Below are 72089 nucleotides of genomic sequence, written 5' to 3' on the forward strand. Positions count from 1 at the left end.
GTCTTGAATGGTGTCAAGCTTCTTGAGTGCTGTTGAAGCTGACCAACCCAGGCAAGTGGGGGCTATTCATTCATATTCCTGGCTTGTGCCTTGTCGATGGTGGACAGGCTTTGGGGAGTCAGGCAGTGAATTACTCGCTGCAGTATTCCTAGCCTCTGACCTACTCTTGTCTCCACTATGTTTATGTTGCTAGTCCAGTTGAGTCTCTAGTCAATGCTTTTCTAGTCAAAAGTGTTTTTCTATCCACTTTATCAATGTTCATCATAATCTTATACACCACTGCAAGGTTTTCTCTTAACCTTCGCTACTGCATGAAAAGCAAATCTAGCCTATCCAATCTCCTTTTATTGCACAGTCTCTCCAACCACGGCAGCATCCTTTTAAATTTCTTCTGTACCCTCTCTGGTAAAATCACATTCTTCCTATAATTTGCTGGCCAGAACTGCACACAGTACTCCACCTGGGTCCTAACCACGATCTGCTCCATCACCTCCCTCTGCTCACCATTTGAGGGCTGAAACAGTCTTTCCAGGTGAAGTAGCGTTTCACCAACACCTCCTCCAATCTTATGTATTGTATTTTCTGCACCCAATGTGATCTAGTCTACATTGGGGAAACCAAACACAGACTGGGTGATCACTTTCCAGAACACCTCTGGTCCATATGCAAGCATAACTTTGACCTTCCCTAGCTGCACATGTTAACACAGCATCCTGCTCGCATGCCCACTTGTCTGACCACTGCAATGCTCCAGTGAATCAGAGCGCAAACTGGAGGAGAAACATCTGATCTTCAAACTAGGCAAACTTTCTGATCTCAATATTGAGGTCAACACCTTTAAATTATGAACCCATTCCTTCCCTTTCTTTTAGCTTTGCTTGTTACATTCTCTGTCACCCTCTCTCTCCTTCCACCAGCGCAATGGGACTGTGTGTTCTTTCCAGTCTGACAGTTAAACACACCATTGTTCTGCCATTCTCATATTCCGGTTACTTAATCTGACAATTATTTAATCAATATCATTTCTCTGCCAGCGCTCCAACACCTGCTCCCAAGCACTTTTGCATTAATGCTGCTCCCTCTACACCTCGCCCAAACTCTGATGAAGAGTCATCTGGACTTGAAATGTTAGCTCGCTTTCTCGGCATAGATGACCCGTTGTGATCTCCAGCATTTTTTGTTTTCAGTCCAGCATATCCTTCCTGCTCCTGTATTCTATGGCCTAACTAATAAAGGCAAGAACTCCATAAGCCGTTTTTAAAACACCTTACCTTCCTGTCCTCCTACCTTTAGAGTTCTGCAGACCTGGATACCAAGGTCCCTCTGATCTTCAGTACTTTCAGAGTCCAACCATTCATAATGTAAACTCTTGCTTTGTTAGCCCTTCCCAAGTGCATTGTCTCACACTTTACTGAGTTGAATTCTATTTACCACTGCTCTGCCCATCTGACCAGATTATAATTGCACAATTGTGACACTTTGCATCCTCTGTGCAGATACTTTCTTATAATATTTTAATATTTTCCCATCACTTTTAAGGAGCTCACATTGGGTTCACAATTGGATTCACAGAAGAAATGGCACTTGCCACGAAATTTGTAACCTTGAGCATCCTTCATGACACAGGAACAAACCACTCAGTTTGGTGGGAATCGGTAACATTAGCTGAATTGCTGAATATATCTAACACACCAGCATACCAAGGAAATTAGCAAAAGTGGGTCAACAGCTTCAAACATGTTGAAAAATCAAGTATGACTCTGAAGCTTGGAAACAAGTATATACATTGACTCTGCAGCTTAAGTTGTCACAAAAATAACATCCAACTGCTTGCATTGTAGAGACAAAGAAACACAAGTACATTAAAGCACAAAAGGAAAAATCTAAATATTGAAGGTACAAAATTGATGGGAAATTATTGGCAACACGCAGCCTCCAAGAATTTCAATGTTTACACAATAATTATCGATTCTGATCATTTTTAAAGCATTTTTACATTTCTGAGCAATAACTTCTAATCTTAAAAAAGAAAGGTCATTTTGATTTTCAAAACCACACCCTCTATTACGACAGGAGACAAATAGAGGGTGTGGTCTGAGCAGGTCAGACGCGGGATACTGTGGCGTGTGACTCACCTCCTGACTTACCAAAGCCTATCCATCTTCGACAAGGTACAAGTCAGGAATGTGATGGAATACTCCCCAAATGCCTGGATGAATCCAACATCCAACATCACTCAAGAAGCTTGACTCCATCGAAGCCAAAGTCAAAGCTGTAGTAGCAACAGCTAAATAGAAAATGTGCTGCTGAAGTTCACCGAAGATCCTTAGACAACGCCTTTCAAACCTATGAGCACTTCCATCTGGAAGGACAAAGGCAGCAGATATATGGGAATACCACTGGCAGCAAATCCTCCTGCAAGCCACTCGCCATCCTGACTTGGAAAAATATTGCCTTCAGTATCATTGGGTCAAAATCCTGGAATTCCTTCCTTAATGACATTGTGAGGCTACCTACACCAAATAGACTGCAACAGTTCAAGAAGGCAGTTCACCACCACCTTCTCAAAAACAACAAGGCCCAGCCTGCGATGCGCATGAACCATAACATTTCTGGCCCCAGTCACAGAGTCAATGCATGATACATAACCTCCCAAACTATCAGAGAGCTATGTTCTTTCCCAGATGTCTCAATTGAAATTGATATTATCCTCCCCATTAATTCAATCTTATATTCAACAATCTTGGTGCTCCTCTTCTAGAGGTTCTCTCAGTTCAAACTGGCATGATTCCCTTCCACTCTCCTCCAATTAATGATGACACTCTCCCTCCCTACACCTTTGAAGTTAATGCTGGCAGTCAACCCAAGCTTCCAGCTTCCCTCTAGTACTCTGATATCTCTCCCCCAGTTTTTATTACTATCTACTTCACAGTTTCCTTCTCCTTTCATCCAGTGCCCCTTTTGATTGCTATCCATTCTGTCTTATCTCAGTCTCACACATGCCAGTTACAACAGGAACTAACCAGATAGATTCACAATTTTTGAGCAATGTTCCCATCAAAAGAAGCAACCTGTCTTGTCTTTCTCTGATGCTAATGGATCTGTGCATTTTCCACTTTTTTTTTGTCTTTATGCATGATTTCTCACTTTGACAATTTTCCCTCTTGTCTCTTTAAATACGTTGTATTTCTCTTGTCTCGACAGAAGTATCTCGGTACCAGAGGTGAATGTGGTTACACATATGCAGTTGATGTTTGAAGCTCAGCATGAAATGATAATCTGAGTTCCTCAGGTCCATCAAAATGGATACTTTTTATGAACGGTATCTTATAACTTAACTGCTTGTTACTTTCTAATTTAACTTTTCGATCTTAACGCATTTGATGATTATTCCTCTGCTCTACACACAGGTGGTTTAAAAGTTCTGAAGTCAATCAATGGATTTAATGTGCTTTGCATTCAGCTTTAACATTGTGGTTGCTGGGTTTGCTTAAACTGCTGCCTGAGCTGTTATTTAGTCATCAACTCATTCAAAACAAACTCTTGTTGAAAAACACATGCAGGAGTCTGTGCAAACAAATTAAGTGCTGCACTAAAAGTAGCACACTGAAGAAATTAAACTGGCATGTGGATATGATTTAAACTTAAATATAAAATAAAATCAAGATCAATGACATGATATAAACATCGAAATCTGCTTATTTATATTTGGGTCAGGGAGGCCTGTTTTTCTTTGATGTAGTTTTATTATTGAATTGTTAAGAAGGCCTTGGCTAGAGTTCATGTCCCTGTTCCAAAGATGTATTTTACATGTTTGGTTGCTTGAAAATATCTAACATTAATTGAAGGGATGAAATTCCTTAAGAACAGCAGCAGCGACAAACTTCCAAACGGATGGGCCGAATGGCGCCAGCACCTCCTTCACATTGAAGCTACTCCTAGGTTTACCAGGGCTTCACATGGTCCTGTGCTGTCCGCCAGAAACAAGCACTGGAATCATTTGAATATCCAAGACAAGGGATCTGATTTCAGGACAACTTTGTAAATCCCATAGAACAGCAGTTAGATTTTGTGCTGTTTCCAGTTTCTCTGGATCAACAATCATCGTTAACGGGATGGTCAGGAGTCCTGGGCACAAGCTGTTAGGTTTTTATACACTTAGTCTCTGTGGTACAGTGGATCAGTGGTTAGCACTGCTATCTTACAATTCTAGCCTCAGGTGACTGTGTGGAGTTAACACGTTGTCCCGTGTCTGCACAGGTATCCCCCCACAATCCAAAGATATGCTGGTTAGGTGAATTGGCTGTGCTGAATTGCCCGTAGTGTTCAGAAATGTATAGGTTAGGTGCATGAGTCAGGAGTAAATATAGAGGAATGGGTCTGGGTGGGATACCGTTTGGAGGGTCGGTGTGGACTTGTTGGGTCGAAAGGCCTGTTTCCAAATCTTTTTTAGCCTGTACTTGTCCTCCAATTTGCTCCCTCCCCATTCGCTCTCAACCAACCCCCACCCCACCCCTCCCCACCCCCCCACCCCCCCTCCAGCCAAAACTGAAGCTGAGCAAAGCTGCCTCTGGGAACACAATAGATGTGGGCAGTTCAGTCACTACAGCGAGACCTGAGGTTTAACTTTCCTCAAGTCTCTGGCTTCCGGTTTGGTCATGAGCTTGAAAGTATAGTTTTGTGTCCAAATTAATTTTCATATCCAGTATGCCTCTTTAGAACAGAACACACTACAAAAATAAATAGAGCGCAATCCTGTTAAAAGGACAATGTTGAACGTGAAGGGTACACTGGGATCAATTCCAAATTCATTGAGCCAAAAGGCCACTACTACGTTACCATGGTGAACGCAAAACATAGGAATGTAGATTAAATGGTCTTGGCTGTCTCTTCTGCAAACATCCGGGGGAACTGCTGAACAAAGCATTCACAAACTGCTGACTATGTCTTTGTTGATATTACTGTCAGTACAACTTTAGACACACACAAAAAAAACTAAGATTGTTTATTGCTTCAGTAGTAAGAAGATTTATTTATTTTTAAACAAGAATGTGCAATAATGTTCAACTGTCAAATATCTGCCACTTTTTCTCATCTATTTTCTGCCTAGGTTAGACTTTTTTTTAAAAGAACAATGCTGCTGTTTTTTTGACAACATAGTTGAAGGGATCTTGTACGGATCAAATATGATTTGACTTACTGCCAGATAAGATTTGATAGAGAGAAAACAAAATGTTTGTGGTCCACTTTATTTAATGTTTGAACAAACTATTATAAGTCAGCAGTATGAAGTTACAGTAAGTGGCACACAATATTGAAGTCAAACAGAGATAATTCTGATGTTATGGGAATTATAGTTGCAGAAGTTAAATATTTAATTTTCCCAAAGAAATCAATAATCAGACAAAGGGTGGAATCTAATACTGCTGCTGAAGGTGGAGAGGGGATTTAATTGAGCAGTTGGTAAATTATCATTCTCCTCACATTAGAATTTATTTCTTGGATCTGACTCCAAACTGTCCTCTCTGTCCTCACTTAGCAAATTGAAATATCTCCAGGAGATAGTGGGATCCAGATCTATCTTCCTGAAAAACAATGTTCGCCGTCTGGGTAGAATTTCAGCCCGAGAGGCAGGCTGGGTGGGGTGCTGTAATTGGATGGGAAGGTGCCTGGTGGAGACACCATTGTTTTCATGACACCCTTCAATTAAGTCTGAGGTGGAAAAGTTCAAGAATAGACATTCAATTGATACCATTTGAGATCCTTGAGTAGCCACTTAAAAACCTCAACCCATCCTTTACTGCTATTTAAACAATGTTGATGGGGGAGCTCAGGATGTGTGCAAATGACCAGGGTCTTGGAGGGAGTGTACCTCCTACAGGGATAATTCGTGCCCCATGAGGAGACCAACTATTTAGTTTAAAATCCTCCCTACATCCCTAGTTATCTGGATCATTAGAATGCCATTCCTCGTATTATTCAGGTGTAGCCATTCCAAAGGTATAATTCCCACTTCCCCTAATATTGGTGGTAATGCCTCACAAACCAAAACTCACGTCTATCACACCAGCCATTGAGCCATGCATTCATTTCCCTAATTTTATTTGACATATGCCAATTTGCAGGTGGCTCAGGTAATAATGTAGACATTATTACATTTATGACTGCATCTTAATTTGATGTCTAGCACCTCACATGGCCATTGAAGAACCTATTTCTTTGTCAGACCTATGTTGTTGGTGGATGTGGACCAGAATAACTAAATCCTTCCTCTCCCATTGTAAGTTCCTCTCCAGCCCGGAGGAGATGTTTCAAGCCTAAACAGGGATCAAAACAGGGATTGCAAATTACAGTGTCAACTGCACTCTCTACAGGGTTTCTTACTCCACTACATTCAGAGATGCTGGTGTTGGACTGGGATGGGCAAAGTTAAAAATCACACAACACCAGGTTATAGTCCAACAGGTTTATTTGGAAGCACTAGCTTTTGGAGCCCTGCTCCTTCGTTCCTAAATTCTGTGTCTTATGATCTTAGATTCCACAACCACCTGATAAAGGAGCAGTACTCCAAAATCTAGCACTTCTGAATAAACCTGTTGAACTATTACCTAGGGTTGTGTGATTTTTAACTTTGTCCACTACATTCATTTATGTTGCCTTACTTGATTAGCTATTTTACCACAATGCCCTGGGCATTGAGCTTAACCACCCTGCAGCTCTCACTCAAACATCACAAATGAACTTTAAACCTGTAAGAGGTAATTTCGGTTTAAACTTTAAGATGTGCCTGGACCACAGACTGATCTATAATAAAAGACAAAACCTTTGTTTCTTTTCTAACAACCATTTTATATACTCAAAAGTAGAGTAGTTTAAATTGTGCAGAATGCTGACAATTTGTGAGCTATAGTGAAAGCGAGCAGGCTCTTGATTAATGAAGCCATTCACACAGCAGAGAAGGATGAGTCCTTCTCTGATAAGACTCCAGGATGGGAGTGCGACTTGAGACATCTGTTTCAAGATTAAAGCTTTTGACTGATAAGACTACAGGGTGAGAAAAACAACAAACTTTGGAGACTCTGGAGCCTTTTGTTGCAGACTTTGTGATAAAAATAATGATGTTTTTAAGAATGTGAACCTCATGGCTTGTTGGAGCCAAGGAGAGGAGGGACTTGTCCTATAAATAATGGAGACTTTGTAAGCCTCAGCGCGCCTTTTCTTTAAGGGTGCCCGACTCTGCAGACTTGACTTGTTAATAAAACTTTGTTTTCCTGAATTTGTCTAGAGCGATTATTGAGAAGCGATTTTCGTTTCTAACAACTTGGGGGCTCGTCATCCGGGATCAACACTCCGGCCGCAAGGGGAGTTGAGGAAGGATATCGGAGAAGGTGCACCCTGCTGAGTTCAGCAGTCCCTGATTCCTTGCTTGTCGCCCCACGCGGCTTGAGCGAGTGATATCCGGGAGGCTCAGGAAAACAAAGGAGGGGTGTACCCGAGGCAGTGGGGACGGTTAACGATCGAGTAATTTCGGTGCACCGAACCCAGGTAAGACAAAACTTGCGGGGACCGTGTTTCCGGAGGACTGGGTACCTACGGGGTGCCTGTGGATTTTCTTTTCCTACAGAGACGTGGGACTCAGGAATCTGGAGACCGGGGCTTGCCTGTGAGGGATTTTGCAGAGACCGTGTTTGAGGAGGAACGTGTACCTACGGGGTGCCTGTGATTTGTGTCACAGAGACGTAGGACACAGGAATCCAAAGACCGGGGGTGCCTGCAAAGGAACCTGGGCGATCACGGGACTGAAGGTCCGGGAATTGGCTACATTGTGATAGATTATCACGGGAAAAATATGAAGTCCTCGGAAATGGGAAATAAGGGATCTAAGGTGATTAAGGGAAAGGTAGGCTTAAACAGGGACAATGACACATACCCCGGGGTACCTGACGATAGTCCGTTAGGGAGAATGCTAAATAATTGGGATCAGGCTGGAAGAAAGGGAAAATCTAAAAGGAAGATGGTAAAATACTGTCAAAAGTGGTCCCAGAAATCTATTCAGGGCGACTCAGTGTGGTGGCCTAGATTCGGTACTGATGAAGACTGGGTCCGGCAAGCCCTCATTTATATGTCAATTCAAAACCTGATGTTAATCTGGAAGAAAGTGATTATGCCCTTTGTTGGCTGCCGGTTACGATATCTTGTCAAATGCAGGTAACTAATAAAGACTCGAAAGGGCAGAAAGAATGGGACCCTTTAGATCACTTACCGCCGCCCTACGTGACCCCGTCTGCCCCACAGAATGTTCCTTCGGGTGACGACGATTGAGGGGAAGGGGAAGAAGATGGGGAGGAATCACAAACTACCTCAGGGGTACAGACCAGATCTCAAGCTGAAAAGGGTCACAGACAAAACCCTGTCTCGATTGCAAGAATGAATCCACTCCGGGAAGTGCCCATGGGGGGCGAGGAAGGAAGGACGGGATATGTGAACGTTCCCTTGACGAGTACTGAAGTACGGAATTTCAGGAGGGAGATGAAGGGTCTACTAGAGGACCCCATGGGACTTGCTGAACAATTGGATCAGTTCCTGGGTCCGAATACTTACACGTGGGAAGAGATGTGTTCCATCATGAAAACATTGTTCTCTAGCCAGGAGCGTCAGATGATACGACAAGCTGCGCTCTTGGTCTGGGAGAGGGAGGGGGGAGAAGGAGGGGAGCAGAAGTTTCCCCTCACCGACCCCGAGTGGGATAAGAACACGGAGGGAGGACGGCGCAACATGAGAGATATGCGGGAATATTGGATAAAAGGAATAAGACACGCAGCCCCAAAGGGGCACAATTTTACCAAGGCCTTTGGTAATCATCAAAACCCGGAGGAAACCCCTACGGACTTCCTAGACAGGATTAGGAAGAATGTGCAGCAGTTTGCTGGGGTGGACCCTGAGACGGACGTGGGGCAACAACTCATACGGGTAGAGTTTGTATCAAAGGCCTGGCCGGACATACGAAAGAAGTTAGAGAAAATGGATGATTGGGATAGTAAATCTTTAAGTGAATTACTACGAGAGGCGCAAAAGGTGTTTGTGAGAAGGGACGATGAGAAGCAAAGGAAGGCGACAAAGATAATGATGCAAACGGTGCAACAAATGACAGCTGGAAGAAAGGAAAAGGGAGAGCCGTGGCAGAAACAGGAAAGGGGAGAGTCGTGGCAAGAGCAGAGGAAAAGAGAACCATGGCCGGAACAAAGGAAGAGTGGAGGAACGCGAGACCGCGACAGGGAAACGAAGAGGACACTCAGATGTTACTATTGTAATGAAGAGGGACATTTTAAACGAGAGTGCTCCCGCTACAAGCGGGAGGTGAGGTCGTACGCCCTGATGGAGGAAGATTAGGGAGGTCGGGGGTTCCTACCCTTGGGGCAAAAGGACTATCGACAGGAACCCCTGGTAAACTTGAAAGTAGGGCCCCAAGGATTGGAGATCACATTTATGGTGGACTCGGGAGCCGAAAGATCAAGTATAATCCAAATACCCCCCGGCACCCGAGCAGGAGGAAAAGTTATGGGGGTATCTGGAATTGGAGGACAGAAATTACAAGTCCCAGTGGTAGAGGACGTGGAAATTGGATATGAAAACAGAACTACTAAACGAGACCTCCTTCTACTGCCATCGGCGGGATTTAATTTGTTAGGAAGAGACTTGCAGGTCAAACTAGGGATCGGAACGGTACCAAGTAACGGGGAAATGGTGGTAAGGTTGTTCGCCCTCACCGAAGATGATGATCAACAAATAGACCCGGAAGTTTGGTACCGAGAGGGGAACAGAGGGGGTCTAAACATCAAACCTCTCCAAATCACCATCTTAACAGGAAGACGGCCGGTAAGAAGGAAACAATACCCGATTGCTATGGAAGGACGGGAGGGGTTACAACCTGTGATAGAAAGATTAATCACAGATGGACTACTGGAGGAATGCATGTCCCCTTTCAATACTCCAATACTCCCTGTGAGGAAGCCGGACGGGACATATAGGCTGGTGCAAGACCTGCGGGGGTTGAATGAAGTAGTCCAGGCTAGATACCCGGTGGTACCTAATCCCTACACGTTAATGAGTAAAATTCCCCCCGAACATGAATGGTTCAGCGTAATAGATCTGAAGGATGCTTTTTGGAGTTGCCCCCTTGACGAAGAAAGTCGGAACCTTTTTGCCTTTGAATGGGAGAATCCCTTCACAGGACGAAAGCGACAGTTAAGATGGACGGTCTTGCCGCAGGGATTCACGGAGTCACCCAATTTGTTTGGACAAATACTGGAGCAGATCTTAGAAGGATTTCAGTGTAACGCGGAGAATCAATTGCTCCAATATGTCGATGATCTCTTACTCTCAGGACCAAGAGACGAGGAGGTACGAGCAGACACCGTTGCCCTGTTGAACTTCCTGGGGAAACAGGGTCTACGCGTCTCCAGGACAAAACTCCAGTTTGTGGAGCGAGAAGTAAGATATCTGGGCCATCAAGTCAGTAAGGGGCACCTCCGTATCACGCCAGAACGAATATCAGGAATTACGGGTATGCCAATACCCAGGACGAAGAAGGAAGTCAGGCAATTCCTGGGACTAGTAGGGTATTGCCGGATATGGATTGAAAGTTACACCACTTTAGTAAAATTTTTGTACGACAAACTGGGACAAGAAGGACAAAAGGTGGACTGGTCAGATGAGGAGGAGCAGCGATTTAATATTATTAAAAATAAACTGATTCGAGCTCCGGTATTGGCTTTACCCACCCTGAAGGAACCGTTCCAGTTATATGTTAATAGCGCCGGCGGAATTGCCCAGGGTGTGCTCACTCAGCTGCGGGCAGGGAAACGTCAGCCGGTTGCATTTTTGTCAAAAATGTTAGACCCTGTGTCATGTGGATGGCCGACCTGTATACAGGCAGTGGCAGCTACGGCAATGTTAGTAGAAGAGGCCCGAAAACTTACCTTTGGAGGAAGGATCACAGTATACTCCCCACATTCGGTTAGTGCCATACTGGCTCAGAGGCTCACCGCTGGTTAACACACTCTCGCATCCTAAAGTATGAGACGATTTTGATGACCGGGAACGATCTCAATTTTGCAAAAGATCTCAGTTGCAACCCAGCCCAGTTTCTGTACGGACGTCCTGCAGACGGGGAACAGGAGCATGATTGTGTGGAATTTGTGGACTTGCAGACCAAAAGCCGAGAGGACCTGCAAGAAGCCCCGCTGGGTGAGGGACAGGAACTGTATATCGACGGGTCCTCCCGGTGCATCAGTGGAGTACGATACAGTGGCTATGCTGTTATAGATGGTGCAACGAAACGGACGATTGAGTCTGGACGACTGCCCGGGAAGTGGTCAGCCCAATCCTGTGAGTTGTATGCCCTCCAGAGGGCCCTGAAGCTGTTGGAAGGGAAAGTGGGGACCATATATACTGACTCAAAGTATGCATACGGAGTCGTTCATACTTTCGGGAAAATCTGGAAAGAGCGAGGATTGATAACTTCCCGGGGAAAGGAATTAGCTCACGAACAAATGATCAGCCTAACGTTGGAAGCCCTGGCGTTACCTACGGAACTTGCAGTAGTCCATGTACCCGGTCACCAGAAGGGGTCGACACCGGAAGCGGTGGGAAACCGGCTGGCAGACGAGGAAGCCAAGCGGGCAGCGGTCGAAAAATCCGTCCAATTGTTAACGTTAATACCGTTGAGGGAGGGCCTCGCTAAACAACCCGTCTTCACCCAGGGGGAGATTGATAAAATGGATCAATTGGGTGCCCGGCTAGATACTAACGGGAAGTGGACGGTTCCTGATGGGAGACAAGTACTGAACAAACAGATCACCCGGGGTATTCTGCACCGATTACACCATCAGACCCACTGGGGGGTGCAAGCCATGTGTGACACAATCCTGAGAGACTATGTATGCAGGGGGATATACACATTAGCCCAACAAGAGGTAGTCGGACGCCCCACTTGCCGGCGTATTAATCAGAAAACCATGCGTTCTATGCCAGCTGGTGGTCAGCCCCTAGCGATTAGGCCATTTCAGAGGATCCAAGTTGACTTTACAGAATTACCCCCAGTACAGAGATGGAAATATCTGCTAGTAATAGTAGACCATTTCACTCACTGGGTAGAGGCTTTCCCAACTGCCAAAGACGATGCACCAACTGTGGCCCGACTGTTGTTAGAGAACATAATCCCGAGATATGGCATAATGGAATCTATTGACTCCGATTGCGGGACGCATTTTATTTCTAAGCTACACCATTTGATCTGTAATGCCCTGGGCATCCAATGGAAATTCCACACACCCTGGCATCCTCAGAGTTCGGGTCGAGTTGAGAGAATGAATGGCACGCTCAAGACCCAATTGACTAAGCTGATGTTAGAAACTAAGTTACCCTGGCCAAAGTGCCTGCCCATTGCCCTAATGAGGATACGTACGGCACCTCGCCGAGATGTCGGGTTACCGTATTGGAGTAAGGTTGATGGATGTCCCACTCTACAAGGGGGGGATGTATTTATCCGAACCTACTTACTGGCCTTATCCCGTTCTTTTGCAGAACTCCGAAGGAAAGGTCTCCTGGCTCAGACTCCGCCGCTCGACTTCCTCCTGCATAAGGTGGAGCCCGGAGATTGGATACTTGTTAATACCTGGAAGGCCGAAAAGCTCCAGCCGCGGTGGGAAGGACCGTTCCTGGTTCTGTTAACAACTGAGGCAGCTGTTCGAACGAAAGAAAAAGGGTGGGTCCACGCATCAAGGATAAAGGGGCCCGTTCCGCCTGAAGAAGAAAGCACCTGGACATGCGAACAAGGGGACAAGCCGTTGTCGGTAAAACTGAAAAGACAGCAATAATGAACTCTACTTGGACTGTATTGGTGGGGATATTGATCAGTTTACTCCTGTATGTGGGGGAGGGTGAGGGGAGATGTGACAAATGTCGAACTACAGTAAGACTTGGGATTCGAATCTATTCGGGATCATTTGTGTCCCATTCCTATGTGGACGATAGGTGTTACGATGTGAGTGCACGCCATGAATGTTGGGAGGATGGGAGACCCTATTATCAGGTATATAATAAAGGATACGGTGGCAAAATCCATGGATGCCCTATAAATGACCGCTGGGTGTGTATTAGCAAAACTGAGAGGCGGGATCTATCCTCCGTGTTGCTCAGGGAGCAGGTTGACAGAGTCAAGGAGACCAAGATACAGATCCCTGATCGGGGGTTGGGGAAAGAGCAAGACCGACAGGGAACGGTCGTGCTCCCTAAAGTGCCATCTGTATACGAAGAGGTAGAAGGACAGATTAAACTCCCTGATGTTACACAAAACCTGTTTATTGATCTCACCTCTAGAATAGCCACTGTTTTAAATGTTAGCAATTGCTGGGTCTGTGGGGGGCCGCATATGTCGGAACAATGGCCGTGGACTGGTCAAAGCTTAGACATAGGGGAATTGCTGCAAACCACTTGGACTCGTGACAACGACAGAAAAAGCCAGGGGTGGAGACTGACAAACAGCCCTGAGGGCCAGTTCTGTATTGAAGGCAAGGGGACCGTGAAGGTAGGGATTAGCCCCTGTCAGAATATATTGGATGCAACCACGCGAGTATAGTGGCCTGAGAATATTGCTTGGTACATTGCAAACCGAGATCATCAAAATTGCATTCGGTTACGTTCTGATTCCTCCTCTTACAAGCTCAGTGCTGACCCTTCCGATGGCATGAAAAGAGTGTGGAGCGGTGGTTGTCAGGGGAATCAATGCTGGAATAATCCTGTCCAGACTCTGCCACGGGGTCAACAATCCGAATACTGGAATTGCAGTGGTCCTGGTCCTTATGAGGGCGTCCCTGGGGTAAAGGAGTTGTGGGATGACGTTGTGAGGCAGGGAGGGCCTGCTCCAGATGGCCTATTTTGGATATGCGGTAATCAGGCATACTCCAAACTGCCCATGGGATGGGCTGGGGTATGCTTCCTGGGTCTAATACGACCTGCGTTCTTCCTATTACCCCGGGAGGAAGGCGATGATTTGGGAGTTAAACTCTTTGACTCCCTGCGTAGGTCGCCAAGGGATATCCAAGTCGGTGATTGGGGGGATGAGTGGCCACCGGCCCGGATTATTGAATACTATGGGCCGGCTACTTAGGCACAGGACGGATCATGGGGATATCGTACTCCTATCTATATGCTAAATCGAATTATCAGGCTCCAAGCAGTCGTAGAGGTCATTACTATCCGGACTGCCCTGGCCCTAGAGCTGTTGGCTCAGCAGCAGGATCAGATGAGGGCTGCTATATATCAAAACCGACTTGCCTTGGATTATCTGTTGGCCTCGGAGGGGGGTGTGTGCGGGAAATTTAACCTGACAAACTGCTGTCTAGAAATTGACGATAATGGTAAAGCGGTTTTGAAAATTTCCGATGAAATTCGGAGATTGGCCCATGTGCCAGTACAATCTTGGCGTCCTCTTAGTGGCATCGGATGGTGGGATGGTCTCCTAGGTGGTAGCTGGTGGCGCACGGCGTTGCTGGTGGTTGGGGGCGGCATGATTCTTCTTCTCGTATTACCCTGCCTAACTCCCTGTATTCAGTTTTTAATTCAGAAAAATATTTCCCGACTCCAGGCAGTGGTGGTTCCACAACAAGGGACACGGGAACTTAAAGTGATGTTGCTGCGAAAGACCAAGGATTTCCCGGGCCCTTGAGGGAAGGGGGGGGGGGCTTATCTTGGTCAGGCACATCTTAAAGAAAGAAAAGGGTGGAATTGTAAGAGGTAATTTCGGTTTAAACTTTAAGATGTGCCTGGACCACAGACTGATCTATAATAAAAGACAAAACCTTTGTTTCTTTTCTAACAACCATTTTATACACTCAAAAGTAGAGTAGTTTAAATTGTGCAGAATGCTGACAATTTGTGAGCTATAATGAAAGCGAGCAGGCTCTTGATTAATGAAGCCATTCACACAGCAGAGAAGGATGAGTCCTTCTCTGATAAGACTCCAGGATGGGAGTGCGACTTGAGACATCTGTTTCAAGATTAAAGCTTTTGACTGATAAGACTACAGGGTGAGAAAAACAACAAACTTTGGAGACTCTGGAGCCTTTTGTTGCAGACTTTGTGATAAAAATAATGATGTTTTTAAGAATGTGAACCTCATGGCTTGTTGGAGCCAAGGAGAGGAGGGACTTGTCCTATAAATAATGGAGACTTTGTAAGCCTCAGCGCGCCTTTTCTTTAAGGGTGCCCGACTCTGCAGACTTGACTTGTTAATAAAACTTTGTTTTCCTGAATTTGTCTAGAGCGATTATTGAGAAGCGATTTTCGTTTCTAACAAAACCTGTTGGAAAATTGCAAAAATTCCTGTCTTCTGAGTCACTTACTTGCCTCTCTTGCAGTAACTTTCTCCTTTCCCTGACCTGTGATCAAATCAGAACACTCTATACTAAATGTCATCCTCCCTTTTGCATCGTATTGTCTGTAGTTCAGCCTTCAGTTCATTTGACCTAAAGCTGCTCGAGCTGCAATCACTTCCTGTAGATCTGGTGGCACGGTGGCTCAGTGGTTAGCACTGCTGCCTCACAGCACCCAGGATCCGGGTTTGGTTCCCACCTCGGGTGACTGTGTGGAGTTTGCACATTCTCTCCATGTCTGTGTGGGTTTCCTCCCACAATCCAAAGATGTGCATGTTAGATGAATTGTTATTGCTAATTTGCCCGTAGTGTAATGTGCATTAATCAGGGGTAAACCTAGGGTAGGGGAATAGGTCTGGGTGGGTTACTCTTTGGAGGGTTGGTGTGGACTTACTGGGCCAAATGGCCTGTTTCCATACTGTAAGGAATTTAATCATAAGATGGGAACCAGAGCTACATATCTGAGATGGGGGTAGTTGTAGATGGGGCAGTGACAGGATGTAGTGAATCTATCAGGAAGGTTTTTCACGTGGTGAAACAAAGGGATTGGTTAAAGTGTGTCTGCTTTAACGCTGGGAGTGTCAGAAATAAGAGTGATGAACTTAGAGCATGGATCAGTACTTGGGACTATGATGTTGTGGCCATAACAGAGACAGGGCCAGGAATGGATTCTAGATGCTCCAGGATTTAGAACATTTTAGAAGAACAGGGAAGGGGGAAAAAGAGGAGGGGGTATAGCATTACTAATCAGTTAGTGCATCACTGCTACAGAAACAAAGGTTGTTGAGGAAGGTTTATCTAATGAGTCAGTATGGGTAGAAGTTAGGGACAGCAAGGGAACAGCCACTTCATTGGGGGTTTTCTACAGACCCCCAAATTGTAGTAGGGAGATTAAAGAACACATAGGCTGGCAGATTTTGGAAAAATGTAGATGTAGCAGGGATGTTGTTATGGGTTACTTCAACTTTCCCAATATCAACTGGAGCTGAAAATATGTTGCTGGAAAAGCGCAGCAGGTCAGGCAGCATCCAAGGAACAGGAGAATCGACGTTTCGGGCATAAGCCCTTCCTGAAGAAGGGCTTATGTCCGAAACGTCGATTCTCCTGTTCCTTGGATGCTGCCTGACTTGCTGTGCTTTTCCAGCAACACATTTTCAGCTCTGATCTCCAGCATCTGCAGCCCTCACTTTCTCCTCCAATATCAACTGGAACCTCCTTAGTACAGTTGGTTTGGATGGAGCCGTTTTTGTCAGGTGTGTTCAGGAGGGTTTCCTTACTCAGTATGTAGACAGGCCGACCGGGGGAGAGGCCATTTTGGATTTGGTGCTCGGCAATGAACCAGGACAGGTGTCAGATCTCGTGGTGGGAGAGCACTTTGGTGACAGTGACCAGAAATGCCTCACATTTACCATAGACTAGGAGAGGGAAAGGATTGGTTACCAAGGGAAGATAATGAATTGGAGAAAAGGAAATTATGATGCCATCGGACAGGAGTTGGAAAATACAGACTGGGAGCAATTGTTCCACAGAAAGGGCACAGCAGACATGTGGACACTGTTTAAAGAGCAGTTATTGTGAGTGATGCACGAATTTGTCCCTCTGAGACAGGTAAGAAGGGGTAAGATTAAGGAACCTTGGATGACGAGAACAGAGGAGCTTCTCATCAAAAGGAAGAAGGCAGCTTACGTAAGGTGGAGGAAGCAAGGATCTAACACAGCTTTAGAGGATTACAGGCTAGCTAGAAAGGAGCTCAGAAATGGACTGAGAAGAGCCAGGAGGAGGCACGAGAAAGGCTAGGCAGGAAGGATTAGGGCGAACGCAAAGGCATTTTACTCATACGTGAGGAATAAGAGAATGACCGGGGAGAAGGTAGGGCCAATCAGGGATAGTGTAGGGAACTTGTGCGTAGAGCCTGAGCAAATAGGGGAAGCCGTAAATGAGTTTTTTGCTTCAGTTTTCACTAAGGAAAGGGACCTTGTTCTGAATGAGAACTTTGAGGAGCTGGGATACAGGCTTGAACAGATCAAGATTGATGAAGTTGATGTACTGGAAATTTTGGCAAACATTAAAATTGATGAATCCCCAGGGCCAGACCAGATTTATCACAGGCTGCTCGGGGAAGCGAGAAAGGAGGTTGCTAAGCCACTCGCAAAGATGTTTGCTTCCTCACTCTCCACAGGAGTCGTACCAGAGAATTGGTTCCTCTTTCCAAGAAAGGTAATACAGAATTCCCTGGCAATTACAGACCAGTCAGTCTTATGTCTGTGATCAGCAAGGTTTTGGAAAGAATTCCGAGGAAAGAATTTGGAAAAGCATAGCATGATTAAAGGGCAGGTCATGCCTAACTAATCTTTTTGAGTTCTTTCAGGAGGTGACAAGACAGGTCAACGAAGGTCAAGCAGTGGATGTGGTGTATATAGATCCCAACAAGGTATTTGATCAGGTTCCCAATGTAGGGTCATTCATAAAGTCAGGAGTTGTGGGGTACAGGGAGATTTGGCTATCTGGATTCAGAATTGGCTGGCTGACAGAAGGCAGAAAGTGGTTGTAGATGGTAAGTATTCTGCCTGGAGGTCAGTGTTGAGTGGGGTCCTGCAGGGCTCTGTACTTGGGCAGTTGCTCTTTGTAGTTTTTATAAATGACTCGGAAGAGGAGGTTGAGGGGTGGGTAAGTAAATTTGCAGATGACACAAAGGTTGGAGGTGCCGTTGATAGTATCGAGGGCTATTGCAGGCTGCAGTGTGACATAGACAGGACGCAGAGCTGGGCTGAAAAACAGCAGATGGAGTTCAACCTGGATAAATGCAAAGTGATGCATTTTGGAAGGTCAAACCTGAATGCTGAATATAGGATTAAAGACAGGATTCTTAGCAGTGTGGGGAACAGAGGGATCTTGGTATTCAAGTACATTGATCCCTCAAAGTTGCCACCTAAGTGGATAGGGTTGTTAAGAAAGCATATGGTGTTTTGGTTTTAATTAACAGGGGTATCATGTTTAAGAGCAGTGAGGTTTCTTTTACAACTCTACAAGTCCCTGGTGAGACCACACTTGGAATATTGTGTCCAATTCTGATCGGCCTACTACAGGAATGATACAGAGGCTTTGGAGAGGGTGCAAAGAAGGTTTACCAGGCGGGATGGAACCATTCGCCACAGCAGATTCGCTGCCAATGATTAGCGACTGCCCTTTGTCTGCCGAAGATACTTAGCCACCGCCCATTGGCCACTGACGACGATTCGCCACCCTAAATAAATCGTATATTTTGAATATTGGTGGTAGCGTTTATTTGTTTTAATAACCATTTATTTTTGTTAATAGATTTTTAAAAAATTCAACAACGTTTAAAATGTTAGACAACAAGCATATCTAAACTCTATAAAATTGTCATTATATAGGTTAAGATAGTGTTTGCGTTGCGTTGTTTTTGAATACGGTGAAAGAGATTGTTTGGAATATCTTAGAGGAATAGCGTGTAACTATCAAATGAACTGAAATTTCATTGTTTAATATTAATGTGAGATTTTACTGCCATTATAAAGATTTTTAAAATATATTTCCTTTTTCTGGTTTGTAACTAATTTTTATATATAAACCAATAAAATGATATTTATTTTACCCCTTTATTATCAATATGTAGTATGTAGTTGTATAAATAAAGGGGACTGAGAAATATGAAAGAACAGGTGGGAGGGAAAACAATCAGTACATACATATATTTCCGGTGGTGAATATCTCCAGAGGTGAAACGACCCCAGTGGAGAAATGCTGGTGGAGAACTGGCAGTGGCTAATCACCGGTGGTGAATATGCTGTGGCGAATTGACACTAACCCTTACCAGGATGCTGCTTGGACTGGAGGGCTTGTCTTATGAAGAGAGGTTGACTAAACTTGCACTTTTCTCTCTGGAGAGAAGGAGGAAGAAAGGTGACCTGATCAAGGTATACAAGGTAATGAGAAGCATGGATAGAGTCAATAACCAGAGACTTCTCCATAGAGCAGGACTGACTGGCACAAGAGGTCATAGTTTTAAGATATCAGGAGAAAGATATAGATGAGACATCAGAGGTAAGTTCTTTACACAGAGAGTTGTAAATGCATGGAATGCGTTGCCAGCGGTGGTGGTGGAAGCAGAGTCATTAGGGACATTTAAGTGACTGCTGGACATGGACATGGACATGGACATGGACAGCACCAAATTGAGGGGTGTGTAGGTTAGGTTATTTTACATTAGGATTAAAACTCGGCACAACATCGTGGGCTGAAGGGCCTGTTCTGAGCTGTACTTTTCTATGTTCTATGTTCTGAGATTGCCGAATCACATAGAAATCACTGACTTATCATCCTTAATGTGTTTTAGTTAGTTACTTAATTTTTAATTCAATTATTTATTTTCTTACATATTTGTCCTGTTTGCCTTGAGTTCTTATATTATATAAATTTGAAGAATAAACTAGATATTAATCACTTACTTACAGAGTGCAAATTTTGGACAAAGGAACAACTCCGCACATCTTTCCCCTAACCCTTTCACTTATCTAACTCCCAGCATTCAGTCATACTCAATTCGAAGCTGCACTAAGATGCCCCTAATTATATGCTCTGAAATGAAAGCATGATCTCAGCTGAATGTAAATTAAAAGTAGTTTCAACTGGTTTCCCTAGTTAACTATCTTCTGCTCTTAAGTAGACAGCTTATGTATCCCACAAAAGCCTGGATGAAATTTAGAATTTAAACAGTAAGTTACACTTAAATGTTGAATATGAAATGCACTGAAAATTAGATTTTTAGAAAGAGGTTAAGAACTCCGTTATTGACAATTTTGCGTGCATTCCTGTGGTTCCGAACACATAATGTAGTGAACAGTTGAAATGTTGGAAACCAGATAATAGTGGAAATGATAAAAGCAAATTACTGCGGATGCTGGAATCTGAAACCAAATGAGAAAATGCTGGAAAATCTCAGCAGGACTGGCAGCATCTGTAAGGATAGAAAAGAGCTGACGTTTCGAGTCTAACTGACCCTTTGTCAAAGCTACCAAAGCAAATAGTGGAATTGAATATGCTTCATTTTCAAAGTTTCTCCCATTCTAAGCCCACATTGTTTGTAGCCCAATGACACATTGCAATGCCCCACCTTGATGTGACATTAGGATCTCATCAACCTTCTGGAAGGCAAGCAATGTCAGACTAGAGTGTAACTTGCTAAAAATGTGTTGCTGGAAAAGCGCAGCAGGTCAGGCAGCATCCAAGGAGCAGGAGAATCGACGTTTCGGGCATGAGCCCTTCTTCAGGAATAAGGAAAGTGTGCAGGCTAAGATAAAAGGTAGGGAGGAGGGACTTGGGGGGAGGGACGTTGGAAATGCGATAGGTGGAAGGAGGTCAAGGTGAGGGTGATAGGCCGGAGTGGGGGTGGGGGTGGAGAGGTTTAGGAAGAAGATTGCAGGTTAGGAAGGTAGTGCTTAGTTCGAGGGTTGGGACTGAGACAAGGTGGGGGGAGGGGAAATGAGGAAACTGGAGAAATTTGAGTTCATCCCTTGTGGTTGGAGGGTTCCTCGGCGGAAGATGAGGCACTCTTCCTCCAGCCGTCATGTTGCTATGGTCTGGCGATGGAGGAGTCCAAAGACCTGCATGTCCTTGGTGGAGTGGGAGGGGGAGTTGAAGTGTTGAGCCACGGGGTGGTTGGGTTGGTTGGTCTGGGTGTCCCAGAGGTGTTCTCTGAAACGTTCTGCAAGTAGGTGGCCTGTCTCCCCAATGTAGAGGAGGCTACATTGGGTGCAGCGGATGCAGTAAATGATGTGTGTGGAGGTGCAGGTGAATTTGTGGTGGATATGGAAGGATCCCTTGGGGACTTGGAGGGAAGTAAGGGGGGAGGTGTGGACGCAAGTTTTGCATTTCTTGCGGTGGCAGGTGAAGGTGCCGGGAGTGGAGGTTGGGTGCCTTGGGGCCTTGGAGTAATTTGTCTGACGTTGTTTCATATGGATTCTATACAACCTCCAGCTGAGCATGAAGTGACATTGTAAATGTCCAGCTGTTTCCCTAAACTGCCTGGTCCTTTGTCCTCTTAAAGTATCGTACAGATTCTTCTCTTTATTGATAATAAACAGCAACCCAGCCAACAGAAATCGGTGACCAGACAGTCTTTCACAATGCTCCTTTGTAGCTCTCTGATAATTAGGTAGATCTTGATGTGGTATTTAGTGGGGCCTGTACAAGCAGGAAACATGGAAGGGAAGAGGACCCAAGTAGGCAGGAGCTGAAATCCTAGTGTTCTGATGTTGGGTTAAGTTCATGAAATAAAGTGAGTGGAGTGTCAGCAGTGGAGTGGTCAGGTGATTGGGACCAACTGCCATGTGTTTGCATGTGCTGAATGCTCATTAACTAGAAACCAGACAAAATTCAGTGCTAGCTTCAAGATTGCCATTGTATTTCCTGAATGTTTAATGATGGTGTGCACTAGGTGAGGTTGTTCTATTATTGGATCGGATGTATTTTTACTCTTTGTCCATCTCAACAGTCTAGGGAAGATGGACCATTGGCTAATAAATTTAGAGAGCATAGGAGATGGCAATTAAAAAATGAATAAGAAATGAGAAATGGGAGCCAATCTTTGGCATATAAGATGGGGAGAAAGTGAGGACTGTGAATGCTGGAGATCAGAGCTGAAAGATGTGTTGCTGGAAAAGCGCAGCAGGTCAGGCAGCATCCAAGGAGCTGGGGAATTAACGTTTTGGGCATAAGCCCTTCTTCAGGAATCATATAAGATGGGGTCTATCATTTCAATTAAATCTTCCAGTGTGATCAATGCAAGCATTTGCCCATTTCCCAGAAAGCTCTCATGATACATACTTTGGGAACACTCAGTTACCATAGGTCTTTGAGGTTCCAGTTCAAGTGCACTGTTGGATCCTGGGTGACTAGGTCCCTTAAGAACTAGAAGCAGGAGTAGGCCATCCAGCCCCTTGAGCCTGCTCCACCATTCAATAAGATCATGGCTGATCTTTTCATGGCCTCAGCTCCACTTACCTGCCCTCTCACTATAACCCTTAATTCCTATACTGTTCAAAAAATTATCTATCTTAGCTTTAAAAGCATTTACTGAGGAAGCCTCAACCACTTAGTGGGCAAGGAATTCCATGGACTCACACATCAATGCATCATCACCAAAGGAAGGCTGTTAAATAGCTGCACACTGCATCATGAGGCAAATAATCAGTGAGCACAACATAAGATTGCTCAAAATGCACTTCTTTGACATTGACCATTCTGGGCAAACTTTACAATGAGCACCATAGAGGATGTCCAAATTGTCATCATCTGTTGTGCCTTGCTCAATGTGATATTACAAAGGGGAGAAGAATTTCTAATGCAAGAAGAGATTCTAACCTCCTCAAATGACAATGACACATGAGAAGAAAACAGAGATCTCAGCTCAGTTCTCCCAGATGCTGGAGCCATGCAGAGGTGTGCCAAGGCTTTCAAGAGCATCATCATCTTCAATCATTCTGGTCACAACTGACACACCAAACTCAGTATTGCTTCAAAACCATTGCCCACTTCTATTGTGTAGCTGCCTTACCAGTTTCCATCCAAGTTACCATCTGCCATATTTCCTCTAATGCCTAGAAAACCAAGGGACACTAATCTCCCACAGGTTCAAAAGATGACTGCCTTCAGAATATAGATTTTACACAGATACTCAAGTCAATGAATCTACCATGAGCCATCACTTTTCTCTTTGCCCACATTGCCAAAGCCATAAATACTGAGGCAATGCACTTGTCAGGAATCAATAACTGCTAATGATGACCATTTAGCTGACAATGGGTTCGTTGTGGTAGCAGCCCATGTGAAGACAAGGCAAGGTGTGTGGAGTTTGGTGTTAGAATATGGGAGAAGGTGCTTAGGTCCTAAAATTATTGAACCTGATATCGATTAGATTAGATTACATTACACCGTGGAAACAGGCCCTCCGGCCAAACAAGTCCACACCGACCCGCCGAAGCGCAACCCACCCATGCCCCTACATTTACCCCTTACCTAACACTATGAGGCAATTTAGCATGGCCAATTCACCTGACCCGCACATCTTTGGACTGTGGGAGGAAACCGGAGCACCCGGAGGAAACCCACGCAGACACAGGGAGAATGTGCAAACTCCACACAGTCAGTCCCCTGAAGCGAGAATTGAACCCGGGTCTCAGGCGCTGTGAGGCAGCAGTGCTAACCACTGTGCCACCGTGCCACCCACTTTTGAGTCCTGAAGGCTGCAGGAACACTCAGCAGAAGATGAGATTCTGTTCTTCCAGTGCAATTCTCCCAGGCTGACCCATCCCTTTGTCTACGCAACTGTTGTTCTCTCTCTCTGGGCTCTGTCTCCACCTCTCATTTACTCTTCCCACTCCTCCCCACCCCATCTCCAGTGTATATACCAACCTCTTCCTAGCTACACTCAATCAACTCTGAAGCAGTGTCGCTGGACCCAAATGTTAACGTTATTTTCTCTCCACAGATGCTGCCAGACCTGCTGAATTTTATCAGCAAATATCTGTTTGCATTTCTGATTTCCAGCATCCACGGATTTTTGGATTTTGTTTGCAAAATATGTTGTGATATCTTCATATATGTGTCTTCTATAAATTTCTCAGCATGTATCACCATTGCGTCCTCAGTATTTATTAGTTTTTTTTTCGTACCACTGCATCTTGTTATGACCCTGATATTAACAGCTGATGGTGGGATGGGCTGCTGGGAGCAGTCCCCCACCATTCAGTTGCAGGTTTGACATATACATGTTAAACTTGCGCATGATTGCATGTGTGATAGTTGACATACATTAAACTGAAATGGAGCTCACTTCCAGCATAACTGTCAGTAACTGGGCTCTTCTTAATAAGCTCTGCCCTTCGAGTAGACTGGGTTTGCTGCTGCACATTTCGTTCATGACTCATTATCTGAGATTGATAGCTCCAGCAAAATTGCTACCCTTAATTTTAAAGTTGTGTTTGGTTTATTGAAAGTGGTAATCTGCTAAACTATTGAAAATGAATATCATATGAAATCAGTCTCTGTGTTCTATTTTCTCACTGTGTGCCACTTCTGTATCATGTAGTGATTACCACATTCACCTTATACACGAAAGGGTTGTGGTTTGAAATCAGGAAGAAATATTTGCTTGAATTGCGGGTGTGACAGTGGAGAGCTATTGATAGCAAAAGGGGCCCTCTTGTGGCACAGTGATAGTATCCCTACCTCTTCCCCCCCCCCCCCCCCCCCCTTTTTTGGCATGCTTACCTTTATTGGTCAGGGAATTGAGTATAAAAGCCAGGATTTCATGTTGTACTTTTGTAAGACTTGGTTAGGCCACACTTAAGAGTATTACATTCAATTCTGGTCACTACATTAAGAAAGGATGTGGAAGCTTTGGAGAGGGTGCAGAAGAGATTTACCAGGATGCTGCCTGGTTTAGAGGCTATGAATTATAAGGAGAGGCTAGAAAGATTCGGGTTGTTTTCTCTGGAGTAGCAGAGGCTGAGAGGAGACTGGATAGAAGTCTATAAAATTATGAGATGCATAGATAGAGTTGACGGTCAGAATCTTTCCCAGATTGAACTGTAGAATCCTTGGGGACATACATTTAAGGTGAGAAGGGGAATGGTCAAAGGAGATGTGAGGGGCATGTTTTTTACACGTGGTTGGTAGGAGTGTGGAACATGCTGCCAAGGGGGGGTTGGTGGAGGCAGATACAATAGGGGCATTTAAGGGGCTTTTAGATAAGCACATGAATAAGCAAGGAATGATGGGATATAGATCAAGGGCAGGCAAAAGGGATTAGTTTAATTTGCTGTCATGTTTGGCACAACATCGTGGGCTGAAGGGCTCGTTCCTGTGCTGTACATCTCTATGTTCTAGTGTTGATAATACAATGGAATATCAGGAATAAAAAGCACAAAGGACAAGTATATAAGAAAACAAGAGGATGTCAAGAGAGAACAAGGACTGATTGATTTTCTTCCAGGTTAGCGACCAAAGGAAATAAATCAATGTTCTGAAGAAGGATCACTGGACCCAAAATGTTAACTCTGATCTCTATCCACAGATGCTACCAGATCTGTTGAAATTTTCCAGCAATATTTGTTTTTGTTTCTGATTTCCAGCATTCACAGTTCTTCCGATAATTTCAAAGTAATTAACAGCTCTTTGAATTAAGCGAGGCATTGTGAAGTCCAGCTGTTTTATGGACCAGAGGAAAGTAAACAGTGGCATTTCTCAATGTTTAGTGCTAAGGTATCCTCTATTTATGATATAAGCTAATTACTTGTATTTAGAGATGCAGGACATCAATTCATAATTTGGCAGATGACAGAAATGTCTACATGTTGTGAACAGAGAGAAAGATAGCAATAGACATTAGGACATTAACTGGTGGAATGGGTAGTCATTGACATCTGAACTTTATCGATGCCCCTGAAAGCAGACAGCAAGGTAAGGATATACAAACTTCTGTGGCAATTGGGAATTTAAAGAGTTATATGCAATAAAAGCTTGTATCCTCTTTAAGGGACACTATCTCACATCCTACCTGCCAGCCAATTGGAGTGACAGTGGCTCTTCAGTCCCTGCAGTGCTAATAGGAGTAATGGCTGCTCCTAGGACTGTGCCCAGCTGAGAGCAACATCTTGGACACATCTCAGGAGGAAGTAATAGAGTCAGTGTCTCTGAGACTGGTCAGGTAGGCCTCTTCCAAGGTGGGCGGGTGATCTGGTGAGGGCAGGGGAGATTGTCTTGGGACTGTTGCCCACATGATGGTCCAGAGATTCAGATGAGGAGTGGTTGACAGAGCTCACAGGGACACTGTCAGCACTCATGAGGCTATCTCTTCATCCAGCAATGGTGGAATGCCCTAGCAGCAGAAATAGATCCTTAGTTGGCCACTAAAGAGCCTGGATAAGTGGATAGTTGGGAAAGCCATCTGCCTCTGTTAAGAAGATGGTGGCGAACTTACCTTGCCTCTGTGCTCCTGAATGTCCCATTAAACTTTACCACAATGGGTGAATATCATTGCAAAAACATGGGGATCAATGCATTTCTGTGAAACGAAGAAGGATCAAAAGCATTAAATTGCACAATTTTAAAGAGATGCAAGATTAGAGGGACTTTTTCTTGAATAATTTTTTGAAGGTGGCAGGACAAATGATCAAAACTGTCAATAAAGCAATTTGGAACCTATGGTCCAAAGATAGAGTTTTGAATACAAAATCCAGGAAGTTACCCGAAGCCTATGTGGAAGCCTTTTGGTTAGAGCTGACAGAAGTACAAGAATGACAACTCTCAAAGTGAACAAAGAGAGGCATTCACTTCTAAGTGGAAGCTGATGTTATGTCAAATAGATGTTCTTCTTATCCTATAAATGAATAGTGTGGTGAGTGAATTTCAGTACACCTCATCAACTGGCAGATTGTGTCACCCAGCGTATCACACTCGCTGTTTGCAACAGGCAGAGTATTCAGCAACAAAAACAGAAATTGCTGGAAAAACTCAACAGTCCGGCTGCATCTGTTGAGAGAAAGCAGAGTGAAGATTTCAGGTCCCAGAGTTCTGAAGAAGGGTCACTGGAACCAAAATGTTAACTCTGCTTTCTCATCACAGATTATGCCAGACTGTTGAGCTTTTTCTAGCAAGGCCTGGTTTCATTTCTGATTTCCAGCATCTACAGTTCTTTGAATTTTTTTTGTGTAAAATATTGAGCATACTCAATCAGACTGTGATTGCAAAATTCACAACACAGGCAGAATTTTTCCATTTTCAATTAAAGTGTTTTATTGAATGAGACTGCTTTACTCACTCACTCTTAGGCTCTTCACCTCATTAATTCTGCAAATGGACTCCATGATGTATTCCTCATGGAACCATTCAGCAGGCATGGTGGACGTGTTTGCCATTGCCAGTTTCTTCCAGCATCCATATCTCTGGTGTCAGCTGCAAACCACTTCAGATGCTGCAATTCAAGAAACCAGCACTCATGCTGGGCCACCATGGCAGAGAGGAACTGCTGTCAGGTCCCTGGAGGGGATGATGGATGGGGTGGTGAAGAAGAAATCCAGGCTTTTACTTCAGGCCACTACGGGGGAAGGGCATGCCCACCAGATATATCCAGCCTAGACTCAGATAACAGATCGGGACAATCCTGTGGCTCCAGTCAGAAGGGACATGCAGCAGGGCAGGTAAAAAGGTTGGTGATCTATAATCCCCAAGGGTAAGTTCTGCCATCCCCTCTCAGCCACTTCACATTCGCTGGATCACTCCTCACTCTAATGCTGCCACAGTACACACATCTCAGGGATTCAACTTAGTATTGCCAACATCTTGTCCATAAAATAGCTTTCACCCACCTCATCCTCCCATACTACTAACCCTTCCTGACCTCTGCATGTTCTACTCACTTGCTAGGGACACCTCCACCCCTATTCTGCTCCTGTCTTATCACCAACTGCTCTTCCATCTGCTTCCTCCATACTCAATCCCCTCCTTTGTCATTGAAACAAAAATTGGCTCAAAACTGGTCTGGGTTATGCATAGTTAAGGGAGGTTGGAAGGTGGGAGTGGGTGGTATTGTGAAGGCGTGGGGAGGACATCAGGCTCCTTTCTCCATATGAGGAGAATACTCTTGGACTTGCTGGAGAAGAGGTCAACAGATGGGGTACAGCTCAGTGACCAACTGACTCATTAGCTTTATTATGCTGTGCTGTGCTGCTCTCTCACTAACACCAATGCTTATTATTAAACCACACAAATATTTATTCCTTTTACACAATTAAATGCCTGTTTTCTCTTTGTAGGCCCTTGCAGCACTGAGCAAACGTCCATCCAAAAGAGGCCAGTACCAAAGACTCTCAGCTCCACCTCCACATCTAAGGAGGCAGCTGTGAACCTTCAGAGGAAACACCAACAAGACTTACATTGTGATCCTTCACCAGATCAGAGACTTTTACATCGGTGGGTAATCTATCTCGATTAGAGTCAGGAGCATAATCTGGTGAGCACATCACTGACATGTCTGAGAGAAGAATAAAATAGAAGGGAGGTTATGCTTAAGTTATACAGGGCTCTGTTGAGAGTACTTACAGAGGACTGTGTGTAGGATTGGTCAGCTTAGTTAATGAAGGATATGAATGCATTAGAAAATGTTCAGAAAAAGGCTTGTCAGACTGCCACCTGAAATGGATCATAGAATACCCAAAGTTTGGAAAACAGGCCATTCAGCCCAACAAGTCCACGCCAACCACCAAAGAGCAACCCACCCAAATCCATCTCCTATCCCTGTAAACCTGCATTTCCTGTGGCTAATGCACCTAACTTACACATCCCTGAACACTTTGGGTAATTTAGCATGGCCAATCCACTCAACTTGCACATCCTTGGGCTGTGGGAGGAAACAGGAGCACCCAGCAGAAATCCATACAGACATGGGGAGAATGTGCAAACTCAATGTCCACAAATCCCTTAAAGTTGCTACCCAAGTTGATAGAGTCAGAAACATTAGAGACATTTAAGCGAATCTTGGGTAATAGTAATATGTAGGTTAGCTTGATCTTCGAGTAGGATAAGAGGTTGGCACAGCATTGAGGACTGAATAGCCTACACTGTTCTATGTTCAAGACTGACAATTGCCTGAGGATGGAATCGAACCAGGCTCCAAAGGTGCTGCAAAGAGTCAACAGTTCTAACCACTGAGCCACCATGTCTTATACAAGAAAAACGTTGGACAGGTTAGGCTTGTATCTGCTGGAGTTTAAAACAATAAGAGGTGACTTCACTAAAACATATAAGATCCTGAGGAGTCTTGACAGGTAGATGTGAAGAAGGTGTTTCCTCATTGGGAGAATCTAGAACTAGGGTTCAGTGTTTAAAATGAGTGGGGTCACCCATTTAGGACATAACTCAGGTGAACTTTGTTTTCTCACAGGGTTATGAGGGTTTGAAGCTCTCTTCCTGAAAAAATGATGGAAGTGTAGATTTTAAAGTTTTTTTTTTAATCAGAGTAAGCAATTGAAGGAAAGGTTTTCAGGGGTAGGTGAGAATGTAGATTTGAGCTTACAGTCAGATCAGCCATGGCTTTTTAAATGGCGGAGTGGACACAAGTGGCCAAATGGTGTTCTCTTACTTTTTGTGTATTGTTTATCTCCATAAGGAGCTCTGAGGTGTGATACTATGCAATTGTATTTTCCACAATCAAAGTTTTAATGCTACACTGGGAGTCGAATACTACAAGTTAGCCACTATTAAACCCCTCCCTTCCACATCATAGACCATGCCCATGCATAATTACGCTTCAATGTGAGAATCAGGCAACTGCAAAGTAAAGTCTTCTGATGCTGCTATCAAATATTGTTTGTGAACTGGGAACTTTGGTTCCACTTTGAACTATGTTTGGTTCAGCCCAGTTGCTTCGAGGACAGATCAAGGGGAGAATTACTGAGCACAATGCGAGGCTCCTAATTCCTTGGGGCCTAGATTTGAAATGTGTTTCTTAGCCATTCAGCCAATGGAGTGTAAACCTAAACTAGCTGGGTGGCTTTACTGAATCATGGAAGTATCTTTGCTGCAATTGCCCCCAGCAGTGCCTCCAATTCCTCTGTCCTCCTCCTAAAAAGAGCAAATTAGTCAGCTCACTGCACACAGTATCAACCACTTGTGAAGTTATTCTTCCATTGATCTCCAAACTGACATGGCAAGATTCCAAGATCATTTCAGTGTGAACGAGCTGCAGGCTGTGCCTGTGACACGAGCTTTTTTTGACCATCCTTCATCTTCCCATTGTATGGATGTCCCTGTGACCCCAGTGTTCTTTCAGACTCCCTTCGTATTCCTATTAATGCTCCCATTTTACTCCACAGAGCCCATGACTGTGGAAATTCCCGTGCCTTCATTGGCCCTAAATCTACCCATGGAGAGACCAAAATGACTGTGGCCTGAGAGAAATCGTTCCCATCTTCTGGAGCTCCCAGACCCTACCTTTTGTCTCTGAGATCACACCCTTCTGTCTAGGATTGCCCCTATCATTGTGACTGCTCCCTGAGTGCCTCCCATCTCCAGATTGGAATTACCTGCATTCTTCAGGATCCTATGGATTGTTCCTCCAATATGCCTCATGACTATTATTGAGCAAACTCCAGGACTGATTGAGGCTCGTCTCTTGGACTGACTTGGAAGGACAGTCTGACTGTGCATGACCCAGCTTCCAGTCTGACATCTTCACTGCAATCTGATCTACTTGTAATCCCAAGACTGCTTGCACTTGACCCTCAGAACTAACTATGGCTTATCCCCAGACCACAAGAACATGGATCACTGGAATCTGGGCAGACTGGGACCTGAGTGACAATAGCCACACAGCCTGATTGAGACACGAACAGATTGTGGCAATATCCCCTAAATGCTGTAGTCCTCCTTCATTCCACTAAGGCCTGCTTCCATTAGGTGTTCATGCCTGGCCGTTCGCTTGAAAACATGCAGTGTATTTTCTATTTAAGCTGCTGGCTCATGCTGTAGGTGTGACATGGATGTAGCATAGTGCTGTGGAGCAACATGTCAATCCTCTTGACTGTTCTGTTCTTTCCACCGTGACAAGCTCTCCCTCTGCACTAAAAAGCAGCAGCTGGCAGCTCATACACTTGTGCTGAAGCCAATGTGTGCATGCCAAGGAAAGCGATGGGACCAGACAGAGTACCAGGCCGTGTACTCAGATCATGCACAGATCAACTAGCAGAGGTCTTCTCAGACATCTTCAACCTCTCCCTGCAGCAAGCCACTGTCCCTGCCTGTTTTAAGAGGGCCAACATCATCCCTGTGCCTAAGAAAGCTCATGCAGCATGTCTCAATGAATACTGACCAGTGCCCCTAACTTCTGTGGTCATGAAGTGCTTTGAAAGGCTGGTCATGGCATTAATCCACTCCAGCCTCCCCACTACTCTTGACCCACTCCAATTTGCCTATCAGACCAACAGATCCACGTCAGATGCCATATCACTTGCCTTTCACTCCTCCCTAGAACATCTTGACACCAACAACAGCTATGTAAGAATCCTACTCATTAACTATAGTTCATTCTTCAACACTATTATTCCCTTGAGACTGATTACTAAACTTAGTGATCTCTGACTAAGCCCACTCTCTGCAACTGGATCCTCAGTTTCCTGACCCACAGGCCGCAATCAGTGAAGCTTGGAGACAATATTTCATCTTCACTAACACTCAACACTGGAGCACCCCATGGATACTTACTCAGCCCCCTAATGTACTCACTATATACCCATGACTGCCTCATCAAATACCAGACTAATGCCATTGACAAGTCCGCTGATGACACCACCATAGTCGGTCGAATCTCAGGTGGCGATGAAACAGACTACAGACAGGAGGTGGAAGACTTGGAAAAATGGTGCACTGAGAACAGCCTAGGCTCTCAATGCTGGCAAGACCAAGGATCCCATTACTGACTTTCAGTAGAATGTTACTCATGCCCCCCTACCAACTAACAGCACAGAGGTGGAACGACTGGAGAGTGTCACGCTCCTGGGAGTGGTCATCAACAACAAGCTTTCTTGGACTCTTCATGTGGACGCACTGGTTACAAAGGCCCAACAACATCTCTTCTTCCTCAGGCAGCTGATGAAATTTGGCATGACAGTGAATACCTTTGCCAACTTTTACACGTGCGCCATTGAGAGGATTCTGTCTGGTTGTATCACTACCTGGTATGGCAACTGTACCATTCAAGATCAGAGACAGTTACAGAGAGTGGTGAATTTGGCCCAGACAATCACAAAGGCCAACTTCCCATCTATAGAATCCACCTACCAGGCCCGCTGTCAAGGAAAGACCGCCAGCATTCTCAAAGGTCCATCCCACCCTGGGAATGTTTTTCAACAACCTCTACCATCAAGGAGAAGGTTCAGAAGCCTGAACACATGCACCAGCCGGTTTCGAAACAGTTTCTACCCTACTGTTGTTAGACTATTGAATGGACTCACAAACTCTTAGCATTCGCCTGCACCTGTGTTTTTGGTTCTGCCACTGTTTACCTATGATTTGCTTATCTATGCTATTTAACTCTGTGATCTGCCTGTATTGCTTGCAAGACAAAACTTTTCATGTGCCTCGATATACGTGACAATAAAGTCAATTCAATTCAATGGAAGCCTCCAAGTAAACACAAAGTAAGTGAGCTTATGTCTCGACACTCTGGCCAGCGGAAAGCACTTCCCAAGCATTGACAAAGATTTCAGTAATCTTGAGATCCCATTTGCAGATGTCCTTGTATCATAGGTAAGAGTGACTTGTTGCTCTTGTGCTGATGGAAAGCTCAACATAGAACATGATCTCAGGACATGGTCGTCATCCTTTTGGCTCACATGGCCTAGCCAATGGGATTGTCACTGATTCAAGTGAGGAACTATGCTCGGGATCCCTACGTGCTGGTGTACTTCCATATGCAATACTTTAATTTGTCAGGATATATTGAATATTTTTCTAAGGCAGTGGAGAAAAGGATGAAAAGAACTTTGTAAGATTATGAGCTGGTCCTCCAAAAGGCATGAGGAAAATCCCAGCAACTAAAGGCCAATCACGTTTTACTTTATTATTTAACCTATTTTTTAATCAATCTCTTCAGAGATGTTGCTACACATCTCTGGAGCAGGTGGGGCTTGAACACAGGCCTCCAGGTTCAGAGGTAGGGACACTACCACTATGCCACAAAAGTCCCTCAGCCAGTCACTTTTACCTTGGTGGTGAACAAGCCTTTGAGATAATAATCTAGGGCAAAGGCAACGGTTGCAAGAACATGGTCAATTAATTAGGGAAAATTAGTATGGATTTGTTAATGATAAATGGTGTTAACTAGCGACTGAGACTTCTGATGAATGACAGAGATGATTGCTGAGACTGATGCAGTTCGTAAGGTGTACATAGGTTACAAAAAGCATTTAACCATGTGTCACAATATAGCCTTGCCAAGAAGATCAAACCAGATAGAACAGAAAGGAAAATGGCAGCATGCACGTGCAATAAAAACAGGCAATGCTGGAACTTTTCACCAGATAAGCGGTATCTGTGGAGAGAAACTGAGTTTTATTTTAAGTTAGTCATAGAGTCATAGAGATAGAACTGACCCTTCAATCCAACTCATCCATGCCGACCAGATATCCTAAATTAATCTAGTCCCACTTGCCAGCACTTAGCCCATATCCCTCTGAACCTTTCCTATTCATACACCCATCCACTTGCCTTTTCAATGTTGTAATTGTACCAGCTTCTACCACTTCCTCTGGAAGCTCATTCCATACACGCACCACCACTTACATGTGAAGGCTGCCCTTTAGGTCTCTTTTAAATCTTTCCCCTCTGACCCTAAACCTATGCCCTCTAGTTCTGGACTCCCCCAACTCAGGGAAAAGAACTTGTCTATTTATTCTGTCCATGGCCCTCATGATATTATAAACCTCTCCCCTTAACATCACCCCTCAGCCCCAGCCTGTTCAGCCTCTCCCTATACCTTAAACCCTCCAACCCGGAAACATCCTTGTAAATCTTTTCTGAACCCTTTCAAGTTTCACAACATCCTTCTTATAGGAGGGAGACCAGAATTGCACACAATATTCCAAAGATAGTCGAATCAAAGTCCTTTACAGCCACAACATGACCTCTTAACTCCTTTACTCAATGCTCTGACCAATAACGGAAAGCATACCAAACGCCTTCTTCACTATCCTTTCTACCTGAGACTCCACGTTCAGGTTGAATCTTCCTCAGGATAGATGCATGAATTTGAATTTGAAGCAAATCGAGGAAAACAGGAACAAGACAACAGAGCCTAATGATGAATGATTGTACTTTTGACTGGAGGAAATGTTTAGTGGGGTTCTCTAAGGGTTGTTACTGGGATCAATGCTTTCTTTTTCTAAGACCTAGGTACGCAGAGCACAATTTTGAAATATGCAGATGACACACAACATGGGCGCATTATGCAACATATGAAGAATAGTGATAGATTCCAAATGGTTATTATAGATCACACTTCTAGGAAGTACTTGAAAGCCTCAAAGAGGGACAGAAAAGATTTCCAACAATTGTTTCAGAAATGAGAGATTTCTGTTGTGTTCGTTTTAATTGGAGAACATTGAACAGAGACTAGATAGAGGTGTTCTAAATCGTGATGTGTCTGGATAGAGTAGATGGGGAGGGATTGTTTTCGTTGGCAAAAGGTTTGAATTCAGAGGTCATAGGTTTACGATGATTGGTAATAAAACATGAGGAATTATTTTTACATGCAGTTTGTGGTTAGGTTTTCGAATGCACTTGCCAGAACAGATGATTCAAGCATATTTAATCAGGACTTTTAAAAGAGAATTGAAGTAAAGCTCATGAAGAAAACAAAAATACAGACTACAGCAAAAGGGCAAGGACATGTAACTAGCTGAGTTGTTCTTGTGAAGATCTGCCACGGATATGATGGGCTAAATGGCCTCATTCTATACTGTAATGATACGGTGGATTGGATTTTTACAGCCTCCCACTGGGTATGTTTTCAACAGGGGTGGTGGAATGAGTTGGACACATGACATTTTCAGGGTTGCCAGCCCATCTCTTTCCTTCCACCCTTGACCAGAGGGAAGGGGAATGTAATGGTAATGTTGCTGGCTTAATAATCCAGAGTCCAAGACCAATGTTCTGCGGACATGGGTTTGACATCCTTACCCAGCCTCTCACAAGGAAAAAACAGTAAAACTGGCAATCAGCGCATACTGTTCTGACTCATTTTGAAATTCTTCAAAATGGAAATCCAGTGTCACCGATACCTTCATTTATGAATATTACTCTATTTGTCCTCTGGTCTGGCCTATATACGACTCCAGACCCAAAGCAATGTCATTGATTCTGAACTGCCTCCACAACTTTGGCACCTCCTGAACTGATTGACTTGCTACCAGGAATTAGGCTTAAATTCACTGCTTCTTAATATGATAGACATTGAAACTCAAAAGGGAATTGTGCATATACTTGAAGGAAGAATACATTGCAAGTGGGAAAGAGTGGGTGGGGCAAGTGAGACTGACAGGATTGCAAATGGAGATACTCAGTGCACATTCAGTGAGATGCATGGCCTCTTCCTAAGTTTTACCATCTGTGAATCCACAAGGTCCAAATACCAATTCTAGAATGGGCTAGAGAAACGTCCACCTTCAGAATGAGTGCCAAACATCAAAAAGAGAATTTGGGTGTGGATGATACAGACTACTTTAGAAGCAAAGGGTATACATTTTATGGGTGTAAGTGCCCTGGTTATGAACAGATTGGGACAGTTCTAGGTTCTTCCTCACAATGAGGTGTGCGCCACAGTAAGGCCAAACTCTGGTTGGTGCCTGGAGGTGACCTGTTGGCTGGATGACCAGGTCTCCATGAGGCCTCCTCCACTTACCTTCACCACCAGCAGCAGCCATGAAAATCAGCTGGCCGTAGTTGTGGCCAAAGGCCAACCCATGTGGGCTTTGGGCTGGCAGCTGACCCAAACGTCAGGAATACTATGAGCATTCTTAATTGCTTGGTAGATCTGAAAGCGGCCAAATGGGGGAAGCAGCCCATAAAGTGGCAGCAGCTTGCACCTTGTCACCAAGTATGGGGATGAAACTTGCGAATAGGCCCATTCACATCATTTAATTGAGCAGGTTTCCACCTGTATCCTTACTATTTCTATTTACTGTGCTTATTCACAGTTTATCAGGGCCAATAATTAATGTATAATTAATTGGTTAAAACAATACTTTTGGACTGAAATATATTTTGTAGAAATTGGGTCTCAATGTTATTGTAGGGAAAAACAAACATTAGTCAGAAGCCTTCCCTGTATTTTGACATGATGTAGGGAAGTTGGTGGGGTAATGTCAACACACTGGGATGGTAATCCAGGCTAATGTTCCCGAGGCCAGCAATTCAAATCTCACCATGGCAGATGGTGAAATCTTAATTCAATTTTTAAAAAGATAGTTTAATGGCAACCATGTAACCACCATTTATTGTAAAAATCCATCTGGTTCACTAATATATTTCTGTCTTCCATTTGGACAATCACCAATAAGTAATAAATGGTTCCCAGCATCAGATGTCCCACATCCCATGAACAAATTTCTAAAAGATTGTGTCTCAAGAGAATTACTGAGTGACTATCTATCTATGGTTTGCATGATGGAATTCCTAAAGGGAATTACACTTTCCCCAGTAATATAAAGAAGGAAAGTGGAGAAAGGAAAAAGTGGGAGGCTGTAAGGAATTGGGATTAATCAAAGTTAAAAATCATACAACACCAGGTTATAGTCCAACAGGGTTAGTTGGAAGCATTAGCTTTCGGAGCGCCGTTCCTTCATCAGGTGTTTCCTCAACACCTTCATCACAACCACCTGATGAAGGAGCAGCGCTTCGAAAGCTAGTGCTTCCAATTAAACCTGTTGGACTATAACCTGGTGTTGTGTGAGTTTTAACTTTGTACACCCCAGTCCAATACCGGCATCCCCAAATCGGGATTGATCAATTAACACTGGAGAGAATCAAACTTGCAATTGCAGGATATTTAAGCACATTTTCTAAAACATTTTACAGCTCTTTCTCAGGAGGTTATGCTTCAGTCATGGAGCTTTAGAGGACCTCTATTGTGGTTAGGTCTTAACCAAAGTGCACAGCCCATGCCACTGTCTGGATTTTAATATTGCCTGTAGCTCTCAAGATTTGCTATGCTCATTCCATGCAACCACAGGGAACATTTGGCAACTCAGCTAATTTGTACTTCCCTCCTCTTGACTTTGGCAAGTCACCAGTGCCTCCTCTTTACTTCAATTATACGACTCCACAGTGTGAGCAAACTGAATGACAAGGAGGGCCATTACATTTTCCAAATTGACTGTGTTCCCCAGAGTTCTGGGGATTATTAATTGCACCCATATGTCATTGTGTACTGAAATTGTAAGCCCTATACTTATAGAAACCACAGAGGCCTAAATACTTAGCTCAGTTGTGATGACACAATCATAGCTTTTATTCTTCATCAATCTGGTGGTTCCACTGCATTCCCACAGTGAGAATTAAAGAGAAGGAAGGCTGCTCTGTGACACTATCATCATAGGAATGTCATTGCTGTGAGGAGTCAACAAGATATACATTCTCACAAGCTCACTGAAGATACAGGAACCTCTACATCTCTAACTCTAGTTATGAGGCTAAAGTTGAACTCAGTTTTGGGCTTGTACTTGGCATAATGATAAACCTTGGATGTTGGCATATCTCCATCCACCCTGCCATTCCAGAGCTTTGTGTGCTATCCAGCTTGGGTTCCATTTTACTGGTGGCACCCAAATATTCTAAAAGCTGCCAACATTCAGGCAAGATCAACTGAGCAGGGCAGGCCACTTCCTCACTTGGTTAAGCCTGAAGGCAGGGTGTCATGCACCCAAACTCCCAAGCTCTGAGTGAATTTCCCAGCATACTCCAAAGGAAAATGCCCTCAATCAAAGAATTTTACCTTGGAGCTGTCTTGGAGCTCATATCACCACGGTTACGTCCATGGGAACCTCCCAGTCTGGCCCTGTGCATAGAACATAGAATATTATAGCGTAGTACAGGCCCTTTGGCCTTCAATGCTATGCCAACCTGTGAAACCAATTTGAAGTCCAACTAACCAGCGTGTAGTTCCTCTCTCTGAATTATTGTTCCTCTGGTCCAGACCTTCTGTGACCCATTGATACCCCTCTGCAAAGGCAGACTGGAGTCAAAGGATTTTCCAACCCAATTTTGAGGTAATTAGACCTCTCACCATTGGTGAAAGAGGAGCAGAGAGCGAATGTTAAAACTTTAAAAAATTTAGAAATGCTACCCCATTCAGCCTTGAAAATGCCTATTCCAGTATTAGCAAACATGGGTTTTGTACCCTAAACGTGCAATGGATTGGTTTGAAAGCTCTCTGATAGTTTACTAAGACAGTTAGGGTGGAGCAGTGAGGAAATGCTGCTACTGTATCACATAAACTGAAGCTGGTGAAAGGTTTCAAGGAATAAAGAGGTATTATTTTACACAAATGGTTTTGCCAAAGCATTTTTTTTTTGAGTGTACAACACAGCAATGTGTTTACCTCTCAGTTAGCGTAACAGTTTACTTTAAGAAGATAATCAGTCCCTTCAAGAATGGAGAGACCTACACTCAGTTTCATTCATGGTTTATCTGGGATATGATATCAATCAGAAGCTATTGGCATTTAATGCAATCACTACACTGACTGATGTAGTCTTTGATATTGTTGCTCATATTTCGCTGGTAGAGTACATCTTTCGCTTCTCTTGGACTTTACTCAATTCCTTGATGGTTTGCATGGATGCTAAACAGTATCTCTCCTCTAAGCTCTTCAGGATAATGACTATTTATTTTGTACAAAAGGCCATCTTTGTTTATCAGTTTGTCTCTATCTAGCCCAATATTGTCTTCATCCTATAGTGTTCTTTTTGGGACATCCTTTCATTACTATATCTTACAATAGTTGGAGATGTGCACCTTGGGTAGTTTGCTTGATTTGTGCAAGGTACTTGTTTGTTATATTCAACATCTCTCCTGGGTTGATAATTCTAGAACTTAACAAGCTGTTGCATCTCATTGATTCTGGAAGGTGTCACTCTCAAGCATCCTCCACTCTCTTCGTTGGGAGTGTTGTTCTCAACGGCATGTCTGCAATGCACATCTGCTTCCCTTTGCTTCTTTGTCATGTCCAGATTCCTGTAACTGGACTAATGTCCTTTGAAGGTACTTTTTATCAGATAATTCCAGCTTGAAGAAACATTTTTAAAAGACTTTTGCCAGGCTCAACTGTCACCTTGTCTTTCAAGGAGATATTGATGAAAATGTTCACAACCAAAGACAGTAGCTCTCAACCTGAACTTAGAGTCTCTCTGTGTAACACCCTGAATGCAAATGCAACCATTGTACTTGCTATATTAGAGTTGCTCCAAGTCTTGTCTCATTGGGATCACACCACATGGTGACTTTATCATTTACATTATCGTATTTCAGCACTGGCATTGTTGTCACGAGTAGTTTGATTTTAGTAAACTCTGCTACTTGTTCTGAGCCTCAATACCTCTGTGCATCTTTGGCAGTGGGTTGTTGTAATGGTTTAGTCTCCAAAGACTAATTGGACAAGCATTTTGCCAACAAATCATTGCACTGTTTTTATATCTATGGGTCCATGCATCACTGTTGAAACTCTCAACATTTTGGGATCCAGATGAAGTTTTTTTTTTCTGTTGATGTATGGCCTATGTGGTCAACCTTGGGCATCTTTAACTGAACCTTTTTTTTCTTGTTCCATTTCAGGTTCACCTGACAATCTATGTCAAGCAATTGCATAAGATTTAGGTTATGGTTAGTGATGACTTCTTCTATTATGTCTTCTCTTCCATAAACTAGTCAATTATCCACTATAGCTTACACACACAAGGTTCACTTACCATCTAGTTTTGTCTCTGTTGATATTCTTCTGGAGTAGTGGAAATGCCAAATGGCATACGAAACCATCTGTATCTCCTAAACAGTGTCCAGGATGTGGTTAGAAAATGACTACTTCCATTCTGCTTCATTATTCTCCTCCATGGTAATTACAATTCTTGTTGTTGTAAGCTGTGACAAAATTCCTTCTATGATTCAATGGAGTAGTAAAATTGTTCAGGGCTTTACTTAGTCCTTTGGGTCAATGCTTATTCTCTGTTTTCCAGGTTATTTCACTGTTACCATGCTACTAACTCTGTAAGGAGTTGTCATTATTTGACCTTCATTTGTAGCTCTTAACAGGCTCTTAACGTTTTTCACGCTCGCCTTGAGGGTAGCTGTAACTCTCTTAGTCAGGTGATTAAATGGTCTTGTATTCTCATCCATAAGACATAACAGAAATTAGGCCATTGAATCTACTCTGCCATTCAATCATGCTGATAGGTTTTTCAACCCTATTTTCCTGCTTTCTCCCTGTAACCTTTGATCCTCTTGGCCATCAAGAACTTATCTGTCTCTGTCTTAAATATACACAATGACCTGGCCTCCACAGACTTCTGTGGCAATGAATTCCAAAGATTCACCACTCTCTGGCTAAAGAAGTTTCTCCTTATCTCCATTCTATTCTGAGGCTATGCCCTCAGGTCCTAGTCTCTCCTGTCAATGGAAACATCTTCCCAACATCCACTCTGTCCAGGCCATTCAGTATTCTGAAAGTTTCAATCAGACTCCCCTCCCATCCTTCTAAACTCCAATGAGTATAGACTCAGAGTCCTCAAACGTTCCTCATATGTTAAGCCTTTCATTTCTGGGATCATTCTCGTGAACCTCCTCTGGACCTGTTCCAGCACCACTATCCTTCCTGAGATATGGGCCCAAAATTGTTCATAATACTCTAAATGTGGTCTGACCAGAGCCTTATAAAGCCTTAGAAGTACATCTTTGCTTTTATATTCTAGTCCCCTTAAGATGAATATCAACATTGTCTTTGCCTTCCTAACTACTGACTCAACCTGCAAGTTTACCTTAACAGAAACCTGGGCTAGAACTCCCATGTCCCTTTGCACTTCAGATTTCTAAATTTTCTTCCCATTTAGAAAATAGTCAATGCCTCTATTCTTCTTACCAAAGGGCATGACCTCGCACTTTCCCACATTGTATTTCATCTGCCATTTCTTTGCCTATTGTTCTAATCTGTCTAAATCTTTCTGCAGCCTCCCCACCTCCTCAATACTACCTGCCCCTATCTTTGTGTCATGTACAAACTTAGCCAGAACGCCCTCAGTTCCTTCATCTAGATTGTTATTGTAAAAGTGAAAAGTTGTGGTCCCAACACCGACCTGTGTGGAACACCACCAGTCACTGGCTGCCATTCTGAGCAGGGCTCTTTTATCCCCATTCTCTGCTTTCTGCCAGACAGCCAAGCTTCTATCCATGCTGGTACCTTGCCTCCAGCAATGTGGATCATTATCTTACTCAACAGCCTCCTGTGTGGTACTTTGTCAAAGGCCTTCTGGAAGTCCAGATTGATAACATCCATCGACTCTCCGTGGTCTAACCTGATCATTAACTTCTCAAAGAAGTCTAACAGGTTGTCAGATATGAACTCCCCTTGATGAAACCATGCTGACTTTGCCCTATTTCCATGTATTCAGAAATCTCATCCTTCACAATGGACTCCAAAATCTTACCATCAACTTAAGTCATGCTAACCAGCCTATAACTTCCCATTTTTTCCTTCCTCCCTTCTTAATAGAGGGTTACATTAATGATTTTCCAGTCCCCTGGACCGTCCCTGATTCCAGTGATGTCTGAAAGACCACTACTAATGCCTTCACTATCTCTTCAGCTATCTTCTTCAGAACTCTAGGCTGTAGCCCATCTGGTCCAGGTGATTTATCCACTTTCTGACCTTTCAGTTTTTTTTAGATTAGATTATTTACAATGTGGTAACCGGCCCTTTGGCCCAACAAGTTCACACCGACCCTCCAAAGAGCAACCCACCCAGACCCATTCCCCTACATTTATCCCTTCACCTAATACTACGGGCAATTTAGTATGGCCAATTCACCTAACCTGCACATTTTTGGACTGTGGGAGGAAACCGGAGCACCCAGAGGAAACCCACGCAGACACGGGGAGAATGTGCAAACTCCACATAGAAAGTTGCCTGAGGCGGGGGCACCTTCTCCTTGGTGATGGTCACTGTGGTCATCTCTGCCCAACTCTCTTGAAATTTTGGGATGTTACTGATGTCTTCCACTGTGAAGACTGATGCAAAGTCCTTATTCAATTCCTCAGCCATTTCCTTGGTCCCCATTACTACTTCTCCAGTGTCATTTTCCAGGAGTCCAATGTCCACCTTTGCCTCTCTTTTGCCCTTTGTATACCTAAAGAAACTCTTGCAATCTATCCTAATGTTACTGGCTATCTTATCCTCATATAAATCTTCTCCCTCCTGATTTCTTCCTTCGTTGTCCTCTGTTAGTCTGGCTTCCTACTGCCCTTTGCCACATTATGTTTTCTCTTTTGCTTTTATGCTCTCCCTGACTTCCCTGATCAGTCATGGTTGCCTCATTCTCCCTTCAGTATGCTTCTTTTCCCTTGGGTTGGATTTTTGCTGTGTCTCTGGAATTACTCCTAGAAACTTCTACCGTTGCTGTTCCACTGTCTTCCTCTCCCAGTTAATTCTGGTCAGCTCCTCCCACATGCCTCTGTAGTTGCCTTTATTCAGCTGTAATACCATTACATCTGATTCTATCTTCTCCCTCTCAAGTTGCAGAGTAAATTCTATCATATTATGGTCACTGCCTCCTAAGGGTTCCTTCACATTAAAAGCTCCCTTATCAAGTCGGCCTCATTGCACATTAAGTCCTGAATTGCCTGTCCCCTAGGGGGCTCCACCACAAGCTGCTCCAAAAAGCCATCTCATAGACATTACACAAATTCCGTTTCTTACGATCCCCTACCAACCTGGTTTTCCCAGTCCACCTGCATAATCAAATCCCCCATGATCACTGTGACCTTGCCTTTTTTACATGCCTTTCCTATCTCTGGGTGCATTTTATTCCCCAAATCCTGACCATTGTTTGGAGGCATGTAGATAACTCCCATTTTGGTCTTTTTTTAGTTTTGTGGTTCCTCAACTCTAGCCACACAGATTCTGCATTGTCTGATCCTACTTTGTTTATTACTATTTATTTCATTTTCCACGAACAAGGCAACCGCCCCCCACCCCCCCCACCCCCCGTCTTTTCAATAGGATGTATATCCTTGAATATTTAGCTCCCATTTCTGATCTACGTTTAGGTGATATGCTCCTGGAAGACACCCTAGCCTCTTCCAAGGCAGGGTAAACATACACATTCCCTGGTCAAAGTTCTGATCTGGTGGGAGACATTGCAAATCTCTTTTGTCAAGTTGAGGTCACCAATTCACGTTTAACTCGCCTTGTTAAAATGAGGGGAATTTGCTTTCCATCTCGATTTGAAACTCAAATCTATGTTCATGTTGTAACGAGCTACAAATAAGCTGTTCTCTCAGCATGAGTATGATGCCATCATACAGCATTGACCTGACTTTCAAAGGCTTCATTTTTGGGTTGTCATGTTGAACACTTCACACAGGTCTATGAAGGTCATGATATGCATGGCACACAACTGTGACTATCCATTTTATTGACCTATTTATGTTTTCCTTCTGCAGTTCTCATTGGAACAGCCACAGTCAATTTATTATCTAACGATCTGACTGTATGGTGTGGAGTGATTCATCAGAAACTTCAGCTCCTTCTCCCCAGTGGTGACCTGTATCTGCTAACTGTGTTTCCTATTAGTCACACACTTGTGTGCAAAATGATTCAGCTTCTTGAAGTGAGAACACTGCTTTTGCCATGCTGGGCATGACTTCATCTCCTTTGCAAGATGCCTTCTGCAGTATTTACATCCTGCTGTTTGAGATTCATCTGCCCCGTGTAGATTTCTGTCAGCAGAGGGTAAGGTCTGGCATCTTTGGCCATGAATATGCTTGAGCTGTTGATTCACAACTTCAGCATTTCTGCACACACATTCTCCTCATATTCTCCCAGTTTTTTCTGAGTCTCTTCGCTCAGTATGTGTTCTTTCCCTTTTGGGTCCCTAATGGCTAATTCAAACCTATTTTAATTTGATCTTCCATTTATTGTGCAAATTCACAAGTTTCTGCAAGTTAAGTGAACAATGCTACATATTGCACTTTTTTTGTTTTTTTTTAAAACTTTGTTTGATTATTAAAAATGCACCATTCATCTTTAATATTCACTTCAGGCTCACATTTTGCCTTCAATGTTTTTAAAATTTCTGCCCAGTGTGATGTAAGGTGTATTTTTTTTGTGGTAAAATTAATAAAACTCAAATTTAGGAGAAAGTCAATCAAATTTATTCAATCAAAAGCTTTTGAGAGGGGCCGCGTGATTCTGACCCTAACCATGGGACTTGACCACTCCGCCTCTACCCGAACAACAGGAACAGCAGTTTTTATAGTCTGGATGATGTGCACAAAAGCCTGTGAAAGATAGTTTCTTGTGTTCTGGGCATACGCACACAGAGATTGCTGGTTCTGGGAACAGCGTACCACGACGCTGTGTTCTGTAAATATTTGTTCTTTAGTTAGTTTCTGTCTTCATCCCCTCTTGAGTTACGAGACATGCAGGAGCATGACAAACAGACCACCTACATCCAATAATCATCAGTGGGGCCTGAAAGGGGGTGACTCCCAGGTGACCCAACATAGAGGCTAGCAGCCAGCATAATTCCCGCTGTCAAAACTTTACAACATGAGTTAAGGACAGCCATAACAACGCAACAAGCGATGACAATAATAATGAACATGATGAAAGCATACATAAGGTATGAGCCCCAAGATCTGCCTTGTAGCCATCCTAGCCAGCCTGGGGGATTATAATCATGAAACTGTTTCCCTTCCTGCTGAATCTTATCAGCCTCCAGGCAGATGTGATTGCTAGGTTCGTTTTATTATCCAAGGCATCTGCAATGTATGTGCAGCACTTGGGTCCAATAGCAGCACAGGTGCCACCGTGCACTGCCAGCAAATAGTCAAGGGCCAAACAGTTCTGCAACGCTACAGTACGGGTGGCAACGACCTCAGCCGACACCTCGGAGATGGCCATGCTAACAGCTGCAAAGCCGCTGGCAGTCTCATTAGCCAGTCTTTCCAAGGTCGAGGCCATGTTGATCAGTTCCCTAGCAGCCTTAGCTTAGGCAGGGAAGGCGATCATAAAGAATCACTGGGTCCCAGTGATGGACCGTTTGGATTGAAGTAGGTGTAGGTTGGGATGAAGGCTGAGGCAACTGTAATGGCGAACAAAAGGCAAATTAGCAAGATTCAGACTATTTTGGAGGGAGCCAAGGATAGGCCTTGAGAGCACATACAAAATGAGTACCATTGTAAGTCCTCGGGTAATCAGTCTGAATTACGGTCCAAATGGTTTTGAACATTTTACGTGTAGTCATGTCGACAACCTCAAGGCTCAGAATACTTCCAGAAATAAACGATCAGCGGCCGGACGGGGTAAGGAGTAGGGGATGGGAACATTTGCTGGTTCCGGCATTCCGATTACATTTAAAACAAATAGTCCCCGTAGGTGTTCCTTCACCTGTGGTGTTTGTGAGGGACAGAGCCAGGGGTGTATGTGCAAAAGGATGTAGTGAGGCTGGAATCAGCCTTTATAGTTTTGCATGTTATAACCTGTGGTCTCCAGGGTGACCTGTTCATTGGCAGCATAAATGGTCCGGTCAGGGCCTCACATGAATGACTCGTGAGATTCTCTGTCACACCCCAACATCCCACATCCCTCCCCTAGATGGATAATTGTGAGGATCAGTACTAGTCCAACCAGCATTCCGTCGTTTCTGATTTATTAAATGGAATGGGTCATGGGAATCCCCCCACTAGAGTGTGCAGGGATTCGAGTACAGGCCCAGCATTTAGAGATGTTATTTTGCTGCACGTGTATATAGGACATGTATAAGTAAGTATTAACATGTAACCCGCGCCTACTCCAGTGAACAGTACCTAGGTCAGCACACTTCCTTCAGTGTTCCCTCACCCCCACACCCCGGTGGCTATTAGACAAAGAGTGAAGGCAAAAATAAACAGAAACATCCCAGAGCTTACCCAACGGAGTTATACAATGGTCCAAAGGCTGTACTGGCCACATGCGACAGCCCGCGCTCTTTGTCCATTCGCAACAACCACACACACACAAACGATGTCAGCAGGCCTCGAGAGGGGTCGGTCTGAAAAGAAAGCAGAGAGTGAGGATTATCAACCGGGGTCTGTATATTTCTTCAGCTTTGACCAGTGTTTCCAGCCCCCCTTCCCTCACATGTCAATACAGGCGTGCCTGTCACCGCTAATGATAACCTCATAGGGACCATTCCACTTAGGGACGAAGCCTGGTTTTGTGAGGGCCAACATCGGAACCCTCCTGTGATGATGGACTCGGGCAGTTGCATTGCCATACCTGTCATCAACTCATAAGGGGTCAAACCAGTCGATCGGCTTATGGTGGACTGGAGTCGCATGAGTATAGCAGGCTGGACCTCAGACCAGTGTTTGTCAGAGCCCTGCATGGCCTTAGCAAGGGAGGGTTTAAGAGTCCTGTTCATTCGCTCCACCATGCAAGAACTTTGTGGATGGTACGGTATATGACACATCTATTTAATGCCCATCAACTGACACATGGTTTTTACAACTCTTCCAGTAAAATGGGTCCCCTGGTCAGAGTCAATCTGGGATGGTACCACACCCCCCTCTCATTTGGGAATCACCTCCTCAGCTAGAATCCTTGCAACAGTGTTAGCTGAGCAGTTCCAGGTAGGGTAGACCTCGACCCACCTGGTGAATTGGTCAATAATTACAAGGCAACACGTCTTCCCATGGGATTGGGGAAGAGGTCCCCCAAAATCTATCCATCCATGCTCCCAGGGCCCCTATAGGTGTGGCTGGTGCCCCATTCTAATTTTAATGAGCCTGCCAGGGTTGTGCTGGGTACACGTCACACAGTGGTGTGGGCTTCCCATTGTTCTGTTTCCTCCCCCTACAATCCTGGACCAAGTGGCCCGTCTTGCCACAGTTGTGACAGGTGGGTCTGGATTTTGTCTTCGTGACTGCGCCTAGGTTTTCCTGCTTTACGTGCCCGGGGGATTTTCCTCCTGTGTCCTCCTTAACCCCTGCTGCCCATTCTACCAGGGCTTCATAATCTTGGAGAACAATGACTCCCAGTTTTCGGACTGCCTGGTGTGTGGGAGACAGCCCGTCCTTGAGAGCCTGAATGAATGCCCGGTCAGAGCGGTCTGTCTGGGGAATCCATGAGCATTCTTAACGGACCCTAAAAAGCATTCAGAGGCACCCTCCCCCTTCTGTTGCTTGGTGTTTGTTATTTTTCCCAATTGGTGGGCTGTTTCCCCAGAATACGCTGAATTTCGGCCTTAAATCAGCCAAAGAGCTCCTGCTGATCCTTAATATCTGCTTTAATGAGGGTGCCTTGGGTCCATCTGCCTCTCCTATGATCTTGATTGGTTGCTGTGCAGCATCGGCTATGTCAGACCCATCAGATACTAGATGCCACTTGTCCTGAGGGCTTGCAGCCTGGACCAGTTGGTGGATATACCTTAAATGTAGTTGGTGGCTCACCCAGATGGTATCTAATTCAGCCCAAACCTTTGAGTTATTACTGCGGGACTGCAAGCAACTCAGGGAAGCTACGATCGGCTGCAATTCACCTGGTGTAACTGGCTTGTAGTTTGCATTTGCGTTATCTCCTTCCCCACTATGAGTTACCAGGACCGAGTTAATTCTCTCAGGAAGGTTGTCCAACGGTTCAGGGGGTGCGACCAGGCCATTCTGGGCATTATAAGGTGGCAATGATCCCCAACGACTATCCTCCAGGAACTGATTTTTCTTTTCCAGTTCCCTTAGTCAAGATTGAATCATTTGTTTTCCCTTGGTCCATTTCTTTGTGGATTCCAAAGTCTGACCTATGAGGCCAGCTAGTTGATGGACCTATTTTCTTGGTCTTATCTTTCTTTTTGCCCATGAGCCAATTTTGCGAGGGTCTGGGATGGATTCCACCCACTCTTTCTTATCTGTCTACTGGTTAATGAGAGACCCCGGGAGTCCCCATTGATCTTCCTGTGCTGCCATAACACTGATAGGTTTATACTCCCAGATCTTCTGTCGGTCGATTGCACTTACCCACCGACCACTGCTCTGTGTTTTCCCATCGGCCGCGTCTCACCCGGAATCATTTCTATCAGAGTCTGGCGATACCTGTTTTAGGGAGTGATCAATTCCCCGTATCCCGCTTATTTAATCTAGGCCTATATCTCAGGCAGGAACAATCACACTGAGTATGACTCAACTCAGAGGCCACACAATAGGCACTCTCTCATTCATTCTTATCAGATCAACAGCTTCTGTGGTTTGACTGCTATTGTCTGATATCCTGCCTTGACTCCCAGGAGGTGGCCACCCTGAGCAGCACTCCGAAAGCTATTCTTCCAATTAAATCTGTTGGACTATAATCTGGTGTTGTGTGATTTTTAACTTTGTACACCCCAGTTCAACACCCACACCTCCAAATCATAAAACCCTGAAGGTATTATTTGAAGCTGAAAAAGTCTTGGCACTACAAAATCCCTACAGTATGGAAGCAGGCCATTCAGCCTATCAAGTCCACACTGACCGACCAAAGAGTATCCAACCCAGACCAACCCCATCCCTTGAAACCCTACATTTACCATAGCTAATCTACCTATCCTGCATACCCCTGGGTGCTACAGGCAACTTAGCCAATCCACTTAAGTTGCATTTTTTGGACTGTGGGAGGAAACCGGAGCATTCAAAGGAAACCCACGCAGACCCAAGGAGAATGTGCAAACTCCAAGTCTAAACCCAGTTGTATGAAACGTTGAGAAAATGGCTATCAGATTTTCATGTCAGGGCCTTGAAGTCATAACTAAACCAGAGATGTGAGAGAAGGAGGGATTCCCTCTGTTGGGAGTACTGTAAAAGCTTGTATTGGAATTAATGGGAATATATTTCAATGCATGTTTCAAAATCTTTGAAATTATGTTATATGTACATAGCTTGGCCTATTCTATTTACATTTTTATTAGTTCTATTTTCTGGTTTAAACCAGATCTGCAGCAGTGTGTGCTTGTTGTTCAGTGAAAGACCACCTAATTAACAGCAAAGTTTTAAAAAAAATTGATCAAGCTACATTTCAGTCTGGGATATGACTCACCTAGTGATAAACTCACCCAGAATCATAACACTTGTGGTTCTGTTCTGCTCCCTGTAGAAATTTGAGGTATAATCTATTTTTGAAATAGTCTCTTTCTAATAATGATAGATGTGTAGTTAGTTGTTACTGCTTTGCTCAATAATCTATTGCTATTTCATAATTCTGCATGGAAGCATTCCCATTTTTGCTTTATATCAGCTGTTGTTTGAATAGGAGACTGGAAGAAGAGAAACGGCAGCCTGTTCCTAACAATGTTTTAACTGCAGCTGGATTCTTTGTTTTTGTTGTTTTAGTGGCAGCTCATAGCTCTGCATGTACCTGTGTCTATCAGGAGTTGGGTTTTCTTACAACTCTGAAACACTCAGATTAATGCACTTCTGACACCATGTTTCGAGTGTACAATTATAGTTGTGTGCTCAAACAACTACGTTATTCAAGTGAACTTAAACTGTCTGCCCACAGTATGTGTGCTCACAAGTCTATAGAAGGGCACTTGCACATTATTGCATTTCAATCCAAACATCACTGTTTTCTTGGACAGTGTTAAGGACAGTAGGTATGTTTTATGTTCGCACAGAAGAGCCTGGTCTCCAGTCAGTCTCCAGTCAGCTTGGACATCCTTCCCACTGGACAATGACCTTGCTTTGACAAGCCTGTGTGGTTGCTGGTGTGGAACAATGGTTATCCCACTCTAAGAGAATTCATACACAGTCTTTTTCCACCCTCAAAGTGAAGTTTGGAATCTGAAATATCTGAACCGTTAGAGACAATTGCAACAGAGCAGAACAGCATAGCTCCCTGGGAGCTCACATGTTTTGACATTGTCATTGACAGCCTAAGCGAGACCCGACAGGCAGAGGATAGTCAACTTAAGGAACAAAGTGCTGGATATATCTTTTCTCTGTCAAGAAAAAAGTCCATAAAAATCAATCTGCCTTTATGGGATACAAAAACAAATTCACCACCTCCCTTGGTGGGGTAAATGCCAACTGGTTCCACCTTGTCCAAAACCAGGGCACTACAGTATCAGCAGGCAAGGTCAGCACTGGATGCCATAATTAAATTCAAAGAGAAATTTTATACCAACCATTCTAAGTCTCAACAGACCACAAGCTAATAATCCTTGCTGACTTCCACACCAGAGTTGGAAAGCACATTGGGAGAGGAATCCAGCAACGTACTTTGCCCCTCATAAAATGGCTAGAACACAGCCCTATCATAATCCACATCTTGTTCCATCTGCAATACCACCCCAATTCCCATTGATACTTAGACTAATATTCAGCGGGAGTTAAGAAGATTCTCCGAAGGAAATGCTTGATATCATCCCAACCCTTACCACCTTCCTAGATTGGTTTCATAAGAAGAGACTGCTGCCACATTCTACACGTTCTGATGCAATTAAACCTCCAATCAAGCACCTGCTTAGCAAATGGTCACTGTGAGCCACATGTGGTTGCCGGGATGGCATATCTCAAGCAGGCAAGTGTGTAAAGGAAGTTCCAGAAGCAAGTGGTGATGGTGAGGAAGGGCACAGAGCTGGGCAGCTGCTGCAGACAAATGGACCATCTGTGGAACAGACAGCATCTTTCGAGGAAGGACACCCTGTCAATAAAAGAATCAAACAGAGAAAGCATTTCCTTAAACAGATGTAAACCGCCGGCTTAAATCCCGGTAGAAACTGCCTCTTCCATATCTAACCTTCATTTCCCTTCATGTTTATAATGATCTGAAGCCAATGGGATGTAGAATCCCACCTTCATGATCTTTGGGTTATCTCTGTGTTCAAATCAAATGATAAAAATGCACCTTATTTTATTTTCCATTTCCCTTCATTTGTTTTTATATCTTTGTTCCAGCTGCCATCAGTTTTGAGCTATCCTTTTCTAATGTGAAAACCTTCGCATTGTATGATTTTTGCTGCTGCTACTATTCAGCACTCTTCTTTTTTACATTCACTGTTCAACAGGATATCTGGCTCTTCTCGAAATGAAATCATGTCCAAAAAAGAGTGGAGAATTTGTGGTAGACACTTTAGCTTCACTTTATATAACTGAGCACTTTTGTCTCACCATGAATTGCCCTTACCAGTACCTTTCTGGGAATAGTCCCTCAGGAGTGCACATCTCCTCATCCTTCAGCATCACAGACTGAGAGGATTCAGTGTCCCTTAATATTGTAACCTTTTTACCTGCAACTCCTGGCCTATGTGAATAAACTTTACCTTTGTCGGTATATTTTTTAAGCAGATGTGGCACTTTCTTCTTAATCAACTTCCAGGAATACAACTGTCCTTGTAAAATGATAAAACTGATTCACCAGTAAGCGTGCTGCCTACTCGAGTTGAAAAGCCAGTGGTGATGCAGACAACTGAAACAATGCAGGATGTTTATCCAGGAATCTTCCTAGATTGTGTCTTAATGAGATCACAGAGTCACAAGCTGAAGCAGGAGAGATCAAAAGACACAGATAAGAAGCTGAGGTAGCATTATCAAATACATTTTTTGATCAGATAGGTAGGACAGAACAGGAGCAAATAGGTAAACATGCATGTATCTTTAGCTCTGCTAAGCTTATTGAGTTATAGCAGAAAGATGAGAATTTAAAGCACTTGTATCAAAAGGCATGTACAGAAAAGGAGGGTGAATGCATCCCTGTGTGTTATTATTTAACAAATGGTGTCTTAATGAAGAAATGGAGACCATCACATATTCAAGCAGATGTGAAATGGGCAGATGTTCATCAAATTGTTTTGCCAGTGGGGTATGGAAAGGAAGTGCATGAGCTACCACTTGGAGGTCATTTAGGGGTGAGGAAAACACAAGCTAAAATACAAAAACATTTTTACTGGCCTGGATTACACAAGGATACAGTTGAATTTTGTCAGATGTATCAACATGTCAGCTAATCGGAAAACCACTGGCAGTAATAAAACCTGCGCCTTTAATACCTATTTCAGCATTTGAGGAACCTTTCATAAGAATCTTGATTGATTGCGTAGGTCCCCTACCTCAAACAAAAAGTGGGAATAAGTATTTATTAACAATAATGGATGTATGGACAAGATTTCCTGAGGGAGTCCCATTACACAATATCACAGTAAAAAGGGTTGGAGAGGAATTAATTAATTTTTTTTACTAGAAACAGACTACCAATAGAGATACAGTCAGATGAAGGGTCAAACATCACATTGAAACTATTCAAGGAGATTATGGATAACTTGGGAATAAAACAATTCAAATCTACTGCATACCACCCAGAATCACAGGGATTGTTTGAAAGGTGGTATCAAAGACTAAAGACTATGTTGAGGGTTTATAGTCAGGACTATCCAGATGATTGGGATAAGGGAATTCTGTTTGTGTTTTTTGTGATGAGAGAATGAAGCGACTAAATTCAGTCCATTTCAATTAATCTTTGGACATGAAGTAAGAGGACCATTCAAATTGACCAAGGAGAAATTAATAAGTCAAAATTCAGGGCCCACTCATTTGGACTATGAGTCAAATTTTAGAGAATGATTAAATAGAGCTGGGAAGTTGGTTAGACAGAAACTTAAAAGTATCGCAACATACAATGAAACAAAAAGCACACAAGAAATCAAAAATTCACAATTTTACCATTGGGGATAAGATATTGGTGTTACTTCAAATAATAGGTGAACACTTAAAAGCAAGATTTAGTGGACCTTATCAAATCAAGAGGAAATTGAGTGAGATAGAGACTCCAGACAGGAAGAAATCTCACAGAGTGTGCCATGTGAATATGCTGAAAAAGTACTTTGGAAGGGAAGGAAAGCAAGACAAGGTGTTAATGATTACAGCACAGAAGGAAGAACCAAGTTCAGAGGATCGTGATTGGGACATTCCTCAAATCAAATTGGACAATAAGGAAGCTGTCAAAAATTGGGATAAACTATTGAGTTACCTTCCACAAGAAAATCGAAATGACCTGAAAGAGTTATTACTATCATGTTGGGAGATATGCGGAAATAAACTTGGAAGTACTAACCTAATTGTGCATGATGTAGATAAAGGAGATGCTGTTCCAATTAAGCAACATTCTTATAGGCATAACCCTCTAAAGTTGGCATAGGCTTAGAAGGAGATAGAGCGCATGCTCCAAGATGGCATAATCAAAATGAGTTACAGTGACTGGAGCTCACCCATAGTTCTGATGCCAAAGCTAGATGGTACCCAACGGTTATGTGTGGACTATTGCAAAGTCGATGCTGTTACAAAGACTGATGCATATTTGATTCCTCAGTTGGAGGACTGTGTCGAAAAGGTAGGACAAGCAACTTACATTTCTAAGTTGGATTTGCTCAGACGCTACTGGCAAGTACCTTTGACAGAAAGAGCAAAGGCAATTTTAGCATTTGTAACACCAAATGGACTATATCAGTTTAAAGTCATGCAATTTAATATATAAAAAAATGGTTCAGCCACATTTCAGAGACTAACTAATAAGGTCATTGCCAGATTGCCCAACAATGTGTTGTACATTGATGACCTGGTGATGTTTAGTCATCATGGAAGGAACATTTACACCATTTATCAGACTTGTTTGATCGACTTTGGAAGGCAGGCTTGGTGGTAAATGTTGCTAAAAGTGAATTTGCCAAAGCCCAAGTCACCTTCCTGGGCCATGTTATTGGACTTAAACAAATGGCCCCACTGGATGCAAAAACGAAAGTAATTGGGGAATTTCCCACACAGTTGATGAAAAGAGCAGTACTACGGTTGCTAGGATTGAATGGATTTTAATGAAAGTCTGCCAAATTTTAGCAATGTAGCTGCTCTACTCATCGAATTGTTAATAAAAGGGCAAGAAGTTTCAGTGGACAGTGGACTGTCAAAAGGCATTTGACAGCCTCAAAACTATGTTAACGACTGTGCCAGTATTAGCCACACCTGATTACATAAAGCCTATCAAGGTGGCTATCGATGCCAGTGATGTGGGTGTCGGTGCCGTGCTCCTGCAGGAGGATGACGAAAGAATAGAAAGACCCATCAGGTATTTTTCCAGGAAGTTGAACATTCATCAACTGAAATATTCAACAGTCAAGAAAGAGACTTTGAGCTTGCTGTTGGCATTGCAACATTTCCATGTTTATATTACCAGCATCTGAATATTTGAGACAATTGTATACACTGATCATAACCCATTGACATTTGTGGAGAAATTCAAGGACAAAAATGCCAGAATTTTTAGATGGAGCTTATTGTTGCAGCCATTCAATTTGACAACTGAGCTTGTGGCAGGTCATGAAAACGATGCGTTGTTGAGACTTGAATGGGATACGGAGGCACTAGGTGGTGGGTGCGCCACGGCCTGAATTCACATTTGGTCATGCACGTTTGCATGTGTATTGTCAGTGTAGTATATATGTGTGTTTTAGAGTACTAACCAATTTTTTTTTGAGGAGTTTTAACAATGAAGCCAGGTTTGGATATTGATGGTTCTTTTTTTAAGAGGAGAGATGTCACAAAGCTGCTCCTTTTTCTAAAAGCTGTTCCTTTTCTCAAGGATACTGTGTCCTTGATTTTTTTCAGAGGGGTTGTAAAACAGTCCGGGTTCTGAAATGACTGGTTTGGTACAGAGATGAAAGGGTTTACAGAGAGGCACTTTTGTTTATACGTAAACAGTTGAGACTTTAGGCCAAAGCTTTTATGTTATAGAAGTGACCTGTATAATGAAAGGGGAGTGGTCAGTTCTAAAAGCTGAAGTCTTGTTTGAGTCAGTTCGGCAGCAGTGAAACAGACTCCTAATCTCTCTCTCCTTCTGTCCTTCCAGCTTCGAACTGTCAGCCTTTATTTCAGTTTTATTCTATATTTAAGGGGTTTGTTTATTGCGACTGTTGTGTATTTTTGGAACAGCATAGTTAACTCTAGTTTGGATAGACTGAAGTCTGTGGCTATTCTATGTTCTGTTCTTTGTGTTTCATTCCATAATGTTATGAACAAATTTTTGTCTGTTTTAAAACTTGGTAGTCAACCTCGCTAACTTACTCTGGTTAATTTTCACTGTACACTTACTGAAACAAACAGCAAAGTTATTGTCTGGGCTGCCTGCTTAAGAATAGATAGATTAGATTGCCTACAGTATGGAAACAGGCCCTTTGGCCCAACAAGTCCATACCAACCCTCCGAAGAGTAACCCACCCAGACCCATTCCCCTTATTCACCCCTGACTATGGGCAATTGAACATGACCAATTCACTTAACTTGCACATCTTTGGATTGTGGGAGGAAACCAGAGCACCTGGTGGAAACCCACACAGACACAGGGAGAATGTGCAAACTCCACACAGTCAGTTACCTGAGGCAGGAATTGAACCTGGGTCCCTGGTGCTATGAGGCAGCAGTGCTAATCACTGAGCCACCATGCCGCCCAGATGTTTTGAATGGTCTGGCCCAGCCCATAACAGTTTATATGGAGCTGGGTGTCTCAGCCTTAATTAATCAAGCTTGTACACACCATGTCAATTATGATTTTGGATTCTTTGGCAGTAACAACTGTCAAGAGAGTTTTGTTGCCAGCTTATCAGAAAATGGGTCTGAATTTCCATCACTGAGGTAGGTAACAGGATTTGGGGAAAAATAGAGCTTTGTACATCTGCCTTGGAGAAATTGTGCACAAAGTTGGGACCGTAAGTACTAAGGGTTGGGGGAGAAGGGGTTTACAAATGTAGGCTGCAATTGCACCAAGCAATCTGGAAAAGTGGTCAGCCACAGCTGCAGCTCCAGGCCTGACAACGTGGCCTGTTCCAACAGGCCTTATCTGAGCTTTCAGCCAAGACGCTAGAGCCAAGGAAACAGTAGCGTGTTAAAACACCTGAGCCCCAGGAAAAAACCATTATTTTGTTGACCGTTCAGCCTGATGTTAATTGCACAATTTTATTTACACAAGATTGAGATGTGTCAAGCACTTACAGTTTGTGCTATTGATACAGGCCTGGATATTGGCACTTTCATGGTCCTGCAGAAAAAAAGGACTTTTGTTTAACATCGTAGGAAGTAATGAATGAATACCATTTTAAAAGATTTTTGGATAAATCCTATTTCCAATATTGGGTATATCTGTTATATACACAGTGTTTCATGAGTAAATGAGCATGAAAATGCTTTAGAGGGATTGATGAGGTATGGGAATGGATGAGGGGCAAGCAAGAATGGGAAAGCAAGAATGAGGGACCATGCTAAAGTTAGGGCGTTGGTTGAAAGGAATGGAGAGGACCTTATGAACTTACCTTTCATAAGATTCCTCATGTAGGCTTTGGTTCATTACATCTCTGTGATGTCATGAACCATGGCTCTTTAAATAAAAATTGACTTGATTCCATAAAAATTGTTGATGACTAGGGTGTGCCAGTCTCTATAATGCAGCCAGTAAAGGTTGAAAGTGCAGGGTATAGGACTGTGCTCTGAATCAGTCTGTGCACTCAAAGCATGACTGAAAATTGAAGAGACAATCCTGGAATTAGTTTTCCACTTGTTTTTATAAAACTCCCTGAGTCAGTCCAACTCAGTGAAAATCCAGGCCAATCCTGTTGAACACATATTTTATCAAATTTTGATATATGGTGAATGAGCAAAGCAACATGCAGATTTTTCACTTTCTTGTATAGTGTTCTTTCATATCTTTGGTATGTGTAACATGACAGAAAGCAGTAATTATATAGGGAATTTGGAATAGCTGTTTTCTAATCTCATAGCACCCTCTGTTGAAGACTGTCAGTATAACATTGACTGAAAAGGGCATTTTGCGGAAACTTTGTTGGTTGCTGCGCGGCAATTCTCCTTGCTCTAAAATTACACACCAACTCCTCTGCCTCCCACTTTAGGTGTTTTGGGATGGGGCAACAACAAACGCCAGAGAAATATAAATTAATGGCCATTTTCAGGTATCTCTAGGGATTCCATCTATCTTTTCACCCAAGCTACTGTGGATGCTTTTGTGAATTAGGTAAAAATGTACATCTGGTTTCTTCCTATGTGCAGAAAATATAACAATAAAGTAAAACTCAAAAATAAAAATGATATTTAAAAACCATCCTAATTTCTAATACTATTATTGACTTTATATATTGAGGTGTTAAGTCTGACTGCAGGGAAACCAAAGTTCCTCTCTGCATTGTGGTGTGTATTGATGTTGGAGAAACAGTGGCAAACTAATTGGAAATAGAGACTTCAGATAAGAAGAACCTTCAGGGCAACAGCCCGTAAAAGTGGAGTGACACAATGATTTGAACTGAATTAAATTAGGTTTATTGTCACATGTACTCACATCAATACAGTGAGAAGTTTACAAGTCGCCACTGACAGCACTATCTTGATTGCAAAGTTATGGAGATGTAGAATCTTAGGTCCAAAGCAGAAAAATAAGGAAAACAAAGTTTAGAAAGTTAAACATTACAGTCCTTCTTACTAAAAAGTAGCAAAACAAAGAAACAGTTCACAGTGCAACACCACAGTCCTTTCGTGCCTGGCCATGCTGGGCTCGCACTCCTTACAAGAGCTTGTCCTCCTCCTTTTCTTTGGGTCCAATGTCGCCCCCAACAGGTTGCCTCCACTCACCGCCTTGCAGCCTGTACCTGCTCTTGCTATCACCATTGGTGACATTTACCCTGTCATAAACACAACAGTGTGGCAACATTGAGTGCATGTCATGGTTTTAGGTGTGATAGTAGGTAAAAGTGGGAGCCATGCTAATCGCTACATCAGTCATTTATTTTGATGCAAAATGGCCGGCAAAATAAGGTGATTTTCCACAACTAGCTATATTGAAAATCAGTGCAGGAGGAGTACATTCAGCCCTTTTACCCTACCCTGCCATTTGATTATGATCATGGTTGATCATCCCACTCAGTACTCTGTTCTACCATTCAGCCTAGAGTCTTTAATCTCTTTAGCCATTAGAAATATATCTAACACTTTCTGGAAATCATCAATGTTATCACCTCAACCTCTTTCTGTGGCCAAGAATTTCACAGGCTAACCACTCTCTGGGTGAAGACACATATCTCCTCATCTCAGTCATAAATGACCTATCTTGGACTGTTTCTGGACTCTCTGAGCATTGGGAACATCTTTCCTGCATTTACCCTGTCTAGCCCTGTTAGAATTTCATAGCTCTCTATGAGATTGCACCCCGTTCTGAACTGGCTGAGTGATTATATTGACAATCAGTAATTGTTGTCTCTATATTAAACGTTACCACCAGCCCTTTGGCTGCAGGTGACAAGATATTGCTTTGTTGGCATGGACCATGTAAAACCTGGAACAGAGTGTAAATATGAGTTTAGTGTGTAAGAAAGTGAATTCTAAGTGATAGTTTAATTTTTAAATAAAATCTGGTATTGCTTCCTTACAATTAGCATTTAATGTAAAATTACTGTTTTAATTTTCTTCTGCAAAAACATCTGCATTAAATATTAGGTAGCTCAGTGATTAGCACTGTTGTTTCACAGCAACAGGGCTCCGGTTTCAATTTCTGCCCTTGGGTGACTGTCTGTGTGGAGTTTGCACATTCTCCCTGTGTTTGTGTGGGTTTGTGTGGGTTTCTTCCGGGTGCTCCTGTTTCCTCTTACAGTCCAAAGATGTGCAGGGTAGATAGATCAGCCATTCTAAATGGCGTAGGATTTGGTCTACATGCAATGCTCTTCTGAGGGTGCAGGCTCAATGAGCTGAATGGCCCCAGTCTGCATTGTAGGGATTCTATGTTTCTATGATCTGCAACTCAAGGAGCTTTGACTCAGGGTTTGAGCTGGAGGCAATACATCTGGTCTGCATTGAGCAGAAGTTGCTCAGTTCAGCAAATCCAGCAACTATCAGTTGCCTCAATGGACAGGTTGGCTGTTGCCATGGAGAGCTAGGCTCAGCACCCCCTGGGTTTGATGGAGATGCACACACAACTACACTCCAACCATTGGTGCTCACGACAAATGGCATGACAAAGGGGTGGGTGGAGAAGAGCTGATATGGTCGGGTCCATGGTGCCTCTTCCTTGCAAGGAGAGAAGGTGCTGCCAGGAGGTATCTAGTTGAAGGTGTACCACACACAGGTCCCTCTGCACTTTCTACAGAAGACACTGCACTGGTGGCCAGGTCCTCACTTCTTCCTCAATGTTTCTTTTGTGGCAGCCCATCCTGTTAACCCTACACTTTCATACATCCACAAGTCCCAGCCCAAACCGTTTACATTCTGTACACCTTACCTGACTCTGGCATATGAGGTGATGGATGTCAGGTTTGGCCATTCAATGCCTTCCTGCCATAGAGTGGTAGTCATAGAATCATGCAGCATAGAAATAGACCATTTGGTCCAACCAGTCCATGCTGAACATATTCCCAAACTAAACTAGTCCCACTTGCCTGATTCAGGCCCATATCCTTCCAAACCTTTCTTATTCATTATTATCTAAATGTCTTTTAAACATTGTAACTGTGCTCGCATTCACCACTTCCTCAGGAAGTTCATTCCACACATGAACTACTCACTGTCTAAAACATGCTAAATGCCTTTTTTAACCACCCTGTCTATATGTAATGCAAACTTCAAAGAATTGTGTACCTGAAACCCTAGTTCTCTGTTCTACAACACACCCCCAAGGCCCGACAATTAATTAAGTTCTGCCCTTGTCTTTGTAACAAAATGCAATACCTCATATTTATCCAAATTGAAATCCATTTGCCATTTTTCAGCCCTTTAGCCCATTTGATCACGATCCCTTTGTAATCTTAGGAAACCTTTGTTCACAGTGTATTATGCCATCAATTTTAGAGTCATCGACAAACTTACTAACCATGCCTTCTATATTCGAACCCAAATCATTTACATAAATGATGAACAAAAGAGGTCCCAGAACTGATCCCTGTGGAACACCACTGATGACAGGTGTCATCTCCCTGGACAATCGAGGCACAGACCCTTCCTTACTGAAAAAACCCCAACTGGATGCCAGACCGTGATCAATCCCCTGGATTGGTATAGGAGGTTGCCCTTGAGCTACAGTGTCGGGACTCTGACTGACCAGTGCCTTTCTGGATTTCAGTGAGGATTACTCCCCTAAGTCTTTGAGACATGGCTTCCAGATAAGCTGCTGGCAAATCTTGTAGCTGTGAGATTGATACAGCACGCTGCTGTACACTTGCTATACGTGACACTGCCTTGTTGTGTAATTTCACCAATTAGCACAGCAAGGCACAACTGGAATGCTGTGAGCAAGCAGGTAGGTGCTAAAACAGCAAGCTGGCATCACTGCCATGCATTCTGGTCTAGCCTGTGAGTTGGGCAACTGTTCTTGTGTGCAAAGTGTCCTTACTGCAGTCTTTCAATACTAGTTTTTGTTGTGCCCTGTTGCGTGAGTGTGTGCTTACACAGCACAGTGTTAGTGAATTGTCAAAGTGCCAAAATGTCCATGAGAATTTGGCAGATGCCAGCTGCCAATATATATGGAGAAGGGGTGTGTGTGACTGGAGTGAGTTGATTTCAACATCTAGTTGGGCATCACCAGACTTCTCATCTGATTCTGCTACACATCCTGTCATAGCCGCAGTCACTCAGACTTTTATAAGATCCCGTCCAGAGTTAACAATTCGAGTCCAGTATGAGTTTTCTTCAGAAAAGCATTTGCAATGCAGAATGATCTGGGGTGCCCTTGTATATGAATTACAAAAGATTAGTCTGCAGATACAGCAAGTGATTAAGAATGTTAATAGAATGTTAATGTTTGGTGTAAAAGAAATTGAATACCAAAGTAGGGAGGTTATGCTTCATTTATATGAAGGCATCAGTGACATTACATCTGGAGTATTGTGTACAGTATTGGTTTTCTTATTAAGGAAGGACATAAATTAGGAACAGCATGATGAGACAGTAGTTAGCATTGCTGCCTCATTGCACCCGGCACCTGGGTTTGATTCCAGCCTCGAGTGATTGTCTTTTAGGAGTTTACTCATTATTCCCATGTCTGTGTGAGTTTTCTGCTGGTGCTCCAGCTTCCTCACACTATCCAAAGATGTGCAGGTTAGGTGGATTGGTCATGCTAAATTGACCTGTACGTCTTCAGGGTTGTGCAGGCTAGGTGGGTTAACTATGGTAAATGTGGGATTGTGCAGATAGGGTGGGATGATCTTTGAAGGTTGGTGCAAACTCACTGGGCCAAAGTGTCTCTATCTACTCTGTAGGGTTTCTATGATTCTACAAATGCATTGAAAGCAGATCAGAGAAGGATCCGGTTGTAGTGGATTATTCCATGAGGAAAGCTTGGACAAACTCAACATGTATTCACTTGAACTTAGAGTAAGAGGTAACCAGACTGAAACATATAAGGTCCTGAGGGATCTTTCACAAGACCAATGAATTAGCCCTTAAACGCTGTGCTGCAAAAACTGAAAATATATATTTCTAATCGAAATTTTATTCAGTTCAGTAAATAAAGTGCACCAATAAAACAAAGCAAGAATATCCTGGCATATCAAATGATTTTAAAATGCTGATCATACACTTAGAAACATAAATATGTTATAATACAAGCTTGATACTCATCCATAATGTCTGGAAATGCTGTTGTATGCACAACAACAAATCGAACTCACATCATGAGTTTGAAATGCACAGCCAGTACAACAGACAGTGATATTTCCAGATCTGAATCTTTGCTGTGCTGACTCAGAAGAATCAAGTATAATATGATAATATTTCATGAACACAAGTAATTTCCTTCAATATTTAAGAAATTGAAGGTTTATGGTTCTCTTACTTAATGGAACAATGTATTGAAACCAGATTAAGGAATTTCAGTGGAAAGATCTGCAGGGCTATAGGGAAAGAACAGGGCAGTAGTGTCTTTCAAAGAGCTCATGATGGGCCGAGAAGCTTCTTTCTGAACTATATGAAGATTGAAATTAGAGATGAGTTTAATGTACAAAGAGTCTTAAATTGACTATTTAAATTCAACGGTGAGTTAAAGTAGTGTTACCGTGAATATTGCTCTGGGTGAGGAAAAACTAAAAGTATGTAATATCAAATAAGAACTTCAGTTTTTATTTTGGTCATAGATGGACCTGTCTCAACTCAATTCTTTCCCATTCTTAGTTGCCCTCAGAACATATTGGTTGGTCTTTGGCTTTTAACCACTGCAATCATCTCATGTAAAATTCAGGCAGCATTGTAAAGAAGCATGCAGTCACCAGTCTGAAAAACAAGAAAGGCTACTTCAATGTACAGTTTAGTTATGTATGATACCAAATTCCAAAACCGAGACACAATTAAGTGGCATTTGCTTTATGCCTCCAACCAAAATCCTGCCGTTAATTGTATCTAGTTTGACACAGCCTAATCACCAAGGGACGATGATGCACAGCTCAAAAGGAGGCTGAATACCTTGTTTTTGTGGGCTAATATGCTCCCAAACCTGACCACCAATGTTCTTGTTAAAAAACTGGATGAGATCACCAAACAACATTATGATCTGATTTAGAAACCATGACTTTTATTTTTAAAGTCAAAAGACAAAATGTCAGCGAATAAAGCCAAAGGATTTCACAATTTTGAATAAAACAATACTAACCAAATAAGAACAGTAATAAATTTTCAATACACCCACAACTTGCTATTAATAAGAAGAATTAACATGGTAAATATGGTAGTATACAGTGCCTTGAAACAACAAATACAGTCAAGACAGATGCCATAGATCTCTCAGAATCAAGTTCCAGACATTGACACAGCATGTCATTGAATCTCATTGTAATTCACAAGAGACTACAATCCTTTGTTATTGCTGATCTGGTTGAAAACTCCCTGTCAGGAACTATGTTTTGTCAGGAACTGCCTTAATGACTTCTCTTCTAGTTGGCCATCTTTTTGTCTGGATTCCTGCTTCTCTGGACTCTGAAACTACTCTTGAATATCCATACACATGGATAACTCCAACTCTTCATTGACAAAGAGCTTTTCCAAGCCAGTCCTGACGCTGGGAAATTTTCCCAAGCTTCAATCTTTCTCAGCTGCATCAAAGAAATATCACTTATAACTTTTCAATAACAACCATCTCAGCCTCACTGAAGTATAAATTCTTGCAAGCTTCTTCCAAGCCCCTCACAACTCCTCCCAAAATAGAGGGCAACCTTCCCACCTTGGCAAAAGTGAAGACTGATGAAGTGCTTTTGCCAGAAACATTGATTTTCCTGCTCCTCAGATGCTGCCTGACCTGCTGTGTTTTTCCAGCACCACACTCTCGACTCAACTTCCCACCTTCTCAACTCGCTAAGATCCTTGAGTTCTAACTCCAACTCTTCGTTACATACTAATCCCTAATGATTATAATTGTTGATGGCATTGCGTTTTAGTGACTCCTGGACTGTTCCGAGTGACCTATCAGAAACCTGATACTAAAGTAATAATTATTGGGAAGACAATGGCTTAATGGAATTATAACTAGACAATTAACCCAGAAACTCAGCTAATGTTTTGGATATCTGTGTTCAAATCCCACCATACCAGATAGTGAAATTTGAATTCTATAAAAGAATCTGGAATTAAGAGTCTAACAATGACCATGAATTCATTGTTTATTGTTGGGTATAACCCATCTGGTTTGCTAATGTCCTTTTGGGAAGGAAACTGCCATCTTTACATGGTCTAGCCTACATGTGACCCAACGTGGTTGACTTTTAAGGCAATTAGGGATGAGCAATAAGTGCTGGCCTAGCCAATGATGCCCACATCCTGTGAGTGAATAAAATATAAAGTCCACTTGTATCGCAGGAAGAATTAAACGTTGCTACCTAACATTTTTCTGGAATGGTCTGATGATAAATGTTAGATTATCCCAAAATACTGGAAATGTATTTTATCACAAGACCCAATAGATATAGAAGTAGGATAAGTTCCAGAACACTCACAGCCCTTGGCCAGAAGTAATGGGATCTGACTGAGAAGGGCAGGAAATCAATTAGCAAACTCAATAAGGTGCCTGAAGGTTGCTTACAACATTTGAGGTAAAGCCAGCACAGGAATCTCAAGCCTTATTTCCACCAATTTGCACCTGCTTTGTACACAAATCAAATATATTGGCCAAAATTATAAAAATAAAATGTGTGATGGCTTTATCACTGGATTAAAATTTTATATTTAATAAGTTTTATACAAATACTAAATAAGTATATAATAGTTAAGGTTCAGTACGGCAGCCTCTATTGGAACCAAAAAGCACTGCTCCTTTACCTGTTGACACTTGTTAACAGATCTTGACAGGTTAGTAGCTGTAGACAGTTCTTCAGGTCTTGACAGGTTGGGCATTTCCAAGGGAGTTATACACCTTTAACGATCTTCTCCATTGTTAACAGTTTCCAAAGTTTTCCTCAACTCCCACCCCACACGTCCCCCCCCCCCCCCCCCCAACACAATGCATCCCAAAGGATCTCTGAATCCCACCAGCAATGAAAATATAATGTCGGGGAGGTGGCAGCACATTAGGGAATGCAGGAGAGACATTGAATGGGGCAAGGAGATTGGATCAGAAGGAGTGGGATGAATTTAGAAGGTCTGGAATGAGATACTGGCCTGGTATAGGTCAGGCCAGCCACCTCTGATTGTCTATGCAACGGGTTACTCGTTTCTTGCGGGTGAGCATCAGGCAATTGCCCGAGATGTCACAGCATTCATCCGTGAGTTGGATTTCTCCAATGTCTGTCCTAGTGCAGAAATTGTCTCTGGATGTATTGACAGAAACACTCACATTTTTGGTTGCTGTACTACAAGTTCTTGTTTCCTGGATGACAGCCCTGAGACTCCATATCTAATTCAGCATCAGTTGAGCAGAATTTGGAGTGGCAAGGGCTCTCCAATGGGGACCCTACACAGTTCCTGTTCTTTTTCTGACATGTGATATGTCCTTGCAATGTGACAACTTGGCTATCCTTGCTCTAGCCACACATTGAGATGGAAATTTCAGTGTTGGTGCTAAGATGTCATGTGACAATGTTTGCCCAGGCCACTTTCCCTCCTCTGAGAATTCTTTAACCAGGGCTCTGATCAGCTCTTTTATTACTCTTTAAGAATCTGTGAGTGACAAAAGACAGTGCTGCCAACTATGGATGACAGCAATTCTGCATGAGTATATATTTCATGACAAGTTGGTAGTACACCATTGAATGCTGACATTAGATCAGTGGGCCAGTGACTGACTACATGTAGGTCTCCAAAGCATTTTCCTCCAACTTGGTCAAGTGACCATGGCTGTAGACCCACTGCCCTATTTTATATCTCTCCTTGGAGTGTAAACTCTCTTCTACAATGAGCAAAAACAGATATTTACAGTGAGAGATGCAATTTGTACAGTGCATGGAATGAGAACCTGTGGAAGTGACTGAGTGAGGGGTACAAAAATGGCAATAGGATTGCGGTAAGGACAAATGTTAGCTCTTCAAATTAAGATTTATGGAAGTTTCTGGAGAGAAAGGAATGCGAGGAGTTGCAAGATGTATTGATCAGAATAGTGACATGCAGTGAATACTAAATAAGTCACAGGGTCTTCTGCTGTACCCCCATTCTGACACTATTTCCAATCCTTAACATCATATTCCCATTGCAGAGAGCTTCAGCTATTTCCAAACACATCAGTTTTGTCAGTAAGACTGGTCTTTTCCAGCACATCGCTATGGATTGGCACCACCTCCAGATTGACCTCTATGGAAGGGGCAGAAAACTGAAGTTGAGGAGGAATATTTCAATATCTTGCTTCCTGTTTCTGTTTGCACAAGCCTTCACTGCAATGCTTTTTTCCCCTGAAACTAATTAGACCAGTGTTAGGGTCCCCTTTGAATACAAATCTCTTCTTGAGAGATTGAAAGGCTTGCTATTACACCTTTAGTCTGGTTGGGAAACCCTAAAGAGAGCTACTTAGGATAGCCATTTATTGTCGCTTGAATTTAAAAAACACAGTGAAAGCATTTAATTCGCCATGCCACAGCATAGATAAGACTTTTTTTTTTAAATTAAGGCAAAGTCTATCTTAGTTCAATTCCCAGCCCCTTGGTTCAGGAAAAGGCAGTACTGCTGCTGGAGTACCACACCAGGACTCTGGAATACCAGCCTAGAAGATTCTGATGTAGTCCCAAGGTCCATCTTGTCACTGATCCCGGGAAGGAAGAGGACACATTAGTATCTGAAGGATTCCGGTACTGCAGGAGGCCAGGCTTAAAACCAACTCAATGCCAAAGCTAAAGCCGCTGAAGGCATCCAATGATGTAGCAGCTGATACTGGGTCCCTGTGCTCACCCCTCTGCCATTCACCTCTTCCATCCCGAGATTCTGACATGGTTGAGTGCAAGAGCCATAGTAAAGCCAAGTTGAGAATACAAATGGGTTCCTGAACTGCTACTGGCTCCCCACTCTTTGAACCACCACCACCACCACCCCCCCCCCCCCCCCCCCCCCACCCTCCCCACATTGGAGTGGAATCTTATCCAAAATATCTCGGGACTTGGCTGTCACATGGAGAAACAGCAGAAGATCTGCATTGACACCCCACACCACCCCTCCACCCAACCAAAACAAGGTCTGCCAATAATATATCCCAATCGGGGAGCTAGGAGGTCACTATTAGACCTTGAAAAGGATCAGGACTGCAAACACTGGAATTCTCACCAGCCGAAAGCTATCTGACAGCTGGAGGCAGCAAAAGAGGCAGGGCTAGGGGGTTGCATGGTGGGGTTGTAATTCTTGTGCCCCCTCCTTCATGATGTTGGTTTCCCTGATCAGGCAGAACACCTTTGAACATAGGTAAAAACAAGGACTGCAGATGCTGGAAACCAGATCTAGATTAGCGTGGTGCTGGAAAAGCACAATAGGTCAGGCAGCATCCGAGGAGCAGGAAATTCAACGTTTTGGGCAAAAGCCCTTCATCAGGAATAGAGGCGGGGTGCCTGAAGAGTGGAGAGATAAATGAGAGGGGCGTGGGGGTGGGGGTCGGGAGAAAGTAGCATAGAGTACAATAGGTGAATGGGGGTGGGGATGAAGGTGATAGGTCAGAGAGGGGGGGTGGAGTGGATAGGTGGAAAGGAAGATAGGCAGGTAGGACAGGTCATGGGGACAGTGCTGAGCTGGAAGGTTGGAGCTGGGGTGAGGTGGGGGAAGGGGAAATGTGGCGAGTCTGTTTCAGGACATGTTTGAAGAGCTTCAGGGCAGAGGAGATGACCTGGGTTCTCCCCACCCCCACCCCCCTCTCATTTATGTCTCCACTCTGCAGGCACCCTGCCTCTATTCCCGATGAAGGGCTTTTGCCCGAAACATCGATTTTCCTGCTCCTCGGATGCTGCCTGACCTGCTGTGCTCTTCCAGCACCACTCTAATCTGGACCTTTGAACAATGGACCCACCTCCTAAGGATATCACAAGAGCCGCATACCAGGTCAGTCATTTTACTTCCCATGTGGCACCAATCAGCCCATCATTGGCTTAGCACCAATCACTGTGTGATAAGGTACTTAAGTAGGCATTAATTACCCTCCTAAGAGCCTTTATTGACGGCAACTCTGGAAAGCCATTCCATAGCTGCTTATTTGTTGTGCATTCCTTTACCGTTTTCCATTGAATTTATAAAATCATTCACAGATTTCATAAATAGAACAGTTAGTGAGCTTTGTTGCAGTTCACCATTAATGGTGGACAAACTGCTTGCTCCTGTCGCAATCAAACACGCTCAATTTTATGAAGACCCACTGGTGACATGACACATGGCTGATGGCAAATTGACATATGCAGTCAGTCAATTGACTTTGTGTGCTCAATGTGGAACGAAAGAGGCAACAAATTTAAACCATAATTGAAACACATAAATTATTCAAATAAGATTGCAAATTGAATTTGAAATATGCGCCATTCTCCAGCCCCGGCCCCTACATAAATTTAATATAAAAGATGAAAACATGGCAGCTCAATGGGCCTGAACTTGCTCGAACTTGACTCAATAATCCAAGATGGATTTTTTTTGCTGTATCTTTCTACATTTTTGTTGAAGAATCCAATTGGCTTAATGACATTTCCTGCAGTCATGACAAAAGCTGATGCATTGCAGGTTTCAGCTAACAAAGTTAGGGGTTTGGTAACCCTTTCAACTCTTCCTGATCCCACTGAATAAATCTGATGAGAAAATTCATTCTACAATGGGACAGCATCTGCAGGTTCAGTGAAATTTTAGTAAGTGTATTCAGTGTGTTACTAATTTGGTTGAGTTTTTTGAAGAAGTGATGAAGAGGATTGATGAACTATATGAACTTCAGTAAGGCATTTGACAAGGTTCCACACGGTAGTTTGGTTAACAAGGTCAGATCATATGGAACACAGGAAGAATTAACCATTTGGGTACATGTGACAATGCTGTCACTTTAAAAAATGGTTATTTTGTCCTAGGTCTTTTTTAAAAGAGAGGTTGTAAATGTAGAGGTGCCGAAGTGTCTACTTGACCTGGCTTTTGTCAATAGGTTAAGAGGGCAGTTGTAACAATGGAAGGGGAGTAGTCAGTTCACCCAGATCAGGCTTTCTAGTTTTTTTTAGCTGAAGCAGGGAGAAGCTGTTTTGGTCCCAGAAGGGTTGCAAGCTTTAGGAAATGATTCCTAACTGTGACTTTCCCTGAAATCTCTCTTGATATTTTTCTTTCCTGGGGAATCAGCCTGTAAGAATCTGTGTCTGAATTGACCTTTTTGCCAAGAGGCGTGTTTAGGGGGTGTTGCTATATTGGAATGGTTAACTAATAATAGGTACTCAATTATTCAGTTAAGTTTTTCAATAGTTGAGTTATTCTAAATTCTTCTTTCTTTTGTTTGTATTTTAACTGTAGTGTTTAAATAAGTTGTGATTTGCTTAACATTGAGTAGTTTGATGAGTTGCATCACATCTGGAACAACCACTTCACATTAAAATAAGAAAAAGGTAGGTTGGAGGCTACCTTCTTAAAATATTTTGAAGGCGTCTGCTCTGGTCCACATCAATACTTAACGATTGTGGTGGTGGAGGGGTGCTTTTCAGTCTAGACACCTAAAACAGCAGTGTGCTGTAAGGATTTGTGCTTTTTGTCATTTATATAAATGATTGGATGTGAATATAGGTGGTATGGTGAGTAAGTTTGCAGATGACACCAAAATTGGTGGTGTAGTGGGCACCCAAGAAGGTTACCTCAGAGTACAACAGTATCTTTATCTGATGGGCTGAGGAGTGGCAAATGGAGTTTAATTTAGATTAATGTGAGGTGCTGCATTTTGGAAAAGCAAGTCTTAGCAGGACTTATAAACTTAATAATAAGGTCCGAAGGAGTGTTATCGAGCAAAGAGACCTTGGAGTGCAGGTTTATAGTCCTTGAAAGTGATGTTGCAGGTAGCCAGGATAGTGAAGAAGGTGTTCAGTACATTTGCTTTTATTGGTCAGTGCATTGAGTAGAGGAGTTGAGAGGTCATTTTGTGGCTGTATAGAACATTGGTTAGGCTACTCTTGGAATACTGAATGCAATTCTGGTCTCTCCCCTATAGGAAGAATGTCGTGAAACTCGAGAGGGTGCATAAAAGATTTATAAGGATGTTGCTAGGGTTGGCAGTTTTGAGTTTTTGGGAGAGGCTGAATAGGTCGGGGCTTCTTTCCCTAGAGCATCAGAGGCTGAGGGGCGACCTTATAGAAGTTTAGAAAATCATGAGGGGCATGGATAGGATAAATAGACAAGGTCTTTTTCCTAGTGTAGAGGAGTCTAAAAGTAGAGGGCATAGGTTTAGGGTGAGAAAGATTTAAAGGGAACTTGCAACCTTTTCACACAGAGGGTGGTGCATTAATGGAATTAACTGCCAGAGGAATTAGTGGAGACTGGTGCAATTACAACATGTAAGGAGCATCTGGATTGGGATGAATTGGACCGCAGGGTCTGTTTCTGTGCTGTCCAACTCTATTCTCTCTGACTCTCATGTGTGTATACCTAAAGAAAGCTGTCTCACCTTTTCAGTTTCCCAAGCTATCTGCTGCAGCCAGACTTTTGAGCAGATAAAGGGGGCGCAGTGGTAGTCTGGCGCACTGACCTCTACACTGCTGAAGCCAAATGCCAACTCGAGGACACCTCTTCCTCCCGCCCCCTCGACCATGACACCACCCCCCATCACCAAACCATCATCTCCCAAACTATACAGAACCTCATCACCTCAGGAGATCTCCCACCCACGGCTTCCAACCTCATAGTCCGGGAACCTTGCACTGCCCGGTTCTACCTCCTTCCCAAGATCCACAAGCCTGACCACCCTGGCCGACCCATTGTCTCAGCATACTCCTGCCACACTGAACTCATCTCTACCTACCTCGACACTGTCCTATCCCCCCTAGTCCAGGAACTCCCCACATACGTTCGAGACACCACCCACACCCTCCACCTCCTCCAAGACTTCCGTTTCCCCGGCCCCTAATGCCTCATCTTCACCATGGATATCCAATCCCTCTACACCTCCATCCGCCATGACCAGGGCCTCCAAGCCCTCCGTTTTTTCCTCTCCCGACATCCCCAACAGTACCCTTCCACCAACACTCTCATTCGTTTGGCCGAACTGGTCCTCACCCTTAACAATTTCTCCTTCGAATCCTCCCACTTCCTCCAGACCAAAGGGGTAGCCATGGGCACACGTATGGGCCCCAGCTATGCCAGTCTCTTTGTTGGCTACGTAGAACAGTCGATCTTCCGTAATTACACCGGCACCACTCCCCACCTCTTCCTCCGCTACATTGCTGACTGCATTGGCGCCACCTCATGCTCCCGGGAGGAGGTTGAGCAATTCATCAACTTCATCAACACATTCCACCCTGACCTTAAATTTACCTGGACCATCTCTGACACCTCCCTCCCCTTTCTGGACCTCTCCATCTCCATTAATGACGACCGACTTGCCTCCGACATTTTTTACAAACCCACCGACTCCCACAGCTACCTGGATTACACCTCTTCCCACCCTACCTCTTGCAAAAATGCCATCCCGTATTCCCAATTCCTCCACCTCCGCCGTATCTGCTCCCAGGAGGATCAGTTCCACCACAGAACACACCAGATGGCCTCCTTCTTTAGAGACCGCAATTTCCCTTCCCACGTGGTTAAAGATGCCCTCCAACGCATCTCGTCCACATCCCGCACCTCCGCCCTCAGACCCCATCCCTCCAATCGTAACAAGGACAGAACGCCCCTGGTGCTCACCTTCCACCCTACCAACATTTTCATAAACCAAATCATCCGCCGACATTTCCGCCACCTCCAAAAAGACCCCACCACCAGAGATATATTTCTCTCCCCACCCCTTTCCGCCTTCTGAAAAGACCGTTCCCTCCATGACTACCTGGTTAGGTCCACGCCCCCCTAGAAGCCACCCTCCCACCTTCCCCTACCACTGCAGGAACTGCAAAACCTGCGCCCACACCTTCTCCCTCACCTCCATCCAAGGCCCTAAAGGAGCCTTCCACATCCATCAAAGTTTTACCTGCACATCCACTAATATCATTTATTGCATCCGTTGCTCCCGATGCGGTCTCCTCTACATTGGGGAGACTGGGCGCCTCCTAGCAGAGCGCTTTAGGGAACATCTCCGGGACACCCGCACCAATCAACCACACTGCCCTGTGGTCCAACATTTCAACTCCCCCTCCCACTCTGCCAAGGAAATGGAGGTCCTGGGCCTCCTTCACCACCGCTCCCTCACCACCAGACGCCTGGAGGAAGAACGCCTCGGAACACTTCAATCCCAGGGCATCA

General features: G+C 43.5%; 1 long non-coding RNA gene across 1 annotated transcript; it reads left to right on the plus strand.

The window, feature by feature from the left end:
- Positions 1–3210: 3210 nt before the first annotated feature.
- On the plus strand, positions 3211–32602 carry LOC148149904 (uncharacterized). The gene is made up of 3 exons (XR_015757093.1): positions 3211–3322; positions 28271–28427; positions 30329–32602. It is a non-coding gene; the product is annotated as an uncharacterized LOC148149904 (long non-coding RNA).
- The last annotated feature ends 39487 nt before the right edge of the window (positions 32603–72089 follow it).

This window comes from Chiloscyllium plagiosum, unplaced genomic scaffold (genome assembly GCF_037043375.1).
Source record: "Chiloscyllium plagiosum isolate Xiang-an unplaced genomic scaffold, Cpla_swu_hap1 HiC_scaffold_5, whole genome shotgun sequence".
Classification (NCBI taxonomy): domain Eukaryota; kingdom Metazoa; phylum Chordata; class Chondrichthyes; order Orectolobiformes; family Hemiscylliidae; genus Chiloscyllium; species Chiloscyllium plagiosum.